This window comes from Humulus lupulus, chromosome 3, assembly GCF_963169125.1.
Source record: "Humulus lupulus chromosome 3, drHumLupu1.1, whole genome shotgun sequence".
NCBI classification, from domain to species: domain Eukaryota; kingdom Viridiplantae; phylum Streptophyta; class Magnoliopsida; order Rosales; family Cannabaceae; genus Humulus; species Humulus lupulus.
The window spans coordinates 45,079,400-45,151,488 of record NC_084795.1 but is presented as its reverse complement, the minus strand read 5'-3'; the positions used below and the strand labels follow the sequence as shown (position 1 = coordinate 45,151,488).

At 35.9% G+C, this 72,089-nt stretch overlaps 1 protein-coding gene across 1 annotated transcript; it reads right to left on the bottom strand.

The window, feature by feature from the left end:
* Positions 1-39,026: 39,026 nt before the first annotated feature.
* On the bottom strand, positions 39,027-46,158 carry LOC133822617 (rhodanese-like domain-containing protein 8, chloroplastic). The gene is made up of 8 exons (XM_062255012.1): positions 45,742-46,158; positions 45,579-45,632; positions 45,182-45,331; positions 44,775-44,937; positions 44,056-44,147; positions 41,365-41,468; positions 39,858-40,136; positions 39,027-39,631 (listed from the first exon to the last, which is right to left on the bottom strand). Exons 1-8 carry the CDS (start codon positions 46,114-46,116, stop codon positions 39,472-39,474), a joined length of 1,377 nt encoding a protein of 458 aa, XP_062110996.1. The 5' UTR covers positions 46,117-46,158; the 3' UTR covers positions 39,027-39,471.
* Positions 46,159-72,089: the final 25,931 nt, after the last annotated feature.

The window sequence follows — 72,089 nt, the reverse complement described above, 5'->3', positions numbered from 1 at the left end:
ATCTGACCGAGATAGACTTATCAGTCATCTGACCGAGATAGACTTATCAATTATTTGACCGAGATTGACTTATTAGTCATCTGACCTAGATAGACTGATCAGTCATCTAATCGAGATAGACTTATCAGTCATCTATTTAGAGAGTGACTTATTAGTCAACTATTCAGAAAGACTTATTAGTCAACTACTTCAGAGAGACTTATTAGTCATCTACCTCAGATTGAGAGACTTATTAGTCATCTACTCAGAGCGCAGGACTCCACAAACATTTATTTGTACCTGCTTGCATGCATGAGTAGAGTTATTATTGCTAGGCATGTCTATTATGACTTAGTAACATGTTATTACTTGTTCATGAGCATATTGAGTTTTCTTGTTGGGTTTCAGCTCACGGGTACTATATAGTGCAGGTAAAGGCAAAATAAAGCTGGACAATCCTTGAGTTGGAGAGCTTAGGTGACAATGTGTACATATGTGGCTGCTTGACTGCCACGGCCGAGGGTTGAAAGAGGAACTATGGTTAAACCCTATTTTGTCGCTTAGGTCAGATGGTTGTAAATATTTTGTTGTAATTAACCTTTAAATTATATTTTTGGGATCCCAATGTATATGGTAAACATTTTAGTAAAACGTTATATCTTAACCAAAATTTTTAATCCTAAACCACTAATCATACTTAGTTACACGAATATGGCCAAATGATTCGGTTAGCGAGTTTAGCACTGTTTAAATGCACATCGTAACGATCTCTGGAGATTAGGGCGTTACACTTGATATCCAACTAGCATCGGAATATCCTTCAAGTATCTTCGGGAACTTTGAATATTGGAGGCCTAGCTGCTTAGTCCTTTTAAGGTACCCTATAGCTCTCTCAATCGTTTTCCAATGTTCCATATTTGGATTGCTAGTAAACCTACTTAGTTTACTAACTGCATATGTAATATCCACTCTTGTACAATGAGCGGCGTACATTAGACTCCCTAATGCACTTGCATACTCAAGTTAAGCCACTGCTCTACCATTATTCTTTTCAAGCTTTATGCTTGAGTCAAATGGTGTATTTTCCTATTTGATTTTTAGATGACTAAACTTTTCAAACACTTTCTCAACATAGTGTTCCTGACTTAAGGCATAACCCCCACTATTTCTTCTCACTTTTATACCCAAGATGGTATCAACCTCTCCAAGGTCTTTTATCTTGAAAGTGTTAGATAGAAACCTTTTCGTTTCCATTATGTCTTTCATATCATTACTCAAAATCAACATATCATCAACATATAAACACACCAAGATGACATAGCCATCACAAGTCTTAGAGTATAAGCACTTGTCCGCATTATTGTGTCTAAACACATCCGAAATTATGGCTTTATCAAATTTGTCATGCCATTTTTTCGGTGCATTCTTTAAACCGTATAATGATTTAACAAGCCTACATACTTTATGTTCATTTTCCTTTGAACAAAACCTTCTGGTTATTCCATATAAATCTCCTCATCGAGATATCCATTTAGGAATGTCGTTTTGACATCCATTTGATGAACATAAATATTATATATTGATGATAAGGTAAATAGTACTCTTAGTGGTTGTCCTAGCAACCGGTGCATATGTGTCAAAATTATTGACTCATTCCTTTTGTTTAAACCCTTTGGCTACTAGTCTTGCCTTGAAGGTTTGTAATGTGCCATCGGTGTGATATTTCCTCCGAAATACCCACTTGCACCCAATTGGTTTTGAACCTTGTGGAAGGGCTACCAATTCCTATGTGTAGTTTGAAATAATTGAATCCATCTTATCATTTATTGTCTCCTTCCAAAAAGCGGAGTCTCTTGATGTAACGCCCTGGATAACCAAGACCGTTACACTGTGTGTTTAAAATAGTGCAAGACTTGCTAATCAAGTCATTTCAATAAATATGTGAATCTAAAGTCATAAACAGGTTAGGATTAAAATATTTTGGTCATAAACAGATCGTTTTCATTAAAATGAAAGTTTAGTACATGGGATCCCAAAACAGGGTTTAGAGGACATGTTTACAAATTTTCCAAAAGTTATAAATAATCAAGGCCACTCTAATGGAAAAATACACATTTTAGGTTTTCGTCTCTGTACAATCCCTCGACCGTAGCGGCCGAGCAGCTGACAATATACACCTCGTCCCCGTGAGCCGAGCAGCTCTCCAACCTATGGTTGAACCATCTTACCGTTGCCTTTACCTGCACCGCGTAGCACCCGTGAGCCGAGGCCCAGCAAGAAAACCATAATATCATAGCATAATCAAATAATTCACAAGACATTAATCAAATATCCAGCAGGCCATAACATTCACTTAATCAATGATAACAATCGATAAATCAACAATCTAACGTCCAGGTATTCAGCATATCATATTCATCAAATTAACAACAGTAGACATATCATACAATAACTAGGGTCGACGCCCTTAGGCCGCACCCTGTGTTTAACCCACTGTCTTCGGCTCACTTAGGCCGAGCCCAGTGTTTAACCCACTGACTCTGGCTCGCTTAGGCCAAGCTCAGTGATTATTTAATAAACCTCAGCTACTAGTGGCTAAGCCGCATCCTGTGCGCAAATATTTGCAGTTTTTAATAACTAATGGGTTAAAGGTAGTAGTTTCATGGATAAATATTTGCACAAGGAATGAACTAGCATGTGAAACTATTTTAATTGAATTTTTGATGGCTGAATTATCAGGTTTGTTGCAGCAAAACAGATTTTGCTGAAGCATTTTGATCAGGCAGTTTTTGGGCACATGGAACACTTGGCAAGTCAATGGGTGAGCTGTAATATTGGCTGAGGTGGAAAAGGCAGAAAGAATCAGTCAACATATGAGAGAAAATAACAAAAGAGAAAAGAGGAACTCACATTTAGAGAGGATGAAGGACAATATTGGACTTTGGGGGCTAAAGGAGGAAACCTAGAATGGACTTAAGGAGGCATCAGCCGAAATAGGAAAGAGGCAGCCATTTTTGGAAAGAAAAACCAGTAAAAGAAAAGAGAGAAACTCATAATTCAACAAGGAAGAAGGAGGACGAACAAAGAAAGCTCAAGCATCATTTTGGATTTGTTCTTTCTTCTATTCCTAAACTTTATTTTTATATTTTCTGAGTTGATTTCTAAATCTGAATATTATGGGCTGTTTTGATTGTGGATTAATATTTATGAACTCAGCCATGAACTAATTTTTAGGTGGCTTGAATTGTTGATGAACCCTATGTTATAGTCTATCAATTTCTTGCACTTTATTTTAGTAAAATCTTCCTTGTTCATTCAAGTGTGCTTATATTAATTTCTTGTTGTTGTTTGGCCAGCAATGACAAGTTATTTAATTATGTTTAATGCTGGAAAGATTAAATGTAATGGGAAGAACTTGGATGACACAAGTCATAATCTAGGTTATGTTAGCAAGTAACATAAGGATGTGTTATTTTCCTTGTGTAACTTTTGAGAATTAAACTTTGAATTGCATTCTTAAATCTGATTTTGCATAGGAGTATGTTTAATTAGGTAGAATAATTAATGTCATAAAATTTGGGAAAGTTTTATGAGTGTTTAAATGAATTCTTGTTAACCTGGGAGTTTTGCTAGAATATTGCTGTCGCAATCTGTCCGCAATTTGTTCAGGATGATTAATATTGGGGAATTCAATAATTCAAGTCCATTTTGTAATTCATATATTTCTCTCAAATTTCTTGTTCAGTTCAGTTTTTAATCTCAGTATTTCCATCTTTTTAATATTTTTCTTAGCAAAAAAAAAAAGACAACCCATTTGATTTTTAGTATTTATAAGTTGTTTAATAATTGTTTTGCTTATTTTTCTATTTTGCAATCCCTGTGGAGATGATTTACTTATCATTATATTACTTGTGTGATTACGTGCACTTGCGTACTTTAAATCAAATATTAAATTTATCACAACAGTCGTGTCCTGTGCGCAAATATTAATTCCAGCACTCTTAGGCCGTTTATTTCATGCTTACATGGCATAATACCATCATACAACATTGCATACAAATATAGGGAACTCTTATTCCCAACATAGCCACACAACCGAGTGCCGTTTTCTTACCTTTGATTTCGAGCGGGGAAGGGGAACTGGTTTTGAGCATGGTCCCAAGCCTCGAGCCTTGGCGATAAACCTTAAGTGGCCCCCCAAATTCTTCACAAACTCTCAGAGTATTTCTAGCTTGTTCACCCAAATTCCCTCCTGGTTTCAGCTTCAACTCTAGCTTGATTTCCCCTCCAATCCATCAAAGCTCACCAGCCCCAAAGACAAGTCTAGGCCCCTTTGTTCCTTAGCTTAAAGTTCCCTCAAGCTCTCACTTCCTTCTTCAACTCAAGAATTTAGTCAACAAGTGAGATAGAGAGTAGCCGTGAGGGAGAAGGAGAAAGAATGAGCTGAGTGTTTCCTTTGAATTTTTTATCACTTTCCACTATATTCGAATAAATATGAATATATCCTCTTATTAGCCAAAAGAACCATTTACCCCTCCATATACTAATTGATCCCTTAATCTGTTAATCACTCTAAGGTATAATGGTCATTGCTCCCAATTCCCACTAATTCCTCAAGTGTTCCTAAAATCCACCAATTAATCCTATCACCCAATTAATTACCGACTATTTATCCAATGTCTAATAATCCCCGATATATTTTCTAAATTCCCAAAAATACCCTAGGCTTAAATCCCCACCGTGACTATTTTGTCAATCCGCTCACTAGGACCGGCTCGAGCCATATACTGCAATTATATCCACATAATAATGTGGTATCAACAATTTATCACATATAATTACATTCATGCCCTCAACGGGCCAGAATTACAAATATGTCCTTATAAACTAAACAGGGCCCACATGCATATTAATTCTCATAACCATGCATTTAATCATTTATTCACATGAATACCAATTATGCCCTCCTGGCACACTAATCAAGACCCTTAAGCCTTATTAGTAATTTTGGATCGTTACACTCGAAGACGTTGATTCTTGGAATGTTTTGGGATCATCCTCAACTTGAAGAGCCATAGGAAATTTTCATGTGACTTCTTCAAGGTTTCCCTCTACTAGGTAGAGTGTCTCCACTTGAGAACATGTCTCATTTGATCCCAATTCTTTAAGCCTTTGGCTTCTCCGAGGCAATATAGGTTGCTCATCAACCTTTGGATCTTTCTCTTTAAGAGATTCTCCAACACTTGTGGGTTCTTGAGAACTGCTATCATAATATAACATATTCTAAAAGAACTTCACTTCTCTTGATTCAATTATAACATTAGACTCCAACTCAAATAACATATAGGCCTTGCTATCTGAGGCATAGCCAACAAATGCACACTTTACGGCCTTTGGACCCAACTTGGTCCTTTTAGGATCTGTGCTCTTGCAATAAGTAAGACACCCTCACACTTTAAGATAGCCTAGGTTAGGCTTATTTCCTCTCCATAACTCATATGGAGACACATTGTTTTCGATTCAATATATGACACACAGCAAGCAAGGCTTCACCCCACAAATTATAACACAATTTAGCATGTAGAAGCAATAATCATCTCGAGATAAGTCCTATTCTTTCTTTCAGCTATTTCATTTTGTTGTTAAGTGTATGGTGCAATGCATTCATGTATAATGCCATGTTGTTCACAAACACATGGAAATCATTTAAAAATTATTCACCACCTCTATCACGTCTAAGAGTCTTTATTTTCCTTTGCAATTGATTTTCTACTTCAACTTTATAGATTTTAACTGCATTAAATGCCTTATCCTTACTCTTAAGCAAATACACATAAGTATACCTAGAGCAATCATCTATAAAAGTTATGAAGTATCTATTTCCTCCTCTAGTCAACATGCCATTCAATTCACATAAATCAATATGTATTAAATCTAGCAAGTTTGAACATCTATCAACACTTGGAAAATGTTTCTTTACCATTTTAGATTTAACACATAATTCACATTTATCATGCTCATTCACATCACAATTAATTAATCCACATTTAACAACTCTTTTAATTGTGCTATAACCTATATGAACAAGTCTATTATGCCACAAAGTAATAGAATTATAATTAATCAAATTGCAAGATTTAAATGCAATATTATTATTGTCACTATCAAGAGCATAAAGTTTGATCATTCCATCACATGTATAACCCTTTCCTACAAAAGTGCCCAACTTAGTCAAAGTGAGTTTACCGAATTCAAACTCCATTTTGATATCGGATTTACTCAATAGACTTCCACTCATAATGTTTCTAGTCATATCGGGAACATAGAAAACATTAATTAGGGTCACTTTCTTTCCATTTGTGAAGAACACATCAATGCAGCCCCTTCCAAGTACCTCAGACCTCTTTTCATTTCTCATTTGGACTTCAAGTCCCACCTTGTACTTTCAAAGGTTTTGAAAAGAGTTTTATCATAGGTTGCATGAATGGTGGCACAAGTATCATACCACCATCCTTGTACCTTTCCTTGGGTTGCATTAACTTCACTCAATGCTACAATGATCTTAACATCAATTGCATTGACATGTTCACCTTCTATTAAGGTTGCATTAGTTTCATCACTACATGCATGAACCATGTCAATTATCTTTAGGGTTATCATACATTCCTCATCGAATGCATTAAATTCAATTAAGGTCACAAAGATCTCATCATCAATTGCACTGACCTCAATCTCATTATGGTTAATTTTATAATTTCCATATCTCACACGATGATCAATAACTTTACAAACAAAACAAGTACAACAAAAACCCTTGAATTGTTTATTCACATTCACCATTGTACTCTTAATATAAACAATAATCTCAAACTCACAAAAATATGGCAGCAAACACAATTTATTCAAATTCTTAAAATCTACACATTTAGAAATAAGGAACTTGATTATACCATTCTCCTTAAGCATGTAATCCCATTGAGTTGTCTAATCCTTTGTTGATGAAGACTTTGAATCCATATCCACATTCATGTAGAGCATTTCCAAATAGAACTTTTCTTTGAACTTTCATGGTTATGTGTCCAACACAAACCAAATCTTGAAACAAGGATTTGAACGTTGTAGAAGATGAACCAATTTCCTTCATTGTTGAGTATGCAAAACACAAAATGAAAGTAATTGAACTAGAGATTTTGATTGTTGAGAATATATGACTTTATCTTTTGCAAATCAACAATGAATTATAATAATAATACAATATTCCAAACCCTAGATGTTGATCAAGATTCAAATTCAAAGTATGAAGACAATTCTTGATAATCAAATAAACATGTTCATGGTATGAATGTTGATCTTGAATATAATTAACTAAATGATGATAAGATGAATTTAGATACATTAAATCATCAATACTAACAATGAATAACATAATAGAATTATAAAATACAAGATTAGGGTTAGAGAGATACAACATTTATATTGAGAAACTTGAATCTTCAACTTGGGGAGCTTCTAAGGCTTATACACGATATGAATATTGTTATCCAAAATCTCTATTCCAAGCCTTCCCAATTTCTTGAAGCTTCAACTAAGTAGAATGAGATTTGGGATTGAACAAGCCTTGAAACTCATGCAAGTCAAGCAAGCTTGATGAGTTTCTTGGAGAAAGCTTTGGTCTTAGAGAGCTAGAGAGAGAATGAGTTTTAGAGAGAGAGTTGGAAAGTGTGATCAATGCTTTTCAACTCTAATAACCCATATATATAGTGTAGGCATCATCATTGGTTTAACCAATAGGATTAGAGCATTTAAAACACATCATTTGAAGCATTTTATGTAAATTGTATGACCCTAAAAGACCGCCCAGGCGATGCATCGCTTGCATGTAGGTGATGTATCGCCTCACAGGCGATAAGTCGCCTACTAGTAGGCGATGCATCGCTTGCTAGGGCTTTTGAAGCCCTTCGCATTTAGGCAATGCTACGCCACTTAGGGGGCGACGTATCGTCACCCTCTCTGACTTTGGACCACTCCAATGGTCCTAAAATTGCTCCAAATGCTACCAAAATTTTTGGGAATGTTTGGATACCTCATTGTATCACTTTAGACCCATAAAAGTCACTTTTAGATGCCTTCTATACAATCTCATGTTTTCATTCTCTTTAAGTGAAAATCGTTAAGTGTATTGCACCTCAATGTGTAAATATCTTAACCATTATATTTAATCAATCTCAACAGTGAGTACTTCTCTAATGAATTCAATGCATTTTGTGAAGAAAATGACATAATTCATGAGTGCACTACACCTTATACACCACGACACAATAATGTTGCCGAAAGGAAAAATATGACTTATCTAGAGAAGATAAATTCTATGTTGGTGTTTTCTAAGTCGAACTTCAACTTATGGGGTGAAGCGTTGTTAACCACTTGTCACATTCTTAATTGAATACTGATAAAGGAAAATGAGATATCTCCACATGAGTTTTGAAAAGGAAGAAAACCCAATATATGGTACTTTAAAGTGTGGGGGTGTCTTGCACATTGCAAGAAAAATGAACCTAATATAACAAAGTTAGGTTCAAGAGCCATAAAATGTGATTTTGTTGGTTATGCCAACAATTGTAAAGCTTATAGGCTATTAGACCTAGAGTCAAATGTTGTGATAGAATCTTGGGAAGTTGAATTCTTTGAGAACATGTTAAGTGACACCAATTCTTAAGCTTCAAGCTCTCTAAAGGAGAATTTGTTATATGAGAACAATTCTCAAGCATCTACTTTCAAAAATAATTCCCAAGAGGAGAATTTTCAAAGGAATGTAGAGCAACCCATTGAACTTAGAAGAAGTTAAAGGGTTAGAAAAGAGAAAAGTCTAGGATTGGATGAGATATATTCTCAACGAATTTCATTCTACATGGTAGAAGGAAATAAAGAAGAAGTCATTAGGAAAATTCCAATTGTACGTCTCGTTGAGGATGATCCTAAGACTTATAGAGAAGCCATGCAATTTAGGGATAATGCATTTTGGAAAGAACTCATCAATGATGAGATGGATTCCATTTTTTCCAATAACACTTGGGAATTGGTAGACCTCCCATCGGGGTCTAAGCCAATTGGGTGTAAGTGAGTATTTAGGAGAAAATACCACACTGACAGCACTATCCAGACCTTTAAAGCTAGATTAGTAGCTAAATGGTTTAGGCAAAAGGAGGGTATCAATTATTTCGATACCTATGCGCTTGTTGCAAGAGCAACTTCTATAAGAATTTTGTTCGCTTTGGCTTCTATACACAACTTATATGTTCATCAAATGGATGTCAATACAACATTCCTTAATGGTGACCTCAATGGGGAGGTCTATATGGAACAACCCGAAGGGTTTGTCCTACCAAAGTATGAACATAAAGTGTGTAGACTTATAAAATCCTTATATGGATTGAAACAAGCTCCAAAGTAATGACATGAGAAATTCAATCAAGCCATTATGTTGAATGGGTTTAGACATAACAATGGAGACAAGTGTTTATATTCCAAAACTTGTAAGGGATATGTGATCATGACTTGTCAATATGTGGATGACATGCTTATCTTAAGTGATAACATGAAAGTGATAGTAGAAACACAGATGTTTCTATCATCAACCTTCAAGAAGAAAGATCTTGGAGAAGTTGATACCATACTTGGCATCAAAGTGAAGAAAAATAGTGGGGGTTTTGCGTTGGGGCAAGCCTACTATATTAAGAAAGTATTGAACAAATTTAACCATCTCAAGGTTAAATATGCCAATACTCCATTCGACCATAGTGTAAAACTATAGAAGAATGAAGGAAGAATGGTGGCTCAATTGGAATATGCAAGTGCTATAGGGAGTCTTATGTACGCCGCTCAGTGTACTAGACCCGATATAGCTTTTGCGGTAAGTAAACTTAGTGGGTTTACAAGTAATCCAAGTGTGAATCACTAGAAGGCTATTGAAAGAGTCCTAGTTTATCTTAAGAAAACCAAAGGAATAAGCCTTCACTACTCCAAATTTCCTTCAATATTAGAAGGATATACAGATGCAAGTTGGATATCCAATCTAGGGGACAATTTGTCAAACACTGGTTGGGTATTTACACTTGGTGGGGGTGCAATTTCTTGGGGTTCGAAGAAACAAACTTGTATATCTCACTCTATTATGGAAGCAGAGTTCATAGCTCTAGCTGTTAACGGAAAATAGGCCGAATGGCTAATGAATCTTTTGATGAAGATACCCATAATCAAAGAGAATGTATCCACTATATCGATACATTGTGATAGCCAAGCAACATTGACTAGAGCATACAACGAAGTGTATAATGGGAAGTCTAGACACATTAGTCTAAGACATGGATATGTAAGAGAATTGACTCAAAGAGGATTCATCTCAATATTCTATGTGAGAACAAGTGAAAAATTGACAGATCCTTTTACTAAGCCACTAACGAGAGATTTAGTGGCTACCTCATCTCGAGGGATGAGACTTAAACTCCCTGAAGAGATTCACGATTGATGGTAACCTATCTTAATACTAGTTACTTAACCAGTATTAGGTTCAATATGTAATGACAATTCAATCAAGTGAATATTAACTGTACTCAAAATAGTCCCATCTGAGATATGAGTACCTGTGAATTACCAATTTGAGGGTTAAAACCGAGAGGTTTTTTAATAGAACTCAGTCTTGAGAAGACAATTATTTTATGACAACAAAATATTGTAAGAGTTCTACCTATATGGACGTAGGGGTGGTGCCGCCTCCCATGAGAATTGTGAGTATTCTCAAGAAAGTCCATGAATGGAAAGTGCACATAGCCATTAACGGTACAAAGTGAGGCAAAGATGTCTCAAGTGAACATAGCAAATGTGTGTGTTATCACCGATTTGTTGTTGTGGAAAGTTGGTTCACTACCTAGTGCAACAAAAAATTTCAACAAACCTTGTAATGATTACACTATAGTAAAGTTCAAGTTGAAGAACAATTTACTTTATGCACCAATGTAATGGTTTCTATAAGAGAGAGTTATTATTTAATCAAGTAGGGGGAAATGTTATATTTTAAATATAATATTGATTGATTAAATAAGTGTTACAATAGTGAACTATTTAATCTACTGGGCCAATGCTATATTATTTATATAATATGATATTTAGATTAAATAATGTGACAATGTGTGTCACATATTGTAACATATAAAATGAGAGTTACATTTTTGGACAATAGGAATATTCAAATATGTAACATATTTGGAGTTACAAATTAAATTACAAGTTTGTACCCCCATATATTACTCAATAATGTGTAGATTTGATGTTACACATTTTGATTTGAATTTGTCAAAGCCATAAGTTATATGGTTGTTGGAGACTTGATTGTAACCCACATAATGTGTTTGGAGGTTACAAATTTATGTGGGAAGAGTATAGAGCCGTTTGGAAAATTGCACAAAAATAATGTGCTGAAATTGGGCTGTGGTCGCGGCCTGGGGAACAGAGACTCACGGCCGTAGCCAGGAATAACTCTGGCCGCGACCAGGGAAGCTAACAGCCAAACCCAATTTTCTTTTTCCATTTTGAACGGTTCTAACAACCAAGTAACTCCCAAATCTCTATTATAATTCCATAAAACATCCAATCAAACATTGGTAACAACCATAAGGTTGGTGGACTTTGAAATTCAAAGGGTGTCTCAAAGCGCTATAAATATGATTCTATTGCTCACTTGTTTGACATTTTTTTTCTATCTACTAGAGCACTTGGCTAGAAAATCACCTAGAGACTTGTTTATTCTAGAGAACTATTTCCATTTGGGAGATTCTTTTAGTGCTTGAGATAGGGGGAAATAAATTTTTGGACAAAAGTTGTAAACTTTGTTCAAATTGGTGATCCCCAATGCTCTTCACTTTGGTTGTGTGAGTGAGTGTTTGTTTTTGTTATTGTTCTTCTTTTATACTACTTCTTCTCTTTATTTTCCTATTTGCACTTTTGCTTGTATCTTTTGTTTTTAGAGTTGTAATCTCCTCTACATCTTTTCTAAACTACTTCTAGTTTCTTTGTATTCTTTTGTTATAGAGTTGTATTTTCTATTTACTATCTTTTTCTACATCTTTCTATATCTACATGTAATTTTTGCAATAAAATTGTAACTTATTTAATCAATCATTTTGTCTTTTGTATTCCTTTGCTTAGGGTTATAATAGTTCTTATTTTCCACAAATGCAATATAAATAAATAGAGGGGAATTCTTCTATAGGGGCTTCACTTTAAGCCTACCGGTAGGGCTCTCAGTGTTTACAACCCGTGAACAGTTTTCGGCACGATTTTTTTTATGACCGTGTATATTGTAGCTATTTAGAGCATCCTGCAAATTTTCAGAAAATTCCGAATAGTTTACAGTACCGAAAACTAGGTTCAAACATATTGTTGCACGCGTGACTAATTTTTTTTATGCACGTGGAAAACAACATGTTTGAACTTAGTTTTCGGTACTGTAAACTATTTGAAATTTTCTGAAAATTTGCAGGATGCTCTAAATAGCTACAATATACACGGTCATAAAAAAAAGTCGCGCCGAAAACTGTTCATGGGTCGAGAAACACTGAGAGCCCTACCGGTAGGGCTTAAAGTGAAGCCCCTGTAGAATAATTGTCCTATATAGTTTACAGTACCGAAAACTAGGTTCAAACATGTTGTTGCACGCGTGACTAATTTTTTTTATGTGAGTGGAAAACATGTTTGAACCTAGTTTTCGGTACTGTAAACTATTCGGAATTTTCTGAAAATTTGCAGATGCTCTAAATAGCTACAATATACACGGTCATAAAAAAAAGTCGCGCCGAAAACTGTTCACGGGTTGAGAAACACTGAGAGCCCTATCGATAGGGCTTAAAGTGAAATCGATAGGGCTCTCAGTGTTTCTCAACCCATGAACAGTTTTCGGCGCGACTTTTTTTTATGACCGTGTATATTGTAGCTATTTAGAGCATCCTGCAAATTTTCAGAAAATTCCGAATAGTTTACAGTACTGAAAACTAGGTTCAAACATGTTTTCCACTCGCATAAAAAAAATTAGTCACGCGTGCAACAACATGTTTGAACCTAGTTTTTGTTACTGTAAACTATTCGGAATTTTCTGAAAATTTGCAGGATGCTCTAAATAGCTACAATATACACGGTCATAAAAAAAATCGCGTCGAAAACTGTTCACGGGTTGTAAATACTAAAAGCTCTACCGGTAGGACTTAAAATGAATCCCCTCTAGGATTCCCTAAAATATATATATCTAACAATATTGTTGTTGGTCTACTAAGGTACTAATTTTTTTTTATCAATTTACAAAACAGACAATTCTATATAAAAAAAATAGAGGAACTTGAAATTATTAATTTTGATGACTACATAACTTAGTTGTCCATGTGTAAAAATATCAAGGAACAACTCTAATATTGAAATAATCAAATCTCCATGATGTGAGTGACTATATCTCATTTCTTTCCCCTAAAAAAGCTCATTTCAAATAATAAAATTAGCAACGAATGAATATCATTGAAGATAATCATAATATAATAATATGTCAGATGAAAGAAGAAATAAAATATTTTCTTCACCCAAACTAAATCTCAGCCTATCCAAAAAGATCGTGCACAAATAATTTATAAGCAGTTTAAATAAAAGAACATTAAATATGAATTTGAGATATCTTGGAAAATTAAACATCAAATTCAAAATACTTTAATAAATATCAAAATTCATTAAAATATAAAGAGCCTCTGTAAATGGTATTGACATTGACAAAAAGATAAAAAATCTAATTCCATAATTATATTATCTACCTCTACCTCTCAACTTCTATATAAGGATACTCTATATAAAAATAACATTTATTTTATTATAAAAAAATTTTGGTCCAAACTTAGTCTAGTTATAAATATATATGATTTCTAAATTGTAATAAGTTATAAAAATTTTAAATCTTGCATTAAGAAACTGTACTTCTATAATAATAATAATCTATATATCTATATATCTATGTATTTATATATAAGAGAGCGACAATGAAATGATGTGATACTCTAAAATTTTTCCAAATCACTATTTTTATTTTCTAAAATTTTCAGGTTTTTAAATTATTATTTTTCAAATTTATGATTATTAGTATATAATATAATTAAAAAAAATTATAACTGAAAATGGTTACAAACCAAAATATTCAAATTTTAGATATCTATATTCAAATCTATACATTTATATAAATAAGAGCACCAAGAGAATGACGTGTAACTCTAAAATTGTTCAAAATAATTTTATGTTATTATTTAAATTAATAATATTATATAAAAATATCTCTTCTTGAAATTTATATATTTATATAAAGCTAAGCTTAAAAAAAGTGAGTTGACAACTTATATGAGATTTCTTTCATATTCTTTGCATTCTCAAGTTTTCTCAATTATTTAGTTTTTTTATTAATTCTTTATTTTGTAATAATATTATTTCTCAATTTCGTCATTAATGTAGTTTTCAAGTAATTGAATATAAAATTTCGATTAATAAAAATAATGATGATAATAACATTTATCTCTCATTTGTCATTTTATATACATTATAATAGAGAGAAAAAGAAAACCATTGCTTTACTTTAATATTTTTAATTTATTATACATAATATCTATATATCTATATATATTTATATAAATAAGAGCACCAATGAAATGATGTGGCACTCTAAAATTCTTACAAAGCACTCTTTTTATTTTCTAAATTTTTCAGATTTTTAAATTATTCTTTTTCAAATTTATGATTATTAGTATATAATATAATTAAAAAAAAATTATAACTGAAAATGGTTACAAACTAAAATATTCAAATTTTAGATATCTATATTCAAATCTATATCTCTTTCTATATAATAAGTGTGTAGATAACGGAAATTCTTGGTTTTAACGGTTTTTTATTTTTTTAATGTTAACTTTAACGGAATATTCTTATATTTAACTGTAGTTTGTAAATACTTAAACTTAAATAAAATAAATAATTAAAAAAAATTAAAAAAAGATATTTTTTAGATATTTTACAATGATAATTATTTAAAAATAATAAATAATTAAATAAATTAAAATAAGATATTTTTGAGATATTTTACAATGATAATTATTTAAAAATAATAAATAATTAAACAAATTAAAATATGATATTTTTGAGATATTTTACAATGATTATTACTTAAAAATAATAAAATCATGCGTTTTATAACTTAAATAAAATTTAATTAAACTTAAACTCACTTATTATAATAATATCATATTAAACCTATAATATAATCTACTGTTAATTAGTAAAAAATTGTTTTTTTTTAAAAACTAGCAAGAAATTTAAATTTAAAATCCACGTATAATATTTAATATTACATTAAACATATAATATATAATCTCTTGTTGTGACTCTCAAATTAAAAAACTAGAACAAACATAAACTTAAACAAAAATAAATAAATTATTTAATTAAAATAAAATAAAATATTTATTTGAAATTTATATAATATTAATATAAATTTAATAAAAATAATTAATAAATTCTATAAATAAATAAAACTAAGCAAACGTGCATATTGCTCGTTGTTTGTATATACTATTTATATAAATGAGAACACCAATGAGATGATGTGTCATTCTAAAATTGTTCCAAAATAATTTTATGTTATTATTTAAATTAATAATATCATATAAAACTATCTCTTCTTGAAATCTATATACTTATATAAAGCTAATCTTAAAAAAAGTGAGTGACAACTTATATGAGATTTCTTTCATATTCTTTGCTTTCTCAATTTTTCTCAATTATTTAGTTTTTTATTAATTCTTTATATTGTAATAATATTATTTCTCAATTTCCTCATTAATGTAGTTTTGAAGTAATTGAATATAAAATTTGGATTAATAAAATAATGATGATAATAACATGTATCTCTCATTTGTCATTTTATATACATTATAATAGAGAGAAAAAAAAACCTTTCATGTATGCTTTACTTTAATATTTTTAATTTATTATACATAATACATTAATGTAGTTTTCAATTAAATAAATATAAAATTTCGATTATCAAATAAACTACCTATTCAACTTCCAGTTATTAAAATAACCACTTAATATACACTTTTTTAATTAATAATGGTAATAAAAATAATGATAGAGAAAAAAAACCATTCATGTATGCTTTACTTTAATATTTTTTATTTTATTATACATAATAAAACAAATCACACTATTATTATTGGCCTTCCATCTTCTTCGTTTTTTTATTTTTATTTTTTTGCTATTAAAAAAACAACTGTTGTTGATGAAAAAAAACTATTAAGGTGTAGTTCTCTCGGTTAATTAATATCTCTATATTATATATAATATATGTAAAACACACAAAAAGTTGCAACTATATAACCATTGACATTTCATTGTTGGTGATGAGAAACAAAACAAGAATTTTGAAGGTAGTTTCTTAAAAGGTAAAATCTGTTTCTCTCTTTTAATTTTATTATTTTGAACTCATCGTGTGTTTGGTGTTTATAGTTAATAATCTTGATCAAATTTTGAGAATTTAGATATTGTATGATATTTAAGTTCTCTTCTATGTATATTTTTACTTTTACAATTATAAATTTATTAATTAATTTTAGGATAAAAAAGTTGTAGCCGCATAAAAAAAATCTCTTCAAAACACTTTTTTATTTTCTCTTTTAATCTAATTTTTTTATTCATTTTATAGATTAACATAATAATAGTAATTTTTTTATTTATTTTATAATTTTTATTTTTATTAATTAATTTAAAAAATGTAGTTACATGTAACTAATTAGTATAAATTTAGTTACACATTAGTTTAAATTAAAACAAGATATTTATAAGATGTTATTATTAAAATTAATAATATTATATATAAAAATCTCATGTTATTATTTAAATTAATAATATTATATAAAAATATTTCTTCTTGAACTACCATACACTTTTTAACATGTAGTATTTTATTAAAAATTGAGTTGATCCCTTTTTGACCCTGTGTTTTGCCTCATTACCTGTTTGGATCATGTATTTTGACAAATTATTTTTTGGACTCTGTGTTTTGTAAAATAGTTCAAATAGGCCCCTAAACTTGATTTTGATGAACAAAAAATTGAGTATAACAACACAGTTTTTATGCAGAATGACTGTATTTTTGTTCTGAGTTGTTAGTTTGATAAATTATTTGTGATTTTAGTTCAAAAAACTTTGATTAAAATCGGGTTTAGGAGTCTATTTGAACTATTTTAGAAAACACAGGGCCCAAAAAGTAATTTGTTTACATAGGGTCCAAATAGGTAATGAGACAAAACACAGGGTCTAAAAAAGTATAAACCCTTAAAAAATACTAAAAAATAATATTAATTTAAATTCAAAACTAAAATATCTTAACAATTAAAAATATCAATATATATACATATTAATTTGATTAAAAAATTATTTAACTTAAATATCTTAACTACTTAATCATTGAAAAATACTAAAAAAAAAAATATTTAATTACAAAAGATGTACCATACATGTTTTCTCATGTAGCTATTCCTATTTACCATCTTAATGATAATAATAATTTAATAAAATGTACCTCACACGTTTTCATGTGATTTGATTCACGAAAATAACATTGTACTTGATCAAGAACTTCAATTATTTTATTTTAAAATTCAAGAGCATTTATTTATGGTGAGTTTCTATATAACATTTATGCGAGTCAAAGTTAAATAGAAATAAACTTTAAATTATTTTGGTAATCATATTAATTATTAGTATGTGTATAATTTATGATAGATATAATAACATGGACCTAGATCTCGTTAGTAAAACAACGAGCTCAAGAATCTAGATAAAAATAAAAAAAATTAATTTATATTTTGAATTTAAATTTGATTAGATATTTAATTACTACAGCTATTTAATTATATTATAAAATTTTTTATTTTACCTTTCTAATTTATGGCTATTAATTTATTAAAGAATTTTTTTTTATCTATTTTCTTTTTTTTCTCATTTTTATTTTAATAGAAATTAAAATAGATAAAGTATCTACACATAATAATAATAATAATAATATCTATTTATATGTTAACTTTTTGACAAAACACGAGATCCAAATGTTAGTTTTTAATAGTAAAAGATCTAAACGTGTAATCAATCAAATTATACGTGGTTCAAATAATCTATCTTTATATTCCTATTTTTAATATTTTGACAAAACACAAGGTCCACAAATTAATTTTAATAGATAAAGGGTCCAAATGGGTAAACGGCTAAAGTGCACAGTTTAAAATGGTGTGAACCCTTATAGATAACATAAATTATATATATTTATATAATTTACTTTTTATAAAGAATTTTTAACATATTGAATAAATATGTGATCCAAAGGTTAATTTTAAAAAATAAAGAATTAAAACGAGTAATCGGCAAAAATATAGTTTTCAAATAATTGAGCTATCTTTTTAACATTTGACAAAACTTGAGATCCACATGTTAATTTTTAAAAATAAAGGTTCCAAAGGGTAATCGACTAAAATACAATGTTCACAATAGTGTGAGCCTTTGCAGAAAACAAAAATTATATAGATATATAATTTAATTTTTATGTGAAGTTTGAACCTTTTAAATAAATACATGGTCCAAATGTTCATTTTTAAAAATAAATGGTTAAAACGGGTAATCGGTAAAAATACAATGTTCAAATAATCTATCTATCAATTCCAATTTTTAACATTTTGACAAAATACAAGATCTAAAAGTTAATTTTTAAAAATAAATGCTTCAAACAGGTAATCATCCAAAATAAGTCTTACACAAAATATAAATTTTCTTATACATAATTTAGATTTTTTATAAAAAAAACCACGCAAAGCGTATAATAATAATAATAAATAAAAGCACATGTACAACAAGTTTTTTTTACTTTGTTTTTGGTACTTTAATTTGTCAGAATTTTTCATAAACCTAGAAGAGGTTCGCTATACAATGAACAGTGAACATCATCATGAAAAAAAATTATGGTCAAAATGCCTTCACATGTCCATATAAATAGCATGTTGTACGAGTATAGTGAAAATGAATTACAATCTCACAATCTTCCAAAATATATTTAAAAATATATATTTTTTAATAATTACAAAAGACTACGCGTAGCGCGGATATGTTTTCTAGTTACAGATAAAATCAAGTGTTCTTCCTTGTCCCTACCCATTATGGATGGGATTAATTGTATATAAAAAAAATGGTAACAACTCTATAGAATAAATGAATATTTCAAACAATTTTACATAAATATTTTTTGAATAATAGTTATTAGAGAATTCTTATTGTTATTGTTGCTAAAATTGATATTTTTAAGTGCTAGGAGATTTTTATACTAATTACTTTATTCAGTTATAAATTCTTAATTAGAATACAATAAGGTAGGTCCCAGAATTATTCTTATATAAAAAATATAATGTAATTAAGCACATAATAAATAAAATACAAATTTATGAACTAAATCGAAAGGATGAGGATGACTAACCATCCTTCAGTGAAAAATAAATAATCAAAATTATAATAAATGTGAAATTCAACACCAATTTGAAAATTTGGAGAAGTCTTAAATATAAAGGCAAAACAATGTTGAAATCATTTTTTTGAAATAAAATTTCGTCTACAATAATTTCAAATAAATTATTTGTTTAAAATATAATTTCTAAAATTTATAATTTTTGTTTTTTTAAACTAATTTAAAATAATATACTCTATGTTTTATTTGAATAATTTTAAGGAAATAAAAAAATATATTATTTTCTTATTAAAATTTTTGACAAAAATAAATTTAATAAATATTTTGTACAAATTGGTAAAATGTAAATGTATAATTTAGTATTGTTAAAATTACGAAAATATATGTGATTCATCAAGTAAAATACAAGTATTTAAAATCATGTTGGTGCTTCTATACTTCTTGTTTTTCTCTCCCTATATCTATTTTTTTTAATAAACTTTTCATAAATTTTTAAAACTTCATTTTGCACCATCTAAAAAAAATAGTACAAAATTGCTTATAAAAAAAATCCACTCCAATGAATATTTACTATTTAAAAGAATTAAACATTTCTAGAACTTTCAGCTGAAAATAATAATAATTTTGTTAGGAACAAACAAAAATCACAACTTTTATTTTTTAACTCAAAATAAGAATAAAAATAAATAATTTATAACTAAAAAAATTATATTATTGGAATAAAAATTCTTAGTAAAATTAAGATACTTCTTTATATATTTTTTAAAATTAAAATATTTAAAAAATTATTTATTAAAATGATAAAGTAATTCATATCTCTTCTATATAATAAGTGCGTAAATAACGAAAATTCTTGGTTTTAGCTGTTTTTTATTTTTTCGTTAACTTTAACGAAATATTCTTATATATAACAGAATATTCTTATATTTAACAGTAGAATGTAAACATGACTTAAACTTAAATCAAATAAAATAAATAAATAATTAAACAAATTAAAATAAAATATTTTTGAGATATTTTACAATGACATTTATTTATTTATTTTGCCGAAGTGAGCCTTGCATGAAGCAAGAGCACATGAAATCATATTAATCGAAAGGAATAATACAACGAAAATGACACTTCCACACTAGAAGCCCACCAAACCAAGAACAAAAACAACAACAAAACAAGACAACTAAAAGATGGTAACAAAGGGTACACCCTTCAACACTCCAAAGGAAACAAAAAAGAAATCCAGTTAACCAACAGTTCAAACTAAGGCAGCTCAACACAACAGGAAACAGAAAGACAAGAGTAACAAATAAACTGACTTAAGAACAAGGACGTAAACGGCAAGGGGCAGGCTTTTGGCGAAGAAACAAAACTGGTCATCGGAGGTAACCTATCCAACCAAGGAAGCTGCCCCAAACCCCACCACTATGGATTTCTTTATGGTGGGACCCATGCCTTGTAGTCATTGAGAATATCATCTCCACATTTGCTTATATCAATCTTGCCGACCAAACCGTAGTAGTGAGCAAATTTTGCAGAATTGTGAGCCATAAAATCTACTGCTCTATTTATCTTTGAACACTCCCAATGACATAATTTGGCACAACACTCCTGGAATTTGTCTTTAATATCGCTCAGATTTGGAGCTTCGACCATGGAATTCTTATGAAAGACATCCACTACTGTCTTGCAGTCACTTTGGAATATGTATGGCGTAGAGGCTTGTTGCACTGCGGACCGAGCTGCTAACAAAAGAGCCAAGGCTTCAACTTTCGTGGGGTCCATTTCCTGGACAATTTTTGTGATAATCGTGATGATTGATTTTGTTGAATCACGACACACTACTGCCAAGGTTGTGCCGCCCTCTTAGATAGCCACATCCGTTGAGATACATAGCCAGTTGGGTGGTGGTGGCAACCACCTACGCTGTGACTCCTTTGGAGAACAAGAGTCCATATTCCATTCGGCTAAACGCTCGCTGAATCCAGTGCATAATATTGTAAACAGCTCGGGGATTGAGCCATGGTCGAAAGCATTTCTTTCCTTCCAAATAATATCCACAAGAAATGAAGCTTGAATGAAGAACTCCTCAAAATCAAGAGGGGCGGGAATATTGTGATGACAATCAAAGAAGGAGAACCACTCAGGCTCTCAATACATATTTGTTCGATGCAAAGACCATAAAGATTAGCATACCACAAATTTTTTGCCCAGTTGCATTTCCAAAACAGGTGGAACGGGGTTTCTTCAGCTTCCCCGCAGAAAAGGCAACACGATGTCCTAACATCCATGAGTTGAACCAGTCGCCCGGAGGTTGGGAGAGCATCTGCCACGATTTGCCACCATAGGTGTTTTAGTCTTGTATGTATTTTGCTTTTCCAAATACATTTCCACTCCGGCCCTTGAGATTGACCTACGAATGGCAATGTGAAAGTTGACCTAATTGAGAAATTACTAGTAGGGCCATGCAACCATATCCAATCATCCTCCTTGTCCTCCATATGAATGTTGATTTTGGTGATTCTCTCCACGTCCTCCCTAGCAAACCACTGGAAAAGTTTTGCCACATTCCATGTTTTGTTCTCAATGAATTGGCTAACCCAACTGACTCCATAAGAGGCATCCAAAAGCAGGACTGGCCTATGTGGTGTAGTTGGGAGCCAATTGTCGTACCAGATGGAGGTAGAATTCCCATTTCCAATTCTTCTGCCAAGTCCTTTTTTCAACAAGCTCACCGAGCGCATGATCCCCTTCCATAAACGCGAGTTGTTCTGCTTAGTCACATTGCTAAGGATACTCTCTTCCTTTAAGTACTTAGCCCGAATTAGATCGTGCCAAATGCCTTGTTTTCCCACTACAATTTCCCACGCTCTCTTTTCCATGAATGCCTCATTGATGGTTTTTGAAGTTCTGAAACCCAGACCTCCTGATAGTTTAGGCATACAAAGCTTCCCCCAGGACAAAGTATGCATTCTTCTCTTAGTTGCTATATCCCCCCACCAAAAGGAGCGTAGAGCCTTATCCACTGACTCGTGTAATGAGCAAGGCATTGGTCCTGATGCTGCAACATAAGAAATTAGTGAAGACCCCACAGCTTGAACCATAATTGATCTTCCTGCTTTAGATAGCATTTTCGCTTTCCATCCTTGCACACAACCATTAACTTTGTTAAGGCTCAAATCTTTAGCTCTCGATCGGGATGTGAGGAGGGGATCCGCTAACGCCATTCGCTTAGCATTTGGGACACTCTTAGAGAAATGCACCGTAGATTTTGGTTTACTCACTCTCTCCCCGGACCAAGAACAAAATATATCCATACATTCCATGAGATTTTGTGCTTCCCTTTCAAATGCCTTTCCAAATAGTACGATATCATCAGCAAAAAAGGGATGCGTAATGTTATATTATTTTATAATATAATATAATGTAATATTATATTATATTATAATATAATATTTTAGATTAAATAAATGTGACAAAGTGTGTCACATATTGTAACATATAATAGAGAGTTACAATATTTAGATATATGAGATATATCCAAATAATGTAATATATTTGGTGTTACAAATTTGTAACTTCCAAATATTATCCTTTATTGTGTAAAATTGTTGTTACACAATATTGAGATGAATTTCATAAAATCATATGTGATATGGCTGTTAGAGATATGATTTTAACCCCAATAATGTGTTTTGGGAGTTACAAAATCATTTGGGAGGGTTTGGAACCGTTTGGAAAAACAACACATTTTTTGTGCTGAAATTGGTCGGTGGCCGCGGCCACCAACATTCAGTGGCTGCGGCTTGTGGGACAGAGACCAGTGGTCGCGACCACTAATGTCTCTGGCCGCGGCCACAGGCCAAAACGGACCAATTTTTAGTTTTTTCAATCTTTGTTGAACGGGTCAAAAAACCCAAATAACTCTCAAATCTCATTTTTAATTCCATATTAATCCAATTAAACATTGGTAACAACCATGAGGGTTGGTGGAATTTGAAATTCAAAAGGTGTCTCTAAACTCTATAAATATGAGCCTATAACTCACTTGAAAGACACAACATTTCTATCCATTAGAGCACTTGGCTAGAAACACCTTGAGGCTTGATAATTCCAGAAAGCTTTTCCAATATCTGAGAGAGATCCCTTAGTGCTTGAGTTAGGAGGAAATAAGCTTTTGGACAAAGGTTTTAAACCTTGTTCATGTTGGTGATCCCCAACCTTCTTCACTTAGGTTGTGTAAGTGAGAGTTTCTTGTATTTCTGTTCTTCTTTCTATTATATTGTTTTCTTCTTATTCTCTTGTTCTTTTTACTTGTATGTCTTGTTCAAGAGTTGTAATCTTTTTTTTTTTTTTTTTTTCAAACACTTTACTTTATTTGTAACATTTTGCTTAGAGTTGTATTTTACTATTATCTTCTTCTTCATCATCTTCTTCATTTTCTTTGTTTATTTGTAATTTTCAGTTATAGAGTTATAACTCATTTTAATCAATCATTATTATTTGTAATATATTGCATAGAGTTGTAATATTTTTACCCATATCCATTGAGGCAATATATATTTTCCTAACATTCAAAAGCTTAACCCTTATTTGTTTCAATAGAATGTGAGACCATCAAGATTATGAACCAAGACCTAGTGAGGTTGGATAGGTTTGATGGATCCAATTTCACTAGGTGGCAAGACAAGGTGAAATTCCTTTTGACAACACTCAAGATAGCCTACATCCTTGAGTCATCCTTGGCACCTCTAGCCGAGCCATCCGACAAAGACACTCCCGAGGAGGTGGAGACAAGAAGGAAGAGGGAGGAGGACAATCTCCTTTGTAGGGGTCATATCCTCAATACCCTATCCGATAGGCTCTATGACCTCTATACCGAGACCAAATCGGCCAAGGAGATATGGGATGCACTTGAGAAAAAGTTTAAGGCGGAAGAGGAAGGTACCAAAAAGTTCTTGATATCTCAATACTTCGATTTCAAATTTTTTGGTGATAAACCTATTCTTCCTCAAATACATGAATTGCAAATAATTGTTAACAAATTGAAAGTGTTAAAGATTGAGCTTCCCGAGGCATTTCAAGTTGGTGCTATAGTGGCTAAATTACCACAAACTTGGAAGAGCTATAGGAAAAGAATCCTTCATAAAAATGAGGATTATTCTTTGGAGGAGATCCAAAAGCATATTCGAATCGAAGAAGAATTGATATGTAGAGATAAACTTGTGGAGGGGTCTAATGGAGAAACTTCCAAAGCAAATGCGGTGTCACAACCAAAACATCCCAAAAACAAAAGGAAAAAGGGTAACGAGAAACCTTTGGGTCCAAAAACCAACCCAAATAAGTTTAAGGGCAAGAAATATCCTTGCTTTGTGTGTGGGAGAAAGGGTCACTGTGCTAGAGAGTGTAGGCATAGAAAAGACCAACAAGGACCTAAGGTGAACGCAACTCAAGAGGAAAACATAATTGCTACCCTTAGTGAGGTGAATGCGGTCCAAGGCAAGGTGAAAGGATGGTGGTATGATACATGTGTCACCGTCCATGTCACCTATGACAAATCATTGTTCAAGACCTTTGAAAAGTCAAAGGACAACCATGAGATACAAATGAACAATGAGGGCAAATCCAAGATACTTGGCAAAGGTACTATTGAAGTCTACTTCACCTCCGGCAAGAAAGTTACATTAGTGAATGTACTTTATGTTCCCGAAATGAGTAGAAACTTGGTAAGTGGTGATTTGCTTGGCAAGCCCGGCATTAAAGCCGTTTTTGAGTCTGGTGAACTTATACTTACCAAATCAAATGTATTCTTGGGAAAATGGTACTCTTGTGAGGGAATGGTTAAATTGTGCACCAATGATGTAACTTTCAATGTTATCAATAAAAATGCTAATTCCGCCTATATTGTTGAGTATGATTCTTTATTTTTGTGGCATCTTAGACTATCGCATATAGGTTTTTCTACTATGAAAAGAGTAGTAAAATATGGTATGATTGCATGCAATATTAAAAACTATGGTAAATGTGAAACATGTGTTAAGACAAAAATGATTAAGAAACTATTTCCTAGTGTAGAAAGATCATCTAATTTACTAGATTTAATCCATAGTGATCTTTGTGAATTAAATGGTGTTTTAACTAGAGGTGGTAAAATGTATTTTCTTACTTTTATAGATGATTTTAGTAGATATACTTATGTGTTCCTTTTAAAGCATAAAGATGAAACCTTTGATGCTTTTAAATTGTATAAATTAGAAGTTGAAAATCAACTAAATAAAAAGATTAAGGTGTTAAGAAGTGATAGAGGAGGAGAGTACTTCTCTAATGAATTCAATACATTTTGTGAAGAAAATTGTATAATTCATGAGTGCACTGCACCTTATACACCACAACACAATGGTGTTGCCGAAAAGAAAAATAGGACTTATCTAGAGATGATAAATTCTATGTTGGTGTTTTCTAAGTTGAACTTCAACTTATGGGGTGAAGCGTTTTTAACCGCTTGTCACATTCTTAATCGAATACTGTTGGACCCAAAACGGGTATGTTTAAAAATTTATACTCGCAAGCGCACGAATCGTATTTATAGAATAGTTTTCGTGTAAGCACGAGATCGAACCCAAAGGAGTTGTCTAAAATCGAAAAGAGAAACTATTTTAAACCAAAATTAATAAATTCTAACCTAGTTCCAAAGATTGATGAGAATTTGTAACAATAAAAATAAAATAAAAGATAATAATAAAGAAATTAAAGACAATATATATAACATAAATTAATAATAGAGATGAAGGTGGTAAAATAATATTATTAAGGATTAGAATCCACAAAATATAAGTTTAATAATATTTATAAGTACATTGATTCCCAAGTTTTAGTGATAGTTAAAATAAATCAAACTATTATTTTCTAAATAGATTTATAATTTTAAGCACAAATTATTTCTAAAAAGATAGGGTTTTTCTTCACTTTTCAAAATTATAATTTCAAAGCATTTAGTGTAAATCAATCTAATGAAATAACAAATAAATCAATGAACATTATTTATAAGGCAAAACATAATATTTTTGTTCTAAGCATGGATGTGTACAATTTAATGACACATCTTACACAAAGAATATTATGTTTTGCACTAATGAAGAACAAAGTGTAAATATGTGCTAACAATCCAAAATACATGATATTTAAGATGAAATAAGATATTTGAAGAAGAAAACTCCATAAACTTTGTTGCACAAAATGGGAAACCAACATACAAAATAAACACTATCTAGTTACAAATTGTGTCATCATCACCTTAATAATCTTAAAAAGATTAGAAACACATAACTAGAATAGCAAATACAAACTAAAAATTACAAACATAAATAGGAAAATTTGGAGGATGAACCCCCAAAATTTCCTCTAAAAATTCATAAAATCTAAGAAAAGAACAAAGATGAAAAAAAAAAAAAAGATATGGAAGAATTAGTGTAAGAGAGGGTGTATGAAAGGGTGAAATGATGCTCCTATTTATAGGAGGGGATGAGGACTAAGAAATAAAAGTAAATTACATTGGGGATTAAAAACAAAGATTAAACCAAAATAAAACATAAAATAATAAAAAAACAGTAAAAATGGTAATTTTGATATCAATGTTGTAACTTTCTTGTGCATGTTTTAAAGTGGGAATATGGTGCAATGAGACATGTAAAAGGCAGCTGGCTCAAGGACTGCTCTCTTAGAGCTTGTTGGGTCCTAGGAGGCAAGGAGAGGCAGGTTGGTGGCGTGAGGTCCTGGCTGAAGGCAGGCGTAGGCCTGGGTGCAAGGGGGCAGTGGCTTTTGGTGCTGCTGGGAAATGGCTAGGCGGGCTGGGCTTGGGCCGAATGGCTGCTGAAAGATGGCAGGCGTGGGCCTGTGAGATGGCTTGGGCCATGTGCTATGTTGTGGAGAGCTGGCCCAAATGGATTTGTTGCTGGGAGGAGATGCGGCAGGTGCTTGATGAAGCAAGGAGGTAATGGAGGTAAAATGGGAGACAGGTGGCGGCAGGAGAAGCTTTCGGTGTTGGAGGTGTGATGCTGCATCAGGCGTGAGTGGCATGGTGAAGCTGAAGGAAGGAGTGGAAATGGGCCTTGGGCTTGCTGCTTTTGGTATTTCAAAAATACCAACTTTCTTTACTTTTAAAGCTTTATATCTTTTCTTTTCAAAGCCCAAAAATACAATAAATTCCCTACAAAATAAACATAAAATAAATCATAATAAAATATTTTCAACTATAAAATAAATCAAATTAATTCTTTGAAAATATTAATTATAACTTAATTTATATTAACATTTAGTTTCAATAAAACACACATTTTCTTACTTCTAACTAAACACAATAATTTAAATAATTAAACTACAACAAAATAACCATAAAAACACACAAAAATATATAAAATCAAAATAAGACTAATAAATTCAAAATTACTTAAAAACTTAATAAATCAATTAAAAACTCAAGAATTAAGCAACAATTAGCACATAAAAGGTGGTAAAATAACTCTATTTTGTAGAGTTATCAAATACCGATGAAGAAAAAATGAGATATTTCCATATGAGTTATGAAAAAGAAGAAAACCCAACATAGGGTACTTCAAAGTGTGGGGGTGTATTGCATATTGCAAGAAAACCGAACATAATAGAACAAAATTAGGTTCAAGAGCCATAAAGTGTGATTTTGTTGGTTATGCCAACAATAGTAAAACTTATAGGCTATTAGACTTAGAGTCTAATATTGTGATTGAATCTAGAGAAGTTGAATTCTTTGAGAATATGTTATGTGACAACAATTCTCAAGCTTCAACATCTCTAAAGGAGAATTTGTTATATGACAACAATTCTCAAGCTTCTACATCCAAAGTTGATTCTCAAGAGGAGAATTCTCAAAATGATGTAAAGCAACCCTTTGAGCCTAGAAGAAGTCAAATGCTTAAAAATCATAAAAGTCTAGTAGTGGATGAGATAGATTCTCAACGAATTTCATTCTACATGATAGAAGGAAATAGAGAGGAAGTCATTAGGAAATTTCCTATTGTACTTCTCGTTGAGGATGATCCTAAGACTTATAGAGAAGCTATGCAATCGAGAGATAGTGCATTTTGGAAAGAAGCCATCAATGATGAGATGGATTCCATTCTTTCCAATAACACTTGGGAATTGGTAGACCTCCCACCGGGGTCTAAGCCAATTGGGTGTAAGTGGGTATTTAGGAGAAAATACCACACTGACGGCACTATCCAAACCTTTAAAGCTAGATTAGTAACTAAAGGGTTTAGGCAAAAAGAGGGTATCGATTATTTCGATACTTATGCGCCTGTTGCAAGAACAACTTCTATAAGAATTTTGTTCGCTTTAGCTTCTATACACAACTTGTATGTTCATCAAATGGATTTCAAAATGACATTCCTTAATGGTGACCTCAATGGGGAGGTCTATATGGAACAACTCGAAGGGTTTGTCCTACCAAAATATGAACATAAAGTTTGTAGACTTGTGAAATCCTTATATGGATTGAAACAAGCTCCTAAGCAATGGCATGAGAAATTTGATCAAGCCATCATGTCTAATGGGTTTAGACATAACAATGGAGACAAGTGTTTGTATTCCAAAACTTGTAAGAGATATGTGATCATTGTTTGCTTATATGTGGATGACATGCTTATTCTAAGTAATAGCATGAAAGGGATAGAAGAAACGAAGATGTTTCTATCATCAACCTTCAAGATGAAGGATCTTGGAGAAGTTGATACCATACTCGGTATCAAAGTAAAGAAACATAGTGGGGGTTTTGCGTTAGGGCAAGCCCACTATGTTGAGAAAGTATTGAACAAATTTAACCATCTCAAGGTTTAAAGATGCCAATACTCCATTTGATCATAGTATAAAACTAAAGAAGAATGAAGGCAGAGCGGTGGCTCAATTGGAGTACGCTAGTGCTATAGGGAGTCTAATGTACGCTGCCCAGTGTACTAGACCTGATATAGCATTTGCGGTAAGTAAACTTAGTAGGTTTACAAGTAATCCAAGTGTGGATCACTGAAAGGCAATTGGAAGAGTCATAGGTTATCTCAAGAAAACCAAAGGATTAAGCCTTCACTACTCCAAATTTCCTTCGATATTAGAAGGATATACAGATGCAAGTTGGATATCCAATCTTGGGGACAACTTGTCCACAACTGGTTGGGTATTTACACTTGGTGGATGTGCAATTTCTTGGGGTTCCAAGAAACAAACTTGTATATCTCATTCCACTATGGAAGCAGAGTTTATAGCTCTACCTGCTACCGGCAAGAGGCCGAATGGTTAAAGGATCTGTTGATAGAGATTCCCCTAATCAAAGATAATGTATCTACTATATCGATACATTGTGATAGCCAAGCGACATTGGCTAGAGCATACATCAAAGTGTATAATGAGAAGTCTAGACATTTTAGTCTAAGACATGGATATGTAAGAGAATTGATTCAAAGAGGAGTCATCTCAATATCCTATGTGAGAACAAGTGAAAATATGGCGGATCCTTTCACTAAGCCACTAACGAGGGATTTAGTGGCTGCATCATCTCGAGGGATGGGACTTAAACTCCCTAAAGAGATTCACGATTGATGGTAACCTATCTTAACACTAGTTATTCAACTAGCGTTAGGTTCAATAGGTAACAACAAGTCAATCAAGTGAATATTAGTTGTACTCAAAACAAGTCCCATCCGAGATATTGAGTACTTGTGTGTTACAAAGTGGAGGGTTAAAACCGAAAGGTTTTTTAATAGAATTCAGTCTTGTAAAGACAAGTATTTTTGGTAACGAAATACTGTAAGAATTCTACCTATATGAACCTAAGGGTAGTGCCGCCTCTCATGAGAATTAGGAGTATTCTTAAGAACGTCCATGAATGGAAAGTGCACATGGCCATTAACGGTGCAAAGCGAGACATAGAGGTCTCAAGTGAACATCGCAAATGTGCGTGTGTTATCATCGATTTGTCATCATGAAAAGATGGTTCAATGCCTAGTGCAACCTAATTTTCGACAAATTTTGTGATAATTACACTATAGTAAAGTTCAAGTTGAAAATACTTTGCTTAATTGCACTAATGCAATGACTCCTATAAGAGAGAGTTATTATTTAATCAAGTGGGGATATGTTGTATTTCAAAATATAATGATTGATTAAATAAGTGTTACAATAGAAAACTATTTAATCTAGTGGGGGAATGTTATATTATTTTATAATATAATATAATGTAATATTATATTATATTATAATATAATGTTTTAGATTAAATAAATGTGACAAAGTGTGTCACATATTGTAACATATAATAGAGAGTTACAATATTTAGATATATGAGATATATCCAAATAATGTAACATATTTGGTGTTACAAATTTGTAACTTCCAAATATTACCCTTTATTGTGTAACATTGTTGTTACACAATATTGAGATGAATTTCATAAAGCCATATGTGATATGGCTGTTAGAGATATGATTTTAACCCCAATAATATGTTTTGGGAGTTACAAAATCATTTGGGAGGATTTCGAACCGTTTGGAAAAACAACACATTTTTTGTGCTGAAATTGGTCGGTGGCGGCCACCAACATTCAGTGGTCGCGGCCTGTGGGACAGAGACCAGTGGCCGCGGCCACTAATGTCTCTGGCCACGGCCACATGCCAAAACTGACAAATTTTCAGTTTTTTCAATCTTTGTTGAACGGCTCAAAAAACTCAAATAACTCCCAAATCTCATTTTTAATTCCATATTAATCCCAATTAAACATTGGTAACAGCCATGGGGGTTGGTGAACTTTGAAATTCAAAGGGTGTCTCTAAACTCTATAAATAGGAGTCTATAGCTCACTTGAAAGACACAACATTTCTATCCATTAGAGCACTTGGCTAGAAACACCTTGAGGCTTGATAATTCCAGAAAGTTTTTTCAATATCCGAGAGAGATCCATTAGTGCTTGAGTTAGGGGGAAATAAGCTTTTGGACAAAGGTTTTAAACATTGTTCAAGTTAGTGATCCCCAACCCTCTTCACTTAGGTTGTGTAAGTGAGAGTTTCTTGTATTTCTGTTCTTCTTTCTATTATATTGTTTTCTTCTTATTCTCTTGTTCTTTTTACTTGTATTTCTTGTTCAAGAGTTGTAATATATATATTTTTTTGTTTCAAACACTTTACTTTATTTGTAACATTTTGCTTAGAGTTGTATTTTACTATTCTCTTCTTCTTCATTTTCTTTGTTTATTTGTAATTTTCAGTTATAGAGTTGTAACTCATTTTAATCAATCATTATTATTTGTAATATATTGCATAGAGTTGTAATATTTTTACACATATCCATTGAGGTAATATATATTTTCCTAACACGTAATTGGATTACCTCTTCTAGCCACTTTGACGCCGCAGATTTTATGCTGACTCTCAGCTCTTAGTAGCAATTTAGAAAGTACATATGTTGCTATGATGAACAGGGCTGGGGATAGCGGGTCGCCTTGCCTCAGCCCTCTGGAGGGGATTAAGTTACCAGCTTTTGCCCCATTAAGCAGCAGAGAGAAGGTTGATGAAGAGACACATTTCATGACTCATCCCACAAAAGTATCATGAAAACCCCAGTTTGATAACACCGCCTTCAAGAAGTGCCAATCCAATCTATCATAGGCCTTTTCCATGTCAAGCTTCACCAAGAAGTATCTGTCTTTATTTCTTTTGTGTTGCATTGAATGGAGAATTTCTTGGACCACAATAGAGTTGTCGTGGATAACTCTCCCTTTTACAAATGCAGACTGCATAGAAAACTATAATCAGAAGTAAAGGTCTCAATTTGTTAGCTAGTAACTTCGAAATGATCTTACAAGCCACGTTACATAAGGCGATTGGCCTATAGTCATTGATGGAACTAGGCTGCTCCCTTTTCGGCAAAAGAATCAGGTTGGTTGCTTTAATTGAAGCCGGGAGATCACAATGGGTAAAAAAAATGCTTAACCATGCTGATCACATCTTTGCCCACCGTATCCCAGTGGTGCCTGAAGAACAATCCTGGCATTCCATCAGGCCCTGGTGCCTTGTCCGGGTTTATACATCGAAACACCTCTATAATTTCTGTGTTGCTTGGAAATTCCGTAAGCATCATGTTCTGAGTTTGAGATATACCAGGTGAAACCAAATCGTCCAAATTAGGAGGAAATTGGGTGGCCGGCGCGATAAAAATGTCCCTAAACTTTTCCAAAAAACAATCAGCAACCTCTTTCCTAGATGATAACCAATTACCACGAGAGTCTTTGATAATGCTAATGAAATTCCTCCGCCTTCTAATAATGGTGGAGGCATGGAAAAATTTGGTACTCTTATCCCCATCCTTGAGCCAATCTATCCGGGATTTCTGCTTCAAAAAAATCTCTTCCCTCCTCAACGCTTCATCAAGGGACAATCTAGCTATGACCTCCTCTGTCAGATCTTGATTATTAGAACATTCAGTCTTCAAGAGTATTTTTGGCCTATGAGATTTGGCTGCGAACCCTCTTGAATTGAGTTCGATTCCAAGTAGTCAAGTCCCTTCTCACTTGTCGCAGCTTAGCTTCAAAATTCCGCATAGGATTGGGATGGTGTGTTGATTTCCAGGCTTTGCGCACCACCCACAAACTTCGCTTGTCACGATACCACATGTTTTCATACCGGAACACTCGTAATCTTTTCTCCTTATTCCCCAAGGTGTCGAGCAAAATGTGGTTATGGTCCGAGGAACTTGTCGGGATATTCGTAACCACCGCTTTTGGCATTAGAATTCTCCACTCAAAGTTGACCAAACCACGGTTTAACCGGGCACGCTTGAGGGAACTCAGACCACCCGTTGTACTAATTTTCTTTCTCTAGGTGAACGGTGTGCCACCCGCTCCCAAATCAATCAGGCTTGTTATAGAAACCATTCTCCTCAGATCAAAGGAGTAGTAGGAAGTATTACCTGGTTTTGTGTAATTAAGGTTCTCTGAATCCTTAAGCATTCCATTGAGATCACCAATGATGAGAACTGGGACAGAGGATTGGATGATTTCCTCTCCAAGATGCCGCCAAAATTCTTCCTGGCCAACCAATGAAGGAGGGTCATACGTTGCATAAATATGCCAGTGGGTGTGAACAGGATCAAACTTAATTGCCCCTTTAATGCAATTCTTTGAGGAGTGAAATAACTCAAAATTGACTCCTTTCTTCCAACAGATACCAAAGCCACCCGGAAGGCCCAAAGGAGCAACATAAACATAGTTAACCAAAATGTAGTTTCCTCAACACAATTGAAAAACGTTCCTCTCGAACTCTAGTTTCAGACATAATAAGAACCTCAGGATTGTAGACTCTATTGAGTTCCGCTAGTTCACGAACTGCTGGTCCGCGGGCTAGACCTCGACAGTTCCAGGATAAGAGTTTCATGAGGACAGTGGAAGCTCTTTCGGGCCAGCCTACAAAGCCCCAAAGTGAAAAACCTAGGTGGTTTGTGAATTTTCTTCTTCTTGTACTGATGGTAAGTTAGTTCGGTCCTCCTTTATGGCCGAGTCTTGATAGCAGTCAGAGGTGCCTTCACCTTGATCATTTTCATCACTCCTCAATTCTCTAATAAATTTTAGAAACTCCTTTTGTTTAAGTGTCTCCCCCGTATCCAAAGTTACCTCAATAAGCGGCCCTGCATCCTCCTTGTGAACCTTGCGTGGTCTCCCCCTTGCTTTGCCGCTACTAGAAGTTGACTTGGAGCCCCTTTGTCGTGTGGGGGTTTTAGAGTGTTTTCGTTTTCGGCCCACTTTCCCATGTGATGCTTGATAGCTTGTTGGGGTCCCTTCGGTTCCAATATTAAAGCCATGACTTGGCACGGTCAAGGCTGGAGCATCCTTTAGGAATGATGGAGTAGTTGGTGGACTACTACTCACATTGATGATGGGTGACAATGGGCTGCCAATCGTGGATGGAGGAGACCCGGATTGAGGTAAATGAGTTATAGGCCCAACTAATTTCCTTTTTCTTAGAGGCTCTTGTGAATGGTCCATCAGGTTTTCAAAGGCTAATGGAGGCTTGTAAAGGGATTGTGTGGGCCAATATTTATTAATAGTCTCTTGGCCCAAATAAAGCTTAAATGCTTGAGCCCAACAGTCACTTGAAGGCCATGGGATAGTGATTGATTCGGGCCCAAAGAAATTCCTTAGCAGTTGGGCCTTAAATTCCTCTGAGTTGTTTTTGAATCCATCATGTACACTCACGTGTTGACTTAGTGGTTTTTGCATGGTACTATTCTGACCACTACCATGAATCGAATTGCACAAAGAGGAAGGAGGTTAGGGTACCTTTTCAACTTCTTTCCCTTGACGCTGGCATGTTTCACTGAAACTGGTAAGTTTCGTACCTGGACCTGAGCTCACCGAGGACTGAACCGCTGCAGGGAGGCGTGGCTTTGGCTGAGCAACTGACGACCCGTCTCTTTCCGTTGGGTTGAAGATCGAGGCTACCGTGAGCCTCTAGTTTCGATCGAATTGTTCTCTTCTTCGGCGGAGGAGATCGTAAGCTCAAGTTATCTGGTGTGGCTGTTGAAGTCGACGTCGTCGCAGGGTTCTGCTTATCTACGTTGATCCTAGCTTTTGATGAGACCCAGTTGAGAAACCACTTTGGACGGGCCAAGTGAAATGGTGATCTTTCCCAGCTTTCCGCTCGGATCCATTCGCCAAACATCGGGAAGCTTTGGCCTTCATAAGGTTGGTTGTCGGAAACACTGCTTCATGTCATGGCCCATAATGCCACATTTGAAACATATCTTTGGTAGCCTCACATATTTAAATTGCAACCATTAAGGGGTTATATTTTCTCTTCTCAGGGGGAATCCTGCGACAAGAGGTTTCTCAATCTCTATAACCGCTCAAAATCACAGCGTTCCGGTTCCGTAAGACAAGGCGTGATCCGGTATCATATATGTTTTACTTGCCCTAGCAGCCACCATGTGAAGAATTGCATCATTCCAAAATCCAATGGGGATCCCATGTACCATAATCCAGATAGGTGCAGTTGAAAACTCCACCTCATTGTATCCCACGTCAATCGGCCAAGGCTCCAAAGCAAGAAGAGCACCACTGATGGACCAAGGACGGCGATCCAAGACTCCCTACGCATCACTCTTGTTTTGGAACTGAAACATGAGGAGCCCATCATGGAGCTCTTTGAAAGACCACCCCTTTATTGATGCCCATGCCATCTTCAACACTGCCTTGATAATGGTTTGGGACACTCTTTTTTTAGCAAATAATCTTCCCAACAGGAGGTTTCCATGCATGTAGGAGTTCTCCGACAGGACTAGCTCTAACTCCATCTCCTCCATGGAAATCTGCAGGGCCTCATCAAACCATTCAGAGAGTTCGGGAGCTTCCATTGTTTGACTCCTCATAGCGACCAATGAGTGAGTCTCAGAAACAACAAGAACCAACCCTCAATGTTTCGAACAATCTCTAAGAGGGTAGCTAAAATGGTTCACTAACTAAAGGACAAGAAAATATTCTCTGGATGGTATGACTCTGGACTACCAATGTACAGATGCAAGAAGAAGACCCATAGAGTCTACACTGGATTAACCAGAAGCTCCTAAAGAGCACAACCAGAACGTGACGATTACAATGACATTTATTTTAAAATAATAAAACCATACGTTTTATAACTTAAATAAAATTTAATTAAACTTAAACTTAAATTTCACGTATTAGAATAATATCATATTAAACATATAACATAATATAATCTACTATCAACTAGAAACAAACTTTTTTTAAAAAAAAACTAACAAAAATTTAAAATCCATCTATAATATTAATATTATATTAAACATATAATATATAATATTTTATTGTCACTGTCAAATTCAAAAACTAGAACAAACATAAACTTAAACAAAAATAAATAAATAAATTAATTAAAATAAGATATTTTAAGGATATTTTATGATAATTTAAATAATTAAATCATATTTATTTAAAAATAATAAAAGCATACATCATTTTTTTATCTTATAAATTTGTGTGATAATTTGTTTTTTATCAAGTGATTGTAGCTATTTTTCTTCATCAAATTCACCAAAGGACATTGTGAGATACATTAAAAACTAAAAATAGTTGATGCATGTATACTACTGTCTACACTATGATTTTTTTTATTCTTATTTTATTTCTATTATTAATTTCTTTTTTAATATTATTGTAGTTTATATATATGTCATGTACCCATGTAAATATATATTTATATCAACGTTGTGTATAAATGTCATATATATAAAAATTATTGATATAAATATTTATATATACTATAGAACTATAATTTACTCTATTATATATATTTAAAAAAAACAGTAAACCAGTAAACCAAATTTTATTAAATTTATAGACAATGTTTATAACTTTAAAATTAAACAAACGTGCATTGTAAGTATAAGTAATATATGTTAGGCTAAAAAAATAATTTTATTTGTTAATATTCAATAAGGATATTTATGTTAATTTATCAAAATAATATATTTAATTAGAAAGAGTGATGCGAAAAATAACAAAAGTGGAGTAATCACACCAACCCCTAATTTACTAAATGTAGTACATGTTCCAAATAGGAATATGCCAAGTAAAATACCTTTCTTCGTCAAAGAAGGGAAAATCATTCCCATCAGTTTTTTTTTTTAATATATGTTTATATATTATTCTTATTATTGTTTTTCTTAGGTTTGTTGTGAGGTAGACAAAAGAGTTCTTGGTTTGTCCAAAGGGAGAAGAATAGCAAGAACACTCCCAATGGATAATGTAATGTAGCTCATTTTTTAAAATGTAGAGAAAAATTTGTAAAATTTAGCTTTCAATAATTGAGCTAAACTTGAACTATTTTACATTTTATTTAGCTTAATGAATAATAATACCCCACATTCAAAGACAACTACTCCATGAGCTAAAAATATTTTACTATTTTTTCTTTCATTCTCTTTCTATTTTAATTATATATTATTTATTTTTTTTTTTTTTCTTTCACTCTCATTTTTATTAGTTTAATGATTAATTTTTTTAATAATATAGAGAAAATATATAAAATAAATAAATAAACTTATGTATAGTGTAATTTAAATGTTTGATGTAAAATAAAATAATAGAGTTTTGACAATGTATTTTGAAGAATAGAATAGAGCATCCATTGGAAGTGATATGAAAAGACGGGTCGAAAAAGATCGATTGAGGGGGCAAAAATAGGAAGACAAGATTTGTTTATAATCATTTAGATCAATTCATTTGGAAAAATCACATTTTATACCACTCTTGCCAAAGTAACACTTTTATGTATACATGTTATATAATCATATACATAGGTAAGCTTACTGTTGTTCCCTCTTAAGACTTGCAACTAGAAAATGAAACCAATAGCTTAGTTTAGAGTACTAAACACCTATTATTAGGAATCATTTCAGCATAATAATAGTTGGCACACTGGAATATTAGGTCCCAACTCTAAACCCCAAAGCCAAAGGTGCAATTAGTAGCTCCTATGATCCTACACGTTAAGACAAAAGCGAATCAACCTCTTCTATTCTCAAATGTCACATGTTCGTTGGTGAAATAGTACGTTACAATTCTCAAATGTCAACTAAAGATTATCCATCAAACTCCAAAATAAGGGATGAAATTACATCTTCAAGACAAACTTAGAGTTGGAAATAATCCAATCATGTCGCCTACTGATTTGAGACTTCACCCAACTTGTTTTTTTGTGTCTGATAATACTCTGAGATATTAGATTTAGTTAGATACTATGTATGTTGATGACATGTAATCCACTAAAAGTTCTTGATCTTGATGTTAAATTAGACCACTGTTTAAGAAAGCGGTTTTGAGGCAAACCAGTGCGCCTTGCTTAGCAGAAGTGAGGTGCTGAGTTGAGGCAGGTGAGGCGGAAATAAAGAGAGGCGTACGCCTTAGGAGTATATTTTGTAATGGGTTTTTTATGCCCAAAATAAAAAACTGGTCTAAATAAGCCCAAAAAAAACTTATCAAAACTTATCTTAAATAGACCAAAACCTAATAAAACTTAGATTTAAATAGGCCCAATAAAACTTAAAACAAATAAAACTAGAAACCCTACCTACTCACTCACTCAGCCTCTCCTTTCTATCCATCTTCTCCTCTCTTCTCCCTCTCATTCATCTCCTCTACCCAGCCAGCCGTGCCTTTGAAGCAGAGAAAGAAAAAAAAAAAACAAAACAAAACCTGCCTTCCTCCCTACCTCTCCTCCCCTTTCCTTAATTAAATATTTGAGGCATACGCCTTGAGGTGTACGCCTCGCCTCACAAAAACAAAATGCCTTGAGGCTGCGGTATTTTAAACATTGAATTAGACCCTAGGATTGGTTTGTATCATTATCTCAAATTTCCTTTTAAGGAAAAAAAAACATATTGCTTTCAGTTTGATGAAATTGAAGATATTTTTTTTCTCACTTGGTCAATGCTTCCACTAATTAGTAAATAATTCCTCCAATCCAAGTTCCTTTTGAGGACTGAGTGGATTCATCACAAACCCAGTTGAAAATTGATATGAAAAAATTGCACACAGAACAAATATTTGAATTCTGCCTCGTAAATTATTCACTATGCAGTATGTAAAGATATAGACAGGTTTTTTTTTTTTTTTGAGATATAAAAAATAGGACAAGTTATAGACAACTGCTATTCATTGCATTAAAATACTTTGAATGCAAGAAACTGTGGCTTTTGCTCAGGTAAGACGATTTTTTGAAACAGGTGAAGCTAGCTTTTAGAAACTGTTCTTGCAAAACTCAATGCTATAACTTTTAGATTTTCAATTTATGTATAAAGTAACCATTTCTGACCTTGAGGATTAATGCCTTTGATTAAGCTGTCGAGTTGCTAAGCAACTCCGAGTCCGAGTCTCTATATATGTGCCACTTTTTGTATCTTTGATGTCCTCGTAGCACAGGCCTAAGTCGAGGAGCAGTGGTGCAATTTACACAGCAACATCCTCTTAAATCGGTCACACATTCCGTACAACACCTGAAACCAAGATCCACTTAATAGTTAATGTCGATATAATGTATCTAAAGATCACTTCCAATAAATCAACCCAGTACAAAATATTAATAAATAAATAAATTAATTAAATGTACAAAAGGAAAGTGGAAAAATGTGTCACGATTAGTTGGAAAAAAAAAGGTGTTGGTGAGAATACTCTCAGTTACAATGACCTACAAAATTAGAGGGAGGAATAAAAAAAACTTACAGAAAAAGTAAGTTGCAATCAATATTTGCACAGTTCCTATGCCTCAGTTCACAGACTTGTGAACCACAGACGTAGCATTTAGCAAATGCATTATTATGGCTGAAATTTTTTTCCGTCTTGATTGCTTTAGTCAGGGCTTCAGGCTTGTAAGTAGAAGGTGATAGAGAAAGACGGGAGTCAAACACGAACAAATTCCCAGTCCATTTGACGGGACCTTCTCTCTTCAGATAATGTGCGATGCCACCCTCTAATGTGTACAAATTTTGAAAACCCCGCTGCCTGCAAGATGAAATTAAACACCTTTTATAAACAGTGGAATTGCTAATAATAAATGTTTGTTCTTTCCGATAAAAAATTCAATTATTAAATGAGTCAAACATGATGGAGTGACAAACTCAGTCCATGTGATATATTATTGAAAACAAAGATAACAAAAAGGAAAAATAATTTTCCAAGTGCTCCAGAAAAAGCCGCAGGAGACAAAACATGAATAATATTATAGCAATCTGCACTTTGAGGATCCCGTGTATTAGAAAAACTGATTAGATGATCTCCAACTATTAGTTAGCAAATTAGTTAAAGAATATTCCGTATTCATGTTAGTGTGCTTGTCTAGATTACTGTAATTTTTTAAGTTAGTTTGACAGAAAGATCTTATAGTTTGTTCTGTTGTAAACTTGGTCACAATACAGAAGTAAAAGTTCACTTGAGCTCTTTTCTCATTTTCCTCTGTTGAGACACCTTTACCTGTTGAGATACAAGCTATCAATTTGGAAATTCAGTTGCCAGCTCTCTCCAGCAAGCTACCAGTTACAATACCTTGCTTGTCCATTCTATGACTGCAAGGTCCAGAACAGAAAATTATAGACTAAGCTACTGGTAGTTTATACTAAATCTGGTTTAGTTAGTGTTTCTGCAGATTTATATCATGATCTCATTCCAGATGGAAGCAGGCTATACAACTAGTATTTTCAACTTCTGGTATGGATATGGTGGAAGCTAATGGGTTTCTAGAATCAAATATAACCCAGATGGAAAATGGTTCTATTCAGTGGTATAAAACTCAACTAGTTGCAAAGAACTTTCAACAAACACCAGGGTTAGACACAACCTTATAGTCCTATTGTATTTAACTTTCACAAACATATCATCCTTAACGTTACCAACAGAAGACCATAAACAAGAAACAGATTTAGCTCGACTTGGGCTACCATATTATTCCCACCATATTTTTGGGTTGGTTCCATAGGTTGGTAAACCCCACGCTATTTATCTAACAGCATATAGTAGTTAAACTTCCAAAAGATAGCTGAAATGCAGGCTAGGACATTTTTTTCTTGTTCTTTTGGGATCTTGCAAGTGCAAAACCAGCAAAGTTCCACAATCAATCACTCAAACACGGTGAATCCTGGTATTCTTAAAAACTCTTGGTTGCCAAATTTTTGGGTCAAGGAAGCCAAAATAATACAAAATTCAGAAAAGTAAGAAAGGAGAAAAAGTGAATTACCTCAGAATTGTCGAATATACATCACAACGAATGCCTCCAGTACAATACATCAATATGTCTGTTTTTTCTTTATCAACATCTGCTAAAGGGTCTGAAGCAGGGACCTGAATGTGGATCAAAGATTATTAAAAAACATACATACTAGATTTTGATATCAATATTAGAAACGATAAATTTTACAGCAATTGATGATATGATAATTCATAAAATTAATCCTCCACATCTTTGGAACCTTCTGTGAAACTATAAGAAGCTAGAGGCTGCAACCTTCATATTGTCAAATTGACTTTCTAAAACACAGCAACTCATCCTTACTATTGATACAAGCCTACTGCTTATTTTAACCATGACTGCAGTAATGAAGCACTAACCGCCAGATCCTTGGCTGAGATTCCACCTTTTTTGGGGCATGTGGTGTTTGACTTTGGTGAAAGGCTAGAGTGATGGACAGCAGTGGTTGGGTGGAAGTGGGAGTGACTCGAGGAGATGGTGATCTAAGAAAGTGGATGTCTTGCACTGACTAAGGGTACGGAGGTCCTTGATTAGGAAGGGCTAATATGTTTCTTGAGATCAGATTGCATTGCAGGTGGCTGATAGAAGGCAGATAAAACTTTTGGCTAATCATAGGAACATCTCCAATACAATGCAGATGCTAATTTGAAATTTGACTTAAAGTGACTAAATGTTATTCAGTGGTACAACAAGTAGCATCATGCTTCAATGTACAAATGTTATATGAAATGTTAGATAATCTCCTAATAGGGCTGCACATTGGGCGGGTTGGTCGGGTTTGGGTTTTTCAGATTTTGGATGGGTAAAGGTAATACCAAACCCGCCTAAAATGGTATAGGGTTGGGGTCAGGTGGGGGAGAAATGAAACCGAACCCAACCAAATAGACTCGGGTGGGGACGGGTTCGGGTGATTGGCCCTTTTTTTTTCTTTAATTTATTTTATATAACTATTGACTTGAGTATTGGCTATGGCTAATGGCTATTCCAATTCACTCAAAGAACCATTGGATCATGTTGTAAGTTCACTCACAAATCACAATTCACAAATATAAAACTAACATTCAAGTTCCAACTCTAATCAAAAACAAAAATCCATAATTTCTGGAAGGAGGGGAAGAGGGTGGGGGGTCGGGTCTTTTAGTTTTTTAGGGTTTAGTTTAGGTGTTTTTTTTAAAAAAAAAATAAATAAATAAATAAAACTAAAACTAAAAAACTGAAGAAAAAAAATAAGACTCGGTCAGGTACCCGAACTCGACATACATAAATTACTACACCCGAACTCAAACCCGACCTGACGCATCACTCGGATTGAGCCCGACCCGACTCAACCATTCAGGTTCCGTCATTTTTCCGAGTGCGGGTTGGGTGGATCCTTCGGGTTTTCAGGTCCATATGGGCACCCCTAATCTCCAATGCAAGCCAATGCCAAATTTGAAAAAAAAAAGAATAAATGTTATATTTAACACAATATTTAGCATTATGCTCCAATCCACAAATTCTATACGCAGTGCTATTTGGAAGTAAAGCTATAAAAGTCAATATTATTCGATAAACGTACAATTAATTTTATTGGGATTGAGTTTTTAAAAAATATATAAACAACTTTGATGAACATTTATTATTGTGTCACTTTTGACACTATGTTATACTTTGTGTCAAATTTAGCATAACTTGTCGCATATGTCAAATTTGATATAGCTTTTAACATTAGATTAGAGAAATTTTTTTATCTATTGTCCCAAAATATAACATTGCCGCAAAGATTTGACTTTGCATGGGGATGCTCTTATTATATTTGGATGTAAAAACTATAAAAATTAATAATATTCAACAAATGCACAATAATTTTATTTCATTGAGGTTTAAATAAATAAAATAAATATAAAATAATTAATTTGATTGGTCAGCTTTAATAAGAATTTATTAAAAATATTAAATTTATTGCCACATAAATTTAACTTGCATTGGAGATGCACTAATTGCCTGCATTGTCTTGCGGCACTAGCTTTTTTTTTGACATACACAAAATTGCCTACAACAAACTAGCTAAATATTAGTAAAATATTAATGACGTACAATATTGATGCTTTGGGCATTCAATGAATTTCTAACCCAGAAAAAGAAAATGAAGTCCAACAAGGGACAATTTTTACAATGCTTGTTAAAAAAGAAAAAACTATACCCCTAGCTAATCCTATTGTAATGTAAGTGCTCAGAAAGGATTTAAACTTTGTGGGTGCAAAGCCACCCCTCTGGGTAATTTAAGAATTTATTTTCGAATTGAAGAGCGATTATAATTTTTCACCTTCAAAATTTAAAAATCTTCTAGTCATCTTTAATTTACTAATGACCAGGTTATATTCAACTCTTTGCGAAGACATGGATATTAGTTAATAATATTGAATTTGTGGATGAATGATCCAAGATACTTGGTGTTTGCGTGCTTTATGTTTGTCATTGTCTCAGTATAAATACTTATTCTCTGGCTAGCCTTATTGCATAATCAACACTTAGTTAGCATCAAGATTTGGATGTCATCACAAGTGTTTACAAAAGTGGCGTGTTTGGACTTTGAAAATTAGGCCCAAAATAAGTCTGTCGGGTAATCCTTTTTTTTTAAAAAAAAAAAATTGACACTTAAGGTTACAATGGACAGGACATAATGAATATTGACCATACCTCTGACTCTGATAAACCATATGAAGTGCTCCTAAAGCAGTCCACATCAGGTCGTTGAGCTCCATCAAAATGTCCAATATCCCACTCATAACCTGATTACTAGCATGTAAAAAGCCTTTAAACTTCAAATGCTGAGTTATATTAAACAATCATTCAAAAACAAAGAAAAAGAAACTAATAGCAAGCATTTTTTGAAAACACTGACAAAGAACCATGCCCCTTCAACATTTTGATTATCACATTCCCTGTTGCAATCATAATAACAATAAAAAAAATTTCAAATCTTGGTTTCTAGTTATCACTTCTGAAGGGTCATTAGTTTAAGAGAAATGCTATTGATAGGAGAACATGGGCCATCAATCTCTGGTTGTTTAGCTATTCAGTGAGCCAGCTCATTTTATATGGAAGCTACTTCCAATATGGAGCAAGTTTAAGGAATAATTCTTAGCACCTGCTTCAAAGCAAATAACCTTTTATCTATCACCTAATCTTGGTACTTTATACATAGAAGTGAGAAAATTCCATTGAACTGTTGTATTAGCACTGTAATGTGGTTTTAAGGTGTAGATTCAGTTACTAAATGACATGCTTTTTGTGTAGCCAAACTTCAGTCCAGCAAAAGTGTTTTAGCTAAAGAGCTAAAGAATTTTCTCTTGGAGTCATAGAGTTATAGCTTTCTTGGTTATTTAGTTTGAAATGCAGAAAGAAGGAGCGCATACCATTTCTCACATCTAGTAAAATGTAGTTAGAACTAGAATTCTCTTTTGATGGATCATCAACTGGGTTTGCAGCTTCTAATTTTTTTCTCCATTTAGATGGTTCTAGCGGTGTTGCTCGCATCAAAGGATCGAGCAAAGGAAGATGAGCATCACCTCCTTCAAACTGGACACGTTAAAACTTGAAGTGTTACAATTATGTTCTATGAGTCAAACACCTCTTCACAGATACATGGACACACACCTATGTAAAGGATTCAGAAATGTTTATGATGGAAAGACGAAGAGTATGTGTATGTGTCTGTTCATAGCTTAAATACTAACAGTCACGTGAGACAAAAGATAGAAAACAGAACAGAACTAAATGGAAATAGATATAAGAATGAAGAAAAAAAGATGGCGTGGTTTACCTGAACTAATGAAGGCTTATACCGCAACTTCAATTTTGGAAAGGCATGCCCATTTAGTGCTGGAGAAACCTGAACTAAAATGTCAGAAAATCTGTCATCTTCTTTTAACCATTCCACATATGCCAAAGCATCTTTTGATGGACCACTGTACTGCACAAATATGAAATACATATTAAAACCCAGGTGCTCAAATGGTGTGTATTCATCTTTTGTTTCTACATTTTGAACAATGTATATGAAAAAACGCATAAAAAAGTGTAGACGAACGAGAAAATTACTTTAAAACAAGACAGATATACAAGATAAAGCATTATATATGTATATATATATATATATGAATAGCAATACGGCATTGCTAAAATAAAAATCCATTCGACACTAGGAAAAGGGATGGTACCTGAGCATTAATCCCTTGTTCGTTTACATATATCCGCCCATAAATGTCGAGGCCCTAATATTATCAAACAAATTATTATAACTAATTTCGATAAGGCATTTCAAAATTGTTAAATAAGAATAACAATCAATGCAACACTATTGAGAAGGTTTAAGAGTTGAACCTCCATGAAAGAGAGGTGTTTAGCGACCTCAGCCTTTGGGTCTTCGAAGAAAAGAAAATGATAGAAGTTGACGACGACAAAATCATCGTCGTCGTAGTCGTGGACAAGCTCCTCTGACTCTGTGAATTTGCAATGGCGTTGTAGGGAAACCCTAGGAGTACTTACCAAAGCCTGGACAGCTCGGTTTGTGGGTTTGCTGGGTGTTGAGGACGAGAGAAATGGTTTAGGGAGGGGAGCAATGGCGGTGGTGGCAGAGTGGGTTGTTGTGGAAGTGGCGGGGCAGAGTGTGAAGCGGAGCGTGTTAGGATGAACTGGAGCAACTGTAGAGGTGAGAGTAGTAGTTCCGCAGAGAAGTACAGAAGAAACTCTCATCATAGCTTTTTTGTGGTTCTGCCTTATCTCAGCTTCAATGGCGCCTTTCGTGTAACGTTGTTCTATTGGATATTTTAATGGATATGAAATTTAAACTATTACGATAGGTAGCGCATACGACACTCTCTTCCTCTAAACGACACTAATTACTAACTTAGTATTTTTTATTGGGAAATTTCACTATTTATGCATAATATTGTGTATAATTACTAAATAATACCATCACTAATTAGTTTTTCAAATTAGTGCTAAACTTTCACAAAGTACCAAAAATACTCCCTCATTTTTTCCCACCCAAAATCCCCCCCCCCCCAAACTCTCTCACTCTCTCTGTTTTTCTCAATCCCTTCCTCCCCGAAACCGAAACCGAAACCGAAGGCAAACCTCAAAAAAAAAAAACCCAATCAATCTCACCCTCTCTCTTTCTCTTCTCCGAAGTCGGCCACCCAACCTTGTCGAGCTTGTCAAACATGTCGAACCAACGTCGGCAACGAACCTGTCGAACCAAGTTCGAACCCGTCAATCGAACCCGTCAATCGAACCCATATTTTCATTATTGTTGTTTTGATCCCTTTGAATCTAGTTGTGTGGAATGGGTATGACAGTTCTTAGGTCTGTCATTTTTTCTGGGTTTGAACTAGTATCTCGATAAGTTCGATGAAGGTTTGATAGAAGCTCGATTGATCTATGGCAATATATGAAACTAGCTCGATTATGGTTCGATAGTAGGCTCGATAGAGTAGTTTGAACGGTTCGATGGTGGATCGATAGGAGCTCGATGGATCTATGGTATTAGATAAAAAGGGCCCGATAGGTTCGATAGTAGGCTCGATGGATCTATGGTATTAGATTACAAGGGCTCGATAGGTTCAATAATGGTTCGATATTAGACTTGATTGTAGCTCGATGGTTATTTATGTAGACAGATTTTTCTTAGCTCGATAGGCTTGGCACTGGCTTGATAGTTTCCATATATTTAGGTTGTTGATATTGCTCGATAGTTGCTCGATAGGGTATGTTGCAGCTCGATTATAGCTCGATGACAACTTAGTTTAGTGTTTTGATGAAATTTTTTTGATTCTGTTTAACATTCTGTTTTCTTACCAAAAAATTTTCATGTGTTGTTGCAGATGCCTAAGTTGCTTGTTCCGTTCAGTGATCACTTTCCTGATCGAGTGACACATCGGGGTAGTAGCACTTTAAATCACATTAAGACTAGGTTTGTGGAGCTCAGGCTGCTTGAAAGGGCTAAGGAATCCCCTTTCAAGTAGTTCTTTTTGGCTTCAGAGTTTTATTTCTCCGGAGTCTTGGTGCATCAACTGTTGTTGAGGAAAATCGCCAGCAACAACGAAGATGAGGTGCATTTCTTCTTGGGGTCGAAGTCTTGTAGATTCGGCATGGGAGAGTTTGCCCTGGTGATGGGGTTGAATTTTAGTACCTTCCCGTCACCAAAAGAGTTGGAAGAGCATAATCTCAGCGACCGGTTGATAAATGAGTATTTCAACGATGCTGAAAGAGTAAAGCTCTCACAGGTGGACCATGTTTTCAAGACTTATACTATTGTGGAAGATGTGTACAAGCTTGGTCTATGTTTGTTGGTTGAGGGAGTTATGAATGCCATAGAGGGCAAGTTGCACATATGGCGAGATATTCTGAAAATTGTTGAGGACGTAGAGTACTTCTTCAGCTATCTATGGGGGAAGTACTCTTATAGGAGGCTATTACAGTCTTGTAAGAAGGACGTGGTGAAGCAAAAGGCCAACTATGACAACAAGAAGGATGTCAAGGTGCAGCAAGAGTCCAAGTACAATATGTATGGTTATGCCCTGGCCTTACAGTACTAGGCATATGAGGCTATCCAGCAGCTTGCGACAGAGTTTGTTGTGAGCTCGAGAAACATGGTCTCGAGGATGCTTAGTTGGTCGCATCGGAGGAACAAGGATTTCACCAAGTCCGTCATCTCACCAATGTTATCGAAGAAGAACGTAAGTTATATTTGATTGACATTAAACAATTATTTATATATATATATGCTTATTTTTTATGATTATTTGAGTTAACCAAATTTTTATGTTGTTTCCAGTTGATTGTCCTTCCGATGTTGAAGCCTCGACCGACAGAAAAAGACTATTATTTGTTGTTGATAGAGGGAGATCTTCCTCTTTATCCTGGGCTTAGCCAGGATCCCTTGGAGGCTGATGAGGAGGAGGATGCGATTTTTGAGAAAATCATGGAGAAAGTTTCTCAGGCAGTCGAGGTAGCCAAGATATTTGATGATGTTGCCTCGGAGGAGGAGGTTGTAGGTCCCACCCCTCTTGTTGTCACAGCCTCAGCCTCAGCCCCAGCCTCAGCCCCAACACCAACCCCAACACCAGCCCCAGCCTCAGCCCCTGAGCTCGCCGACTTGATTAAGTGGTTGGACAGAGTCGAGGGTCGTTTGTCGAGGGCCGACTTGATCAGTGATCCTGGACGTAGTCAGTCAGATCCTAACGTTTATTAAGGAGAAGTCGAGGGGCTCCAATGAAGATTCAGACTCAAAGTCATTGGATATTCCTCTGGACTACGTTGATGATCCAACCATGCCTCCTACCATCATTGTGACACCTGATGCAGGGACTCCGGGAGTCGTTATTGTCAACCCTGAGGATGTTGCTGGGGTTTAGTTTCAAAGGACTAGACACTAAAGATGCAAGCCAGATTGGTTTGAGGACTACAACGATCCCATGAGGAAAAGACCTCGCACTGATGCAGCTGCACCAAAAGAGGAGGCTACACAGGTGTTGGACCTTCTCAAGAAGCCAGATCGCAAACAATATAGGACAATGTCCAAGTGGCTGCTTGGAGACATCCCCAACAAGACCCCGAGGGATGTAAAGACTGGGAATCACGGTCCAGCGTGGTTTTTGACGTGGAAGACACCTTAATCGTGGCTCAATGATGGGGTAAGCCATTTATACCTAATGACTCGATAGTGGTAGAAATTATGTTTTGTTTTCGATTTTACAAGTTCTGTCTTTATTGACTCGATATGAGCTCGATAAGAGCTTGATGGGGGGTTTCCAGGATCGATATGAACTCGATGTGAGCTCAATAGTAGTACGATATGGGTGTTAAAATAGGGTTGTTGTTTACTGTTTGAGATTAGCTCGATGTGAGCTCGATGGAGCTCGATAGTAGTTTGATATGGGTGTTAGATTAGGGTTGTTGTTTACTGTTTGAGATTAGCTCGATGTGAGCTCGATAGTAGTTCGATATGGGTGTTAAAATATGGTTGTTGTTTACTGTTTGAGATTAGCTCGATGGAGTTCGATATGGGTGTTAAAATAGGGTTGTTGTTTACTGTTGGAGATTAGCTTGATGTGAGCTCGATGGAACTCGATAGTAGTTCGATATGGGTGTTAAATTAGGATTGTTGTTTATTGTTTGAGATTAGCTCGATGTGAGCTTAATAGTATTTCACTGTGAGCTCGGTGGAGCTCGATAGTAGCCATTTATGATGGTCTTTGCTAACTTTTTATATTGTACTCTCTTGTAGCATATTGATGCGGCAGAACACATGCTTCATATGCGTCGCAAGTATTTTCCCAATATATATCGACAGAATGCAGTTGTGATGAACATGTATTTCTCACAAGTGATACCTTCCCGATATGATCAGTACAAGAAAATTGCTGACAAAACAAAGTATATGTGGGATTTTGACATTATGTCCATGTTGACCGGCATCGAGCAACAGTTTCTGGCATCTTGGGGAGGAGTTGAGGATGTATATTGGTGCCATAACTATGGACAACAACATTGATTTGCCATTGAGGCTTTTATTTCTAGTTGGACCCTCACTGTTTATGATTTTGACAACTCGGTGATTAGTGATGCAAAGCTAGAGGAAATTATGAATCCATGGGGCTTTTTGCTTCCTTCTCTGTTAATGCAGAGTAAACTGTTCACTGATAGCTTGATCTTGAAGATTCCTGCAGCAGGAAAGAGGCCGCATCAGTTCACATGGCACTGCAAACAGAAACACAAGCTCACTCAGTCAAAGAGAAGGTAACAAACATCATCTTCATACTAAATTTGTTTCTAACTAAAATTATAGTAATGTACACTTAATGTTTACTTTTTTTTTTTTTACAGTGGGGATTGTGGTGTGTATGATATCAAGCATATTGAGCATCTAATTGTAACGACCCAAATTTGCTAATAAGGCTTAGGGTCTTGATTAGTGTGCTTGAAGGGCAATAAGTGAATTAAGGATAAAATATGTGAACTTATGTGAATATGTGATAGAAATGCATGTTTAGATAAATTAAATATGCATGTGGACCCCGTCTGGTTATTAGGGGTATGTTTGTAATTCTAGTCGTTGATGGCATAAATGTGATATGTTTGTGATATATCTGCGTAGCACGATCCGAGACAGTCCTAGGGAGCCGTTAGTCAGAAAGTCACAACAGGGTTGAGAATCTGACTCGGGGCGAGTCGAGGAGTACTTCAGGTATTAGATATTTTATGGGGTTATCGAGTTATGAAAATAAATATTTAGAGATATATTTGAGGTTAGAATGTCTAGGAGGGAATATTGGGGAAATTTACCATTTTTCCCTCTGGGACGTTTTTGGTACCCCGAGTCTTGAGGTAACCTTAAAGCTTAAGTTAAATAAAACAAAACATAAGGTTCTTATAGAATTGTAGTAACCGACTCAAACTCTCTCTCTCTCTTCTTCCTTTCTTGTTTTCTTTCAATTTGCCAAGGAAATTTTGAGGGAAAGCTTTGGATTTAAGGTTGCAATTTGGGGAATCAAAGCAAGGAGCAAGGTTAAAGACAACTAAGGGTCGAATTGTTCTTGAGGTAAGGATTTAAGCTTGAGTTTTATCTAAGTTTTTCTCTATTTTATTGAAGTTTGAGGAGTTAGAACTTAGGCAATTGAGTTTGAGTTTTGGCAGGATTTTGATTGGTTTATCTAAGGTTATGTGTTGCTTAAAGTGTATTAGTATGAGTGTGGGACTCAATTCTGCTGTTGGGATGTGTTTAGAGTGATTCCAGGGGTGTTAGCTCGAAAAGTTTGCATGGGAATTCTGGGTTTCGGGCTCGCGTCGAGGCCCTGTTCTTCAGCGTCATGGCCTGCATGTGTTTTGAGGCTAGTGGCCTTCGAGGGAATTTCCCAGGCGCCATGGCGCAAGGTTTGGGTGCCACGGCCCTAGGCTGGCAGATATGAGGCGATTTTGCCTCTGTCTAGGGGCACGGCGCGGCGCTTAAGGGAGGCTGAGCCGCAGCCCAAATGTGGATTTTTGGCGAAATGAGGGTTTTTAGCTCGGGAACATGAACATTAAGGCCCGGGAAGGTTCCTACTACCTAGTTTGGTAGAAACCAAGGACCCGGAGGTTAGAATAATGACTCGAAACTATTTAATGGATTAGGACGTGAAGGTTGATTATGGTTCATGTGTTGTGACTAGGATTTCTTCAAGGCTCGGGTTAGAGGACTGTGCTCGTGATCACGGTGCTTGGGAAGCTCAGGACACAGGTAAGAAAACCACTGTTCCCGTAGAGCTTGTATGCAGGGTAGGGCCCTATGTGATTGTGTTGTAGGGCATAGCCCTTTGCTTGAATTTGTTCATGTTTAGTGTTTGCTTTATTATGCTATGTATGCATATGTGTAAATGTTCGGCAAGAGCTGGGAACGGCGCATGCTGAGGTCGGCAAGGCCAGGAACGCAAGGGGCCGAGAACGGCGTAAAGCACGTATAGTGCAAGGTCGAGTGCGGCAAGGTGCCGGGAGCAGCGTTTAGCACGCGGAGTGCGAGTTGCCTGGGTGAGACCCTAAAGGATACTTGGGATATCCTTACAGTGCAGACCGCGAATCCAGGGCCTGGTAAAGCGCCTGGGACGGCATGGCCATATTTGTTTAGCCTATTGATGGCCAATTTATATGTTAAGTATTTGATATGCACATGCTATCTGCTTATGAGGGTTTTCTTGCTGGGCTTTGGCTCACATTTGCTCTATGGTGCAGGTAAGGGCAAGGGGAAAGTCGACCAACCATGAGTACGAAGAACATGAAGCGGCGCGTATATGTTTGGCCTGCTTGGCTGCCACAACCAGGGGTATTTTGGGAGATGTTTGTATTGAAACTAGGTTTTGTCGTTTAGCCGACTCTGATTATATTTTTGAGTTGTAAATATTTTTAAACAGTATTTTGGGATCCCAAATGTTAAATGTTTTATAATTTTCAGTAAATAGAATTATTTCCAAAGTTTATGACTTTGATTATCGTTTGTTCACACTTTTTCCTTAAAACCTCGATTAGCGAGTTAAATGCACGTTTTAACAACATCCTAAGGAAGTAGGGCATTACAACTTGGTATCAGAGCGAGCCAAGGTTTATGGTTTCTAGAGATTGACCGAACATGTACGCTCGCTGTCAGTGACAAGCTCGACTTAGGGTTGGTTGGTAATAATTGACTTAAATGTTTGAATATGCGTTTAAATGCCCTGTTTGCCTGCTTATTTCTTATAGAGCATGATGAATGGGTTAACATATGCATGATGCTAGGGCATGGCCCGTTGTATGATATATGCTATCCATATGTTATGTGAATTATTGTTTGTGGTTGGCTGATGTGATTGGGAGGTGGTTTTGGATGTTGTTATCATGCCTGATGAGCGGCGTTGTTGATTGCAGGCATATTTGTTGAGATGCCTCGTCAATTATCTAGACTCCGTGGCAGTAGGGTCGAGGATGACAATAGGGGTGTTCATATAAACTGCAAACCGTGGTTTGGAACCAAACCGCACTGCACCAAACCGCCAAAAACCGTAACCGGTAAACCATTTTTGATGGTTCGGTTTAACCGGACCGCTCAACTTTAATGGTTTGGTCACGATTTTTAATTTTTTAAAACCAATTAAACCGGACCGGATCGTGAATTTTTCTAAAAAAAATAGTTTTTAGAAATGATGGTTCAAAGGTTTGAACCCCTACACTTAAGTTAATATAAAATTTACCAAACCATCCCAGCCAAACAATTTAATTGTTTAGGGTATGTTTTTAGTAGTATTTAATACATGCACAAGTTTCCAAAACTAAAAAAAGAGAAATGTAAAGTCCCACATTGTTTAGAAAGTAAACATTTATTTTTCTCATTACTATAAAATGATTCAAAATACTTACACTTACAACAACAATGACAATAAGCTTCTTGTAGACTTTTATGGTCTTAAAAATAAAGCTAAAATTATTATTATTATGATTTAAATACAATTATTTAGTTAATTATTTTATAATAAAAAAAGTTTAAAATTTTAATAATTTGGTTATATGGTTAAAACCAAACCAAACTGTTTATTTATGGTTTGGTTTGGTTTGGTTTTTTAATTTTAATGGTTTGGTTTGGTTTTTCATTTTGAAAAAACCGCATCAGCGGTTTGGTTTCAAAATTCTTCTAAACCACACCAAACCAAACCGTGTACACCCCTAGATGACAACCAGGGTCAGGACCCACCACCTGCCCCATAGAATTGGCAACAGATGTTTGCCGAAATGGAAGCAAGATTGCAACGAACAGAAGAAGAACTCTGACAGTTGAGACAGCAGGCCCCTCCACAAGTCACTGGGTTGCCAGTTCAGCAGGTTGTGGCGCTAGTATCGATTCAGCCTGTGATGGAGAACAGGTAGGAACCTTTGTATGAGAGGTTCAGGAAGTAGCATCCTCCCACCTTTGAGGGTGGACCAGACCCACTGCGAGCAGAGCAGTGGATGAATATGGTTTCCTCTATCCTGGATTTCATGAGGGTTGACGGGAACGAGAGAGTTGCCTGTGCCAGTTACATGTTTAGAGAGGATGCCCGCATTTGGTGGGATGTGGTAGTTCAGAGAAGGAACGTAACAGTTATGACCTGGGAAGAATTCAAGAACATCTTCAACGATAAATATTATAGTGTGGCAGTCCGAGCTGCAAAGGTTAACGAGTTCATCAACCTGACTCAGAATCGGTTGACCGTGACTGAGTATGCTTTAAGGTTTTACCGGTTGGCGAAGTTTGAGCTAGATTTAGTGCCGATAGATGTGGCAAGAAGAGATAGGTTTGTACGGGGATTGAACGTTATGATCGCCCGTGATGTGAAGATCACTTTGGATCCAGAGTCTACTACCTCTGCTCAGGTTGTGGAAAAGGCTCTTACAGCTGAGGGGGTCGAGGATCAGATTTGGAGAAAGAGCGATGTTAGGCGCGATGTTAGGAGGACAGTGCCACCTTTTATTGGATCCAGTCCGGGTAGTGGCCCTAGTGAGCAAAAGAGGAAAGCCCCAGATTCCTTTGTTCCTCCCAGTTCAGACAAGAGGGCACGGGGTGCTTCCACTGGCCGTCAGGGCGGAAGTGACAATTGGAGGAGTTTTCCAATGTGTCCACGGTGAAGACGTCGGCACCAGAGTGAGTGCAGGGTTAGGGCATGTTTTGTCTGTGGGAGTGCTAACCATCTGAAGAAGGACTACCCACAAGTCAGGAAAGAGGAGCCGAAGCAGAGTGGCAGTCTCGCTCCTGCCAGAGTATTTACTTTGACTTAGACTGAGGCAGAGTCTAGCCCCTCAGTCGTGACAGGTTAGATTTCTAGTGCTGGTTCTTTGTATACTGCATTGATTGATTCGGGAGCTACTTATTCCTTTGTGTCTGTGAGAGTGATAGATCAGCTGTGTAGACCTAGTGTTTTGTACGCTAGGGGTTTTCAGACTTTGTTGCCAACTAGGGAGCTGGTGGTCCCTAGGAGATGGATTAAGGCTTTACCAGTAGAGGTAGATGGTAGGGAATTGTCTGTTGATTTGATTGAGCATGCGATGGATGACTTTGATATGATTTTAGGGATGGATTGGTTATCGAAGTATGGGGCTACGATTGACTGTAAGCGTGGAATGGTGACTTTTGAACCAAAAGGGGAGGTACCCTTTGTATTTGTGGGGATATCTAGTGGACCGCAGGTACCTATGATTTCATCATTGAGGGCTAGGGACCTGATGCAGGAAGGTTGCATAGGATTCTTAGCGAATGTTGTGGATGCTTCTAGGGTTATGTCGGTTGGACCGGGTGAGACCAGACTAGTGTGTGAGTTTCCAGATTTATTTCCAGCATATCTGCCAGGTTTGCCGCCGCAGCGGGAGATCGAGTTCGTTATTGAGTTGGCACCAGGGGCGGAGCCAGTATCTAGGACACCTTATAGAATGGCTCCGACAGAATTGAAAGAGTTGAAGATTCAGTTATAGGAGTTACTGGATTTGGGGTTCATCAGACCGAGTTTTTTGCCATAGGGTGCTCCAGTGTTGTTCGCCAAGAAGAATGATGGATCTCTTAGGATGTGTATTGATTACAGGGAGCTGAACAAGTTGACCATTAAGAATAAGTATCCATTGCCAAGGATCGATGATTTATTTGATCAGCTACAGGGAAGGACAATGTTTTCCAAGATTGATCTCTGGTCAGGTTACCATCAGTTAAGGATAAAAGAGGAGGGCATACCAAAGACTGCTTTCTGCACAAGGTATGGACACTATGAATTTCTAGTTATGTACTTTGGATTAACCAATGCCCCAGCAGCTTTTATGGATATGATGAACAGGGTTTTCAAGGACTATCTGGATAAGTTTGTGATTGTATTCATCGACGATATTTTGGTGTATTCTCAGTCATAATCAGAGCATGAGTAGCATTTGTGATTGGTATTGCAGCGGTTAAGGGAGCATAGGTTATATGCTAAGTTCAGCAAGTGCGAGTTCTGGTTACCACAAGTTACATTTCTGGGCCATATTTTCAGTAAGGAGGGGATTCTGGTTGACCCAAGTAAGATTGAGGCAGTGAGAGATTGGCCTAGACCGAGTAATGCTCCCGAAGTGAGGAGTTTTCTGGGATTGGCAGGATATTATCGGCGGTTTATTGAAGGATTCTCCAGGATAGCTACGTCGTTGACAGAATTGACAAAGAAGAAGACAAAGTATGTTTGGATAGACAGATGTGAGAACATTTTCAAAGAGTTGAAGCGACGACTGATCACAGCGCCAATGTTGAGTCTGCCGACAGATAATGAGAAGTTCGTGGTTTATTGTGATGCTTCCAGACAGGGTTTGGGGTGTGTGCTAATGCAAGCTGGTAAGGTGATAGCCTATGCATTGAGGCAGTTGAAAGAATATGAGCAGAGATATCCCACGCATGATCTGGAGTTGGCAGCGGTGGTATTCGCACTTAAGATTTGGATACATTATCTATATGGTGAGAGGTGTGAGATATACATCGACCACAAGAGTTTGAAGTACTTATTTACTCAGAAGGATCTAAATATGCGCCAGAGATGGTGGCTGGAGTTGGTTAAGGATTATGACTGTGATATCCTATACCATCCTGGGAAGGCTAATGTAGTGGCTGATGCATTGAGTCGGAAAGGCCCGGGGCAGTTGTTCAGTTCGAGACAGATATCTGATAAGCTAGCTGAGGAGATGACTAGAGCGGGTATAGAGTTGGTGGTTGGCCGGTTAGCAAACATCACTCTTCAGTCTACACTCCTCAAGAGGATCAAGGAGGCGCAGGGGAAAGATTCCCAGTTGAGAGGTCACAAAGAGAACGTCTTAGTCGGAGTGGCTGAGGACTTTTCTATTTCAGAGATGGGGTTACTGAAGTACAAGGGTCGGATTTGTGTTCCGATGGATTCTGATATCCGACGGGAGGTTTTAGATAAATCACATACCACTCCTTATTCCTTGCATCTGGGTACGACGAAGATGTACCAAGATTTGAGAGCTTTGTATTGGTGGTCGGGCATGAAAAGAGATGTGGTGGATTATGTGGCCAAGTGCTTAACTTGTCAGCAGATCAAAGCTGAGCATCAGAGGCCAACAGGATTGTTGTAGCTTCTGGGGATTCCAGAATGGAAGTGGGAAGATATCACCATGGACTTCGTGGATGGTTTGCCAAAGACCGTAGGTCAGCATGACTCGGTGTGGGCGATTGTGGATAGGTATACCAAGTCCGCCCACTTTTTGCCTGTTAGGACGACTTATACTGTGGAGCAGTATGCTGAGTTATATGTGAAGCAAATTGTTTGACTTCATGGGGCTCCGAGGTCGATAGTATCTGATAGGGACCCCACCTTCACCTCCAAGTTTTGGGAGAGTCTGCAAAAGGCAATGGGCACGCAATTACGGTTTAGTACCGCTTATTATCCTTAGACAGATGGACATCTGAGAGGACGATTCAGATATTGGAGGACATGCTACGAGCCTGTGAGTTAGATTTTGGGGGATCTTGGAGTAAGTATCTCCCTTTGATTGAGTTCTCCTACAACAACAGTTATCAGGCGACTATCAAAGTGGCTCCGTATGAGATGCTTTATGGGCGAAAGTGTAGATCACCTATTCATTGGGACGAGACGGGTGAGGGGAGCTATTTGGGTCCTGAGATGGTTCAGAGGACCAATGAGGCGATTGAGAAGATTAGAGCGCGAATGCTCGCCTCCCAGAGTCGCCAGAAGATTTATTCAGACCTGAAGCGCAGGAGCGTGGAATTTCAGGTTGGTGATCATGTGTTCCTTAGGGTTTCACCTTTGAGAGGAGTGAAACGGTTTGGTGTTCGGGGCAAGTTGAGCCCTAGGTTTGTTGGCCCCTTCAAGATTCTGGAACGGGTTGGAGAGGTAGCTTACAGACTAGCGATGCCTCCAACTTTATCAGGGGTTCATGATGTTTTTCATGTGTCTATGCTCCGGAAGTATGTGTCAGATTCAACGCATGTTCTAAGTTATGGGAATTTGGAGCTGGATCAGGATTTTTCCTATGAGGAGAAGCCAGTTCAGGTTCTTGACCGGAAGGATAAAGTCTTGCGGAGCAAGACCATCGCCTTGGTGAAAGTGTTGTGGAGGAACAGCAAGGTTGAGGAGGCAACGTGGGAACTTGAATCAGAAATGCGGGAGCAATATCCCGAGTTGTTCAGGTAATTTCGAGGATGAAATTTCTATACGAAGGGGATAGTTGTAACGACCCAAATTTGCTAATAAGGCTTAGGGCCTTGATTAGTGTGCCTGGAGGGCAATAAGTGAATTATGGATATAATATGTGAACTTATGTGAATATGTGATAGAAATGCATGTTTAGGTAATTAAATATGCATGTGGGCCCCGTCTGGTTATTAGGGGTATGTTTGTAATTCTAGCCGTTGAGGGCATAAATGTGATATGTTTGTGATATATCAGCGTAGCACGATCCGAGACAGTCCTAGGGAGCCGTTAGTCAGAAAGTCACAACGGGGTTGAGAATCTGACTCGGGGCGAGTCGAGGAGTACTTCGGGTATTAGATATTTTATGGGGTTATCGGGTTATGGAAATAAATATTTGGAGATATATTTGAGGATAGAATGTCTAGGAGGGAATATTGGGGAAATTTACCATTTTTCCCTCGGGGATGTTTTTGGTACCTCGAGTCTTGAGGCAACCTTAAAGCTTAAGTTAAATAAAACAAAACATAAGGAACTTACAGAATTGTAGAAACCGACTCAAACTCTCTCTCTCTTCTTCCTTTCTTGTTTTCTTTCAACTTGCCAAGGGAATTTTGAGGGAAAGCTTTGGATTTGAGGTTGCAATTTGGGGAATCAAAGCAAGGAGCAAGGTTAAAGACAGCTAAGGGTCGAATTGTTCTTGAGGTAAGGATTTAAGCTTGAGTTTTATCCAAGTTTTTCTCTGTTTTATTGAAGTTTGAGGAGTTAGAACTTATGCAATTGAGTTTAAGTTTTGGCAGGATTTTGATTGGTTTATCTAAGGTTATGTGCTGCTTAAAGTGTATTAGTATGAGTGTGGGACTCAATTCTGCTGTTGGGATGTGCTTAGAGTGATTCCAGGGGTGTTAGCTCAAAAAGTTTGCATGGGAATTCTGGGTTTCGGGCTCGCGCCGCGACCCTGTTCTTCAGCGTCGCGGCCTGCTTGCGTTTTGAGGCTAGTGGCCCTCGAAGGAATTTCCCAGGTGCCATGGCGCAAGGTTTGGGCGCCGCGGCCCTAGGCTGGCAGATATGAGGCGATTTTGCCTCTGTCTAGGGGCGCGTCGCGGCACTTAAGGGAGGCTGAGACGCAGCCCAAATGTGGATTTATGGCGAAATGAGGGTTTTTAGCTCGGGAACATGAACATTAAGGCCCGGGAAGGTTCCTACTACCTAGTTTGGTAGAAACCAAGGACCCGGAGGTTAGAATAATGACTCGAAACTATTTAATGGATTAGGACGTGAAGGTTGATTATGGTTCATGTGTTGTGACTAGGATTTCTTCAAGGCTCGGGTTAGAGGACTGTGCTCATGATCGCGGTGCTTGGGAAGCTCAGGACACAGGTAAGAAAACCACTGTTCCCGTAGAGCTTGTATGCAGGGTAGGGCCCTATGTGATTGTGTTGTAGGGCATAGCCCTTTGCTTGAATTTGTTCATGTTTAGTGTTTGCTTTATTATGCTATGTATGCATATGTGTAAATGTTTGGCAAGAGCCGGGAACGGCGCAGGCCGAGGTCGGCAAGGCCGGGAACGCAAGGGGTCGAGAACGGCGTAAAGCACGTAGAGTGCAAGGCCGAGTGCGGCAAGGGGCCGGGAGCAGCGTTTAGCATGCAAAGTGTGAGTTGCCAGGGCAAGACCCTAAAGGATACGTGGGATATCCTTACAGTGCAGACCGCAAACCTAGGGCCTGGTAAAGCGCTTGGGACGGCATGGCCGTATTTGTTTAGCCTATTGATGGCCAGTTATATGTTAAGTATTTGATATGCACATGCTATCTGCTTGTGAGGGTTTTCTTGCTGGGCTTTGGCTCACGGGTGCTCTGTGGTGCAGGTAAGGGCAAGGGGAAAGTCGACCAACCATGAGTACGGAGAGCGTGAAGCAGCGCGTACATGTTTGGCCTGCCTGGCTGCCACAACCAGGGGTATTTTGGGAGATGTTTGTACTGAAACTAGGTTTTGTCGTTTAGCCGACACTGATTATATTTTTGAGTTGTAAATATTTCTAAATAGTATTTTGGGATCCCAAATGTTAAATGTTTTATAATTTTCAGTAAATATAATTATCTCCATAGTTTATGACTCTGATTATGGTTTGTTCACACTTTTTCCTTAAAACCTCGATTAGCGAGTTAAATGCACGTTTTAAACTCACTTAGTAACGGCTCTAAGGAAGTAGGGTGTTACACTAATGGTCAGCCTTCCATTGGAAACTATCTGCGATGAAAATATGGAGGTGTTCAGGAACAAGTGGACCAAAGACTGGTGGTATCAAAATTTGTTACCTTTATGATTGTATATATACAGGGTCTTTAATTGTGCAGTTTTTTGTTCACATTTTTTTGTAACTTTGATATGTCTGTTATCGAGTTCATATTGAACATTATCGAACTAATATTAAGCTACATCGAACTGTTATCAAACTAATATCGAGCTTCAATCGAGTAATATCATTTTCATAACCATTATCTAGCTGTTCAATGGTGCTAATATCGAGCCATATCGAACCATTATCGAACTACTATTGAGCTATGTCGAATCATTATCGAACTATTATTGAGTTATTTGAAGTCAGTTTAGAAGCTAGCAAACATATTATCGAGTTCAAATTGAGCTACTATCGAGTTAATGTCGAGCTACAATTGAGCTCATCGAGTTTACATCGAGCTTAACATAACTTTTAAGAAAAACCAAATAAAAAAGAAGGGGAAACAACATAGGTTATTAATACAACAAGTCCAAATGGGAAAAAAGAGTTTATAGCCTAGCTTTGCATGTAGCCCTGTTGTGGCCAAGCCCACCACACATGCTACATTTGCGCTCTTTGTGAATGATTTCACCACTCGATGGATAGCGGTTTGTCTTCCTTCTTCCCACCTTATTCTTCTTTGGTTGACCAATTGGTTGTTTTTCAACAGGAACCCTAACTTGCATGTACTGTATGTTCTCGAGAACTTCCCAATCATCCTCGTTGCCAGTCGGGTAAATTGTTTCTTTGTAAGATTCCCTCCACATCTCAGTAGTGTAATATGGGGAACACAGTGAGTAAATGTTGACACCGCGCAGGATGGCCGCAGCCACACCATGAACACAAGGGTAACCCATTATTTGAATTTGGCCACAGGAGCATGATTTGGTCATCAAATTCACCTCACCATCACCTTCTAGGTCTACCACATGAAATTTGAACTGTCCAAGAGGATGGACTTTCAAGTACCTTGATTCATTCGCAATGCCTGAGACATCTTTCTCATATATTGTTGCTAATTTGGATGTGCACTTCTCTACCTCTTCATGACGCACAACAAACCATGATTGAATTGTGAAATGAATGAATTCCACAAAAGTAGTGACTGGGAAGGTTCTTGCATCTCTGGTTTTGTTGTTGAAACTTTCAATGTAGTTGCTTGTCATTACATTGTATCGATTCCCAGGAAAGTAAGCACAAGTCCACTTATCGAAGCCAATACCCTCGAGATATTGAGCTATGGCAGGCTCCATTTGCTTTATATTGTTGAAGAACTTGTGAAATTTTGACTTCTGAAATGCTTATGCCGCATTCCACATCTCCTTGTGACAGTGATCAGTCTTGAACTTAGCGATTACATTCATACTTATGTGATGGTAGCATGCGCAGTGGTAGGCATCAGGGAAGATCAACACAAGAGCATGAATAATGCTAGCATGCATGTCTGATACAAAAGCCAGATTATCAACAACTCCAATGGCTTCCTTCAATTTCATCATGAAATACTTCCAAGAAGCATGATTCTCACTGTCAACAATCGCGAACGCAATTGGATAAATGTGGTTATTCGCATCCAATGCGACAACACACAACATGTGGTCACTGTACCTTAACTTCAAAAAAGTGTCGTCCACACATATAACAGGACGACATGATGTAAAACCCCTTCTACAAATTCCAAATGAGAAGAAACAATAAAGAAAGTGACCGTCATCTGTGACAAAATCAGTTATTGTACCTAGATTATTTTGCTGTAGCATGTACAAGTAAGAAGGTAACTTGGAGTACATTCTTTAGGTGTCCCCCTGACATAACTGAGTGTCTTCTCTCTGCATCTCCAAGCCTTCATATAACTCATATCGATCCCAAAATTATTCTTCCTATCCTCCTTTATGTTGTTTGCTGGGTAGCTAGTGCCATCAGTAGCATATTTGTTCTTGATAAGGTGCCTAATGACCGAAGGTGCTGCTTGACGATGGTCTTTCTGTCGCAATTCTAGTGAGCAAGTATGTACACTATTATAAACAGCGATCTCAAACATCTCTGATCGCGCAACTTTTTCCCCTCTTATTCTCCAACCACAATCAAGATCCTTGCATGTGATGTACAACACATCAGTACCATACTTCTTAACCATAAACTCAAAATTATTTTTCATTGCGAAGAGAGCCGCTTTGGTTTTCAATTCCATCTTGTTCTCAAAAGTCTTCCCAAGGTGTAATTATCCCAATGGTACGCCAGATGAGGGTGATTCAGAACGACTAGAAGCCATGATATCTTCTTTTGTAAACATAGGAGCACTCCATTTTCGGTGATCTTCTGTTGAACATATTGGAACATTCCCTATATAGTAATATTATGTTCCATCAGGACGACTAGAGCTGGTGCTAGGTGTTCAATGTCCTTGACTTGGTGGGTTCGCCCATGCAATAGGACATATTGGCTGTTCTTGTGCTTATTCTACTTGCAAATGTTCAACTATTGGATCGTCATTCACTGAATTGTATCCTAAGTCCTCATTATATTCAGCTACTGGATCGACATTCACATAGGGGTTATACTCATACTGGTTGTCCCTCAGGTCACCAATAGGACATCCCAAAGTACTTGTTGCTCCCTCAGGTCCAGGAGTGGAATATGGATCTGCAATGACAATCTTTTTAATAGGAGTGACACACAAGGCCAACCTTTATTTTGATGTTACTCCTAAGAATGCATGGACACCAAGATCACTTTCAACATGAACAAGTGTAAATGGTTGGTCGCCGCATGTGTAAGGAACCTCCAATTTCAACCCATACATCTGTTTATCAACTATAAGTTCCTTGTGCAATATGTCAAGAAGTTGCAAGTACGTTACAATATCCTCCATCGGTAACACCATGCATTGAGGGTCCTTGAAAATCCACTTATTCCCTTGTAATTCCCAAACACCATTGTAGGATACAAAAATGTAGACAATGGAACCTGTGTTGGAAAAAAAAACATTGAAATTGTCAAGAAAACTGTCAAATTTTCAGAAATTCATGAAAAAGCACATTATCGAGCTTTATCGAGCTATAATTGAACACTATTGAGTTATCATCAAGCCCATAATCAAGCTCTTATCGAGCTACAATTTCTTAAACCGAACATAAAACCTAACCAAAACCTTCATCGAACCCTATCGAGCTCCTATCGAGAAAACAACTACACTAAATATTCTAGTGTCCAATTGAACCCTTATCGAGTTATCATCGAGCAGCATCGAGCTCTTATCGAGTTAGTATCAAGCTACAATTTCTTAAACCGAACATAAAACCTAACCAAAACCTCCATCGAACCCTATCGAGCTCCTATCGAGAAAGCAACTACACCAAATATTCTAGGGTCCAATCGAACCCTTATCGAGTTTCCATCGAGCACAATCAAGCAACAAAGCCTAAAACTATCGAGTTATAATCGAACTATATCAAGCAACATCGAGCTCATAGAGAACCTTCTTCTACATACCATCGAGCCCCTATCGAACCGGTATCGAGCTCCTATTGAGCAAAAACGTTGCAGGCCAAAAAATAAATCAATATAGGCTCAGATCTGTTCAATATAGCCAAAAAAATGTAAACAAATAATACCCAACACATAAAATGAAAAATCTTATTACCCATGGTTTTTCTCCTCCAAAAACCCTAAAAATGGATGTTGCCTTTGATATAAGTGACATCACAAAGACAATGGAGATGGCTTACAACGATTTCGACAAGAAAATCATACAAATCTGTAGGTGTTAGGGAGGATTTCGTGAGAATGAAAGAGAGAGAGGGAGAGAGAGGGAAGAGAGAGGAAGATAAGGTTTTAGGATTCTTGATATAATGGGAGGGGTATTTCGGGTATGATAGGAATGTTTAGCATCAAATTGAAAAGATTAATAGTGCTAGGATTTTTTTGGTAATATTAGGCATTATTAGGTATAAATAGTGAAATTTCCCTTTTTATTTGGGTTTATATCTACATAGCTCCCCATTTTTTTTTAAAGTATCACTACCAAAATTTTATTTTGTAATACTTAGCTACCCAAACTTACTAAGGGCCAGTTTGGTAAAGTTTTTAAAAAAGTTAGAAATTGTTTTCTCAAAAAATTGTGCAATAAATGTGTTTGGTAAACAGTCATAAAACAATTTATTGAAGAATTTATGCAGAAGTTATAGCTAAAAGCTAAAGTTGTCACAGCCTAACTCTATAAAAAAAAACTCTGTAATAAATATTTTTTTATTTAAATATATTTACTTATTTATTATATATTAATCTAAATTAAGATATTTAAAATAAATTAATATAATAATAACATAAACAATATTTAACAATATTCATATTGAAATCTATTTAGTTTGTGTGAATTATTTTAATAAAATAAAATAAATATGACTTTTTTTGTCTTTTAATATTTAACACCACTTTAATCATATAGTTTACCAAACACTCTCCTACAACTTTTCTAACTCACAACACTTTAAAATCTATAATTTACCAAATACTTAGCAGTTTTTTCCCACTACACGACTGCATCTGTTTTTCCCCACATCACATTTACAGTTGATTTTCCCCACAACACATGTAATGCCCCAAATTTCCTAATAAGGTTTAGGACCTTGATTAGGAGGCTGGGAGGGCCATAATTGATTTATTATGATATTTAATGACTATATGCATGTTTATGTGGATTATATTATTATATGATGGTGAATGCATGCATATGGGCTCATATTTTAAATGCAAGGGCATTTTGGTAATTTGGCCGTTGGGGGCGTGATTGTGTAATTTTATGCATATGGGTGAATTATAATTTTACCACATTATATGTGGATTGGTTCGAGCCTTTCGACGTGAGACGATCATGGGAAAGCAAGTTTTCGGTCTAGTCATAACGGGATTAAGTTCAGGGCTCAGGGTGAGTCTCGGGAAGATATTGATGATTATAGCGTTACCGGGGATTTTAGGGTAACGGGATATGAATTATTGGTGTTTGGGAATATTGAGAATAGCGGGAATTGGAGAGCGTTAATTATAATTAACGAGATAGGTGGGAAATGACGATTTTACCCTCGGAAGCTTTTAGAGGGATTTAATTGGCCTAGGGGCATTATGGTCTTTTGACCTTAAAGATTTATATCAGCCTTAGGAATTTTGGAAGGCTGTGGATTGATATTAAAACAGAACCTATCCTCTCTTTCTCCCTTCCTTCCCGTACAAGTCCTCCTTCACCCTCTTCTTTAAGTTTTGAGAGCTTATCTTGAGGAAGCTACCTAGGGAGTCAAGCTTGGGGAGGTTTAGCTTGAGTTCAGCCTTTGGGAAGGATTCAAATCGTGTTTGGGGTAAGTTTCTACCATTAATTTTTGATTCATACTCTGTTTTGAGTTTTAGCTTTTGACTTGTGAATCACTTGTAGAAAATTTGAATTAGTGGAGGTTTGGGTGATGTTTACTTTGGGTTTTGATGAGGGTGAGTTGTAGAGGATGTTTGGTGGTTTAATTGGGTGTTGGGTTGTGATTTGAGACAGGCTTGAGGGGCTGGTTCTAAGGGAAAACACAGGGGAGAAATCTGGTGTGCGAGTTGTCATTTTGGCTAAACTGGAGGTTGCGCCGCGGCATGGTTAGGGAGAGCCGCGGCCCTTGGAGTAAGCTGGGTTTGGGCGCCTCTGTTTGAGGGGCGGGCCGCGGCATGGCCAAGGAGGGTCGCGACCCTTAAGGTCATTTTTTCCAAGGAAGGGGTTTTTAGCTTGGGAATTCAAGCCTTAAGCCTCGGGGTTGTACCTAGTACCCGGTTAAGTGGGGGTTGATGTCCCGGAGGCTAGAAATTGATTTGGGAACTTAAGTTGATCATTTTTATTGATGTTACCTTATGTTTGGTTATGACTAGGTGATCGCTAAAGGACTAAAAGCTAATCGTTCTCAAAGGTCGTTTCTTTTATTAATTCTCGCTCGAACCCAAGGTAAGAAAACTGCACCCTGTGTATATGTGACATGCATGGCTATTATGGATGCATGTTGGTTGATTATTGAGCATGACATGCATGGCTATTATGATGCATGTTGGTTGGCTATTGAGTATGACATGCATGGTTATTCTTGATGCATGTTGGATGTTTAAATGTAAACATTGATAGCATAATGAATGCCTGGAAATCTTGCCCATTTGCATATGATTATTATTGAGGCATGCTGGATGATTAAGTGTGATGCATGTGATGCACGAGAAACATATGATTAGGGCATGCCATGAGTGATGAATATGAGATTGGCCAGAGCTTGAGTCTCTGAGTTAGTGCATGATCATGATTATGCTAGCAACTGTTTAGTAAGCATGCTGAATGCCCTACTCTTGGATAACTGGCATATGATACATATTGATAGCATTGCTTACTTGTGCATGGTACTGACTAATTAGTCAGATTTGGAAAAGGTGCTAGGATCAACTGTGAAGCTGTGACTCATTAGTTAGGTTCGACAGTGGTACTGGGCACTGGTCACGTTGCACTGACTCATCAGTCAAAATTGGCAAAGGTGTTAGTATCAGCTGTGAAGCTGTGACATATTAGTCAGGTTCGGCAGTGATACTGGACACTAGTCACATAGCGCTGACTCATTAGTTAGAACGGTCTTAGCGTGGTTCACGCAAGCCAACAGAGATTAGATCTAATCGACCATCAGCATTGAATGACTCAAAGAGCATTAATGCCAAACCGACCTAGAGGGTCGATGAATGAAATAAGTGCTTGGAGGCTAGTGGCTTACCTAGCAGCCACTCTCCCTCTTGAATCATGTGATGCTCATTCACTGGTGTGAAAGTTTTACGCTCAGTGTGATTATAATGATAATCATTTGATAATGCTTGTGTATAGTGTTATGTTTTCTTGCTGGGCTTCGGCTCACGGGTGCTATGTGGTGCAGGTAAAGGCAAGAGGAAGCTAGACCATCCTTGAGTTGGAGAGCTTAGGTGATGACGTGTACATATGCAGCTGCTCGTCCGCCACGGCCGAGGTTTAAAGTGGAACTAGGGTTAAACCCTATTTTGCCGCTTAGAACGGCCTGTTGTAAATATTTCCTGTAATAAACTCTGAAATTTATATTTTTGGGATCCCAATGTATATATTAAACGTTCTAGTGAAACATTACATCTTAACCAAAATGTTTAATCCCTAAACTGCTAATCATACTTAGTTCATGATTTTGGCCAAATGACTCGATTAGCGAGTTTAGCACTGTTTACAAGGCACACCGTAACGGTCCCTGGAGTTGGGGCGTTACAACACACCTATACCAAATTGGCTAGAGTTGTAAATGTGGGTCGGCCTGACCAGGCACGACCCACATTTTTGTGCCTAAAAAAAAATGGGTCGGGTCGTGCTGGCCTATGTAAGAAAGTGGGTCTGGACGTGCCATCCCACATTTGAATATACAAGCCTAACACGGCCCACAAGCACGACCCAAACGGGCCGTGTGCCGTGCCGGGCTGGGACCAGATTGTGCCAACCCATTTTTCTAAAGTGGGCCAGTCCATTTTTTAAAATGGGCTATTTTCGTGCCTTGAAAATGGGTCTTAAGTCAGCCAAAATATGGGCCCAAATTATTTCAGACCTTTTTTTAAAAGATTTTTTCTATGTTTTACTTTTACATATATTATGTATATTTACTTAATTATTACAACAAAAATTATAAATTGAAAAATAAAAATAAAATAAGCATTGCCTCATTAAAAACTTTACCAAGAAAAACTTAATGAAATAAAATCTTGGTAAAGAAAAAAGAGTACAATCATAAGTTAACTAAGTTCACTTCAACAAAGTACAAACAAAGAAAATACAAATCAAGGCAGAATCGATTCTGCACAGGTAGTATTACTACCACTACCATGACCACGTTCTTTAGTAAATAAGTTTTGAAATTGATGAACCAAATCTATATACTCTATTTCATGCCGGAAACACTTCATAGCTTGTTCCCAATCTTTAATACAAGCTAACATTTCCACTAATTCTGGAAACAAAGAAGTTCTTCTCTCTTCAATTATCCTGCCAATAGTGCTAAATGCTTGTTTTGAAGAAACAATAGACAGTGGGACTGTCAACACATCACGTGCTAGCTGTGAAAGGATAGGAAACCTATATGCATGCTTCTTCCACCAACCCAAATGATCAAAATTCTCTTTATGGTTGTCAGTAGCGGGATCAACTAAAGAAAAATCACCATCAATATATTTGTTGAGCTTGTTGGATCTAGGAGTTCTTGATGATGGAGGGGGCATAAGAGTTTCACATGAGCTAGTTGGTTTGACATAGCTCCAACTCATAAATGTTGAACCAACTTCAACTGGTTGGGATGGTGGTTGTGGCCTTGTTATGCTACTATACCTGTTCTCATAAACATTGTATACTTCGAACACCTTGTTAAGCAAACGAACAATTTGTGAAGTAAAATCCATATTCAAATGAACACCCATATGATGAATAATATTCTCAAGACTAAGTAATTTAGTTCTAGGATCCAAGACAAGACCTAATGTGTAGCGCCCTGGTTAGCCAAGAGCATTACATTGTGTGTTTTAAATAATATTGGACTTTTGAATCAAGTCATTTGGAAATAAACATGTGACTAAGAGTAATTAACAGATTAGGGTTTAAATTTTTTGATCATGGGAACAGTTACTTTCATTTAAAAGTTAAAGTTTGTACATGGGATCCCAAAATAAATATTTACAAGTCATTTACAACTCCAAGGTAATTAAATTACTTACCTAAGCGGAAAAATTAAGACTCTAGTCCCTCTTGAATCCTCGGCCGTGACGGTTGAACAACTAAAAATGTACACACTGCCCCTAAAGCTTTCCAACTCATGGCTGGTCCAGCTTCCCCTTTCCCTTACTTGCACCACATAACACCCGTGAGCCAAGGCTTAGCAAGAAAACTCAAATCAACAGATACAAATAAGCAACATAATATAAACAACAAGCTTACCAGTAACAACCCTGCTCAAACAAACACATAATCCAAATTAAACAACCAATGAGTTAGACAAGTGCATACATCACTTCTATTTATTTAGGTGGCGTTCGGGCTAGTCAAGTGCATACTGCACTCCCAAGTTGCCTTAGCCGAAATGGCATGCGTTCCGCACGCTTAATGCCGTCCCCGACTCCCTTAGGCCAATCTTTCAGATTAGGTATAATCAAACATATAGTTTGCATAACACACAATCAGATACAACGTATATAGGTATGTTGTAATTACCCAACTAATTCTAGACTTTGGACCATTAAAACTACTTATACATAGACACTATTCTTAAGAATACATACATACGAAACATTCATAACTTCATTAAAAACTATAAAGGAAATGTCGAAATACATAAAATTCAGAGTATGGTATGGGATCCCATTGTTTGAAAATAAAATAAAACACAACTTAAATCTTAAATAAATTTGTTACAAAATCAAGTGCGGAAAATACATAGAAATCATAATTAAAAAGACTTAAAACAACGTCGTCCTCGAATCGTTCACGTAGTCCACCGAATCCATTCTTCCTCAATACACAACCCCAAGCTGCCAAGAATCTTTCCACCGCCATAACTATTTCCTGCACATATAAAAATAAAGGAATGAGCCTAATGCCCAGCAAGGAAAATCTACTAAAAGCATAAAACATAAACATATGACTATAAGGACGTATACCATATAGGACTACAATATTAATGGCCATTATGACATGTGATAAACCATCTATGTCCCCTGTCTAATATCTGAGGTAGGTTAGATCACATGGTAGTATATGATAACCCATCTAGGTCCCCTGTCTAATATCTGAGGTAGGTAAATCATAACTTTAAACATAAAAATGATAAACACTAGGGCTTGCTAACTAAACAACTATGAGCCCTAGATAAAAACATAACATAAAATTATCATAACATATTATACATAACACATAACACATAAGCATATAGAAAATATCCTATTTTCCTTACCAATACCAGGATGTGAGAACAAGGACGGGATTTTGGAACACTCCTAAAATCAACAATGAGAAGGTGAGTATTTCTAAAAGAAAAAAGATGAAAAGAAATGAACCAAACCACCGAGAAGATACTTACCGACAAGAAATCTTAAGTTCAAAGAACTTAAATACCTAACCAAGAATGGAAAACAGCGATTTAGGATTTGAGTAGAGAAAACTACAAGAAACTAATGAAACATACAGAAATGAACTAGGAATAGGAATACCTTTGAATGCACTATAACCGAACTACACCTTGATATCGAAAAACACACTATTAACCTTACTTCCCAAGTGTTTAATAAGCTTAAGATGATAAAGATTATAACCCCAACCCAAGTGTTTAACACTCTAAAGTAAACCTAGTAGCTTGAAGGCTCTGAACTCAGCTTGAAGAATGAAAGAAATGGATGGGTACTAGGTCCTATTTATAGAGTTCAAGAATGAAAAGATCTTCTTTTAGCTTGAATAAAATAATGACTATTTAATTGAAAAACATTTGAATATTCGTTCAGCAGAGGCTTAAGACTCGGTCAAAAGATTCAGAGGCTTGCTAAGAGGTTAAGGATTAAAATGAGCTCGGTTTCAAAAATGTTTGAAAATCTTGCCCTAGGGTCGATATATCGCCCATGGTAGGCGATATATCGCCTGGGCTTGTATTTCCGAGGCTCTTCGAAACGTTCGTGCGAAGTTACATGTTTTTCGTATTCCCCGTGTGGCGATATATCGGCATACGCTGAAATATTATACACGTAGTTGCACTTTTTCAGCCTAATTTGAATTGAGTAAACAACTTTAACTGAGTCATATAACAATTTTAAAGCTGCTGGCAGATTCTGGGGTTTTCAAATATTCCTCTTATAAAACTATTCCGCAAAAATACTTTAATTTCTCAATAAACATGCACATGACAAGTGTCATGGTCTTATTAGTTCTATCTAAACCTTATAATATAATAAATATCATCTTTATAATCGGCTATATCAATCAAACCTTATGTTATAGTTAATATTCTTAAACTATAGGTTAAACTTATAAAATCTATAAGTGTTGCTACGAGTGTTCAACTAAGTCCCGGCTTGAACCAAAATCCACAGTAATAAACATACTACTACTACTACTACTACTACTACTACTACTACTACTACTACTACTACTACTACTACTACTACTACTACTACTACTACTACTACTACTACTACTACTACTACTACTACTACTATAAGTGTTGCTATGAGTGTTCAACTAAGTTCCGGCTTGAACCAAAATCCACTACTACTACTACTACTACTACTACTACTACTACTACTACTACTACTACTACTACTACTACTACTACTACTACTACTACTACTACTACTACTACTACTACTACTACTACTACTACTACTACTACTACTACTACTACTACTACTACTACTACTACTAGTACTACTACTACTACTACTATAAGTGTTGCTACGAGTGTTCAACTAAGTTCCGGCTTGAACCAAAATCCACTACTACTACTACTACTACTACTACTACTACTACTACTACTACTACTACTACTACTACTACTACTACTACTACTACTACTACTACTACTACTACTACTACTACTACTACTACTACTACTACTACTACTACTACTACTACTACTACTACTACTACTACTACTACTACTACTACTACTACTACTACTACTATAAGTGTTGCTACG

What these genes read in the sequence shown, in the direction of transcription:
- LOC133822617 (XM_062255012.1), bottom strand. Translation starts at nt 46,116, where the DNA reads ATGATGAGAGTTTCTTCTGTACTTCTCTGCGGAACTACTACTCTCACC. An exon ending in GTATATTCGACAATTCTGAG is followed by an intron (nt 40,137 to 41,364) that starts GTAATTCACTTT and finishes TTCATCTTGCAG; the next exon opens with GCAGCGGGGTTTTCAAAATT. An exon ending in GATTGCAACTTACTTTTTCT is followed by an intron (nt 39,632 to 39,857) that starts GTAAGTTTTTTT and finishes TCTTGGTTTCAG; the next exon opens with GTGTTGTACGGAATGTGTGA.